Source organism: Chanodichthys erythropterus, chromosome 4, assembly GCF_024489055.1.
Source record: "Chanodichthys erythropterus isolate Z2021 chromosome 4, ASM2448905v1, whole genome shotgun sequence".
Taxonomy (NCBI): Eukaryota; Metazoa; Chordata; class Actinopteri; order Cypriniformes; family Xenocyprididae; genus Chanodichthys; species Chanodichthys erythropterus.
In genome coordinates, this window is record NC_090224.1 from 32,555,172 (window position 1) to 32,627,260 (window position 72,089).

Consider the following 72,089-nt stretch of genomic DNA (forward strand, 5'->3'; position numbering starts at 1 on the left):
CTGTATGCTATGCTAGTATATAATATGGAAGTGCAATAAAAACGTTAATTGCGACTTATAAAGTTATAAATTAATATGCGAGTTATAAAGTCAGAATTGTGAGATATAAACTTGCAATTGCATGATATAAAGTCAGAATTCTGACTTTTTTCTCACAATTCTGACTATATCACGCAATTGCGAGTTTATATCTCAGAATGTTTTTTCTCACTATTGCGAGTTATGAAGTCACAATTCTGTCATTTTTCTCGCAATTCTGACTTTTTTCTCACAATTACGAGTTATAAAGTCATAATTCTGAGTTATAAACTCACAATTGCATGTTATAAAGTCACAATTCTGACTTTTTTCTCGCAATTCTGACTTTTTTCTCAATTGAGATATAAACTCACAATTGTGTGAAACTTTATATTACGCAATTGTGAGTTTATATCTCAGAATTGTGACTTTATATCATGCAATTGAAAGTTGACCCACTTTATATTAAGTAGCCTTAACTACTATGTACTTACATTTAAATTAATCATTTGATACAATGCACTTATTGTGTACATACATGTTTTTACATTGTATTTATATTTTAAAAATACCTGTATGTAATTACATCTGTAATTAATTTCTGTAATTACATTTATAATTACACTGTTGATCCGTTCCTTAACCCCGTCCCCATAACCCTTAAACCTACCCAGCTTTCCCTAACCTTACCCGTACCCCACCTCAATAGCTGCAAAAGTGTTTTGCAATTCAGTATGAACCCAATAAGTACATTGTACTTATTTTTAGATGTAAGTACATAGTAGTTAAGGCCACTTAATATAAAGTGGGACCTTGAAAGTTTATATCTCAGAATTGTGACTTTATAACTCGCAATTGTGAGAAAAAAAAACAGTGCATTATGGGTGTTGAAGTTGTACTAACTATTTGGCAAACTGGAAGACAACATCCCTTTTTCTCAGTTTTCTCTAGTAAGGTAGCACCAGCTAACTCTTATTAATTTGCAACAACATGTCAAATAGTAGTAGTAGTCAAATAGTTGTAGTAGACTGTTATGGTTCGGGTTAGTAGAATAAGTTGACATACTTGTAGTCAGTCAGTAGAATGTTTGTTGTGGAGCATCACAATAAAGTGTTAGCAGATATTAAGCAGAGAGACTACTTATACTCTAATGAGATTTAGTTGACAAGTTACTTTTAGTTAGAAGAATGTCTAAGTGGATTTTTTTTTTTTTTTTTTTCGAAAAAAGTGTTACCACAAGTTTTATTGAAAGCCCTTTTGCCATTGGTGAATAATCACTTCAAGTGTCCAAATACTCAAGCACAGAATATTAATGCATATATGAGAATTCCATGTCAAATTCAAAGGACTTGATTGATATATTTTTTCACACGCAGACTGGCGTCATACAGAAGAAACAGTTTTTTTTTTTTTTTTAAACCTTCAGAAATACTGATCTGATATCAGACAAGAGGAAGTCATAACCATAGGAACAGCTGGTAAAGGTTAAAGTGGTCTTTCATCAAGTGATGTTGCACATAAATTGCACAAATTGTTGCGAAGTGTTGTCTGATCTGGACACAACACCGCGGGAAACAGAGATGTGATCTGCTACAGACTTGTGGTTCCTCATGAGAAAAAGTTTTTAGTTATGAATCAAAAAAATTAAATTTATTATAGTTTAATGGGAGCAATTTTGAACGTGTGCTCACTACTTTGAATTAAAAGCGTAGTTACGCCCACCAATTAATTATTTTGTTTTAAACATTTCTGACATGACATCCTCACATTTTGCACTCCCACACATCTCTGTGGACAGTTTGAAAATCGCTTATGAGGAAGTCCTCAAAGCAAACACAAATGGACTGAAAGCAAAGTGAAGTTCTGTTAAGTGTGGTTCATTTATTTAGACTGACTGAGATGCTGAAACAGCCTAAAAGAACACAAGTTCGCTTCACTCGGAAACTCACAGCGCATTTATTTACCTGCTGGAAAACCACCACAATAATAGCACAAGAAATTAAGATTGAAATATTTGTATGTATTTGACAGTTTTATTTTTATTTTGTGTGTAATTTTTTATTATTTTTATTTTATTTTATTAAATATTCTATTTATTATTTTACATTAGTAACATTATTACAGTACATTTCTGCCAGAAAACCACCAAAAAAAATAGCACAAGGAATTAAGATGAAAATGTCTGTATATATTTGACAGTTGTGCTATATAATCAAAATTATTATTTTATTTGTAATTTTTTTTTTTATTAAATATTCTATTTTTTATTTTACATAACAGTATTATAGTATATTTCTGCTGGAAAACCACCACAATAATAGCACAAGAAATTAAGATTGAAATATTTGTATATATTTGACAGTTGTGCTATAAAAATAAAATTATTTTTATTCTATGTGTAATTGTTTATTATTTTTTATTTTATTAAATATTCTAATTTTTTATTTTACATTAGTAACATTATTACAGTATATTTCTTCCAGAAAACCACCAAAATAATAGCACAAGAAATTAATATTTAAATATTTCTTTATATTTGTCAGTTATGCTATAAAATTTAAATTATTTTTATTTTGTTTTATTAAATATTCTATTTTTTATTTTACGTTAGTAACATTATTACAGAATATTTCTTATTTTGCTTCATATTTTTATTAAATAATACTAATACAAATATTTATTATTATTTTATAATCCTTTGTGAATAGCTGAAAAATGCTAGAAATGTGGTCTTTGATAACTAAAGTGTAAAAAGATTTAATACTAACTACTTACTGAAAGAAGTTTGAGTTGGTTGTTGTAACAAATTTACCAAGGTATGAACATTGAATTTTTTGTACATTTTTCCTAAATGATGCAGCCCTAAAAGAATGTTTTTTATTTTTATTATTATCTATTTCTATGCAGACGCACTCCGCTATAAAATCAACCCAAATATTTTAGAATGACTGTTCCCAAATTAGCCAAAATTGAGCTATTCAAGTCATACAGTGAAAAGTCATGTTTCATATCACAATATACTGTATATTACAAAAAAAAGTTTAAGATTTAATATAATAAAGATTCCATATACTGAAATTAAACTGCTTACATAATATGTTATGGCCTGAACATGCAGGAGACGGCATTGTTCTGTGTAATTTGATAGGGTTTTAGTCTGTGTTGTTGAGCGGAGGGGGGAGGGGGGTAAATCCTGCTCTCTTCTTACTGGTACGGCAACATGCTGCCTCATTTTCACGTGAAATATTGATACACCTAATTTAACCCCAGGGCAGCTCAGATGTCAAAACGTGTGGGTTTGGCGAGTGAGACTCTCTCCTGCTTCTTGGGTGGGCGGCGGTTAAGATTAGCAGCTTTGCATTATGCAGGTTAATTCTGAAGAGAATTGCGTCTATATATGCATGCATATGTGAAGTTGAGGAAACTGAGGTGACACTTGAGAAAAGTAGAAAACTTGAAGAGAAGCCAGATGATCGGGTTATTTAATGTTTGATGGCTTCGTCTCAACAGGAAGCTGTAATTTAGCTGGAACACAGGTGGTCTGGTGCTGTCACCGATCTATCTGAGCTAAAACAGGATGGATGTCAGAGAAGAAAACCTCGGTTAGTGGACACAGGATGGTTTCATAAGAAACAGAGCAGGAGTCGTAAAGTACATGATCACTTTATTCAAAGAAAATATTAAAACAGTAGCATGTACAACTTGGAATGAATGCAAACTGAAGAGTGGAGTGCAAACTCCCGCAGCAGAAGCGGCGCAGGGGAGAATTCACCGTTCAGGAGTAAAGAAACAGAGGACAGAAAAGTGAAGGCTCAGCCACAGACCTCCAACCATCAACACCCCTCCATCATCTCCATCATGGTGCGAGACACCACAGAGGAGATGGCCGTCCGGGGAAAAGAAAGTCATTGAAAAAAATAAAATGATTGACAAAAAAAAAAAAAAAAAAACTCAAAACAAAAGCATGCCAAACATTTTCGAAATGTTGTTTTTGTATTTTTTCCCCCCTTGTTTTTGATTTTTGCTTTTTATCCCCCGCAACACCTTAAAGCCCCATTCCACTCAAAACCTGAGTTTACAAGTTCTCTCTCTACTCGTGGTTCTATTTAAATTATAAAAACCCCACAATACAACACTTCAGTGGACTCAGCACGCTCTGATTGGCTGGAGAATGAGCTCCGGGCTCAAGCTGCATGCATGAAGAACAGAAAAAAAACAAGAGAACAAAAGGAGGATGGCCAGCCCAAACATTATCAAGAGCAGATGGAACTTAAGGAGTTCACCAAATGCTGTTTTTCTTCAGTTTGAAGGTAATTACAGGTTATTTTTCTCTTGAATAACTGATGCTAGACTGATCTTTGGGGACAGGATCACTAACCATTTCATGCAGATATTTGACTTTTTTCCATTATTATTTTCTGTGTGGACAGAAGGATACTTTATTTTAACATTCAATTATTTTTAAACAGAAACATTATGAATAAATAAACATTTTTTTTTTTTTCTCAAGAGGTAAGTAAAACATTTGACTGATTTTTTTTCTCTTCTAAGAGGGCACGGCAGAAGGAGGCGGCTTCACTTTGCGGTCATCATCTGTACAAATTCTGAGAGGAGAGATGGAGAGAAAATGAAATTAGGCAGTTGCTTCTGGCCGAATGCCACGCTGTGCAGCCAGCTGCTAAATTGTTCAATGGTTTATTCATTTTTTAATCAAGAGGTGAAGGCAGAATTCACACGGTAATTAGCGTCCCATTTCCGAAGAGCTTTCATATGCGTCTAATCAAGAGGCTCCGCTTTCAGCAAAACAAAAAAGGGCCCTTTCACATGTGTTTGTACGATTACGGTGCGTTAAGGGAAATTTGACGCAGGTAACTTAGAAGATAAAGATACTGTGGTCATTTCAACATGGAGCTGAATAAAGTAAACACCAGAGATGAGATTCTAAAGGAATTTAAAGGGATAGTTAACACAAAAATGAAAATTATACCATAATTAGGTATATATGACTTTCATCTTTCAGTCAAACACAGTTATATTAAAATATATTCTTGCTCTTCCAAGCTTTATAATGGTAGTGAATAGTAACCGATATTTTAAAGCCCAAAAAGCGCATCTATCCATCATTAAAGTAATCCATAAGGCTTCAGGGGGTTAATAAAGGCCTTCTGAAGGGAAGCGATGCAGTTTTTTTAAAGACTAAAATCAGTCCATCCACACGTTCATGAGAGAGCCGAGTTTCGGCGCATGTTGTAGGATGTAGGCGTAGCGTAAGCTTAGGTGAGAGTAGACGCCTCTCACGGTTCAAAGAAATAGGGCTGGGCAACAAACTCAAGCCCCTCCACCATTTCTCTTTAAACAATTATCGTTTTAGACTTCCAATTCGTGACCGGTTCCACTTTCGTCAATACGTCAGGTCAAAGTTCACTCTTCCATCAGAATTGACTCATGTACGGCCATTACCAGAAGCCATAAATGTATAAATTGCATTTTCAGTTTCCCTTCAGAAGGCCTTTATTAACCCCCTGGAGCCATATGGATTACTTTTATGATGGATCGATGAACTTTTTGGGCTTCAAAATATCGGTTACTATTCTCTCAAATTATATAAGCTTGGAAGAGCCACATACAACTCAGATTGCGTTTTACTGAAAGAAGAAAGTCATATACACCTAAATTATGGGATAATTTTCATTTTTGGGTGAACTGACCCTTTAAGGTTGTTGAAATGTTCATTTCATTGAAATCATGAGTTTAAAACGGATTCAAAAGGCTTTTCGAACAGAATGTCATGAAAATTGTTTGATTCTGGTGTTTTTTTTGTTTTTATGTTTTTAGATAATGTCCAAACTTAGTAAACACATAAAATAGTATTATAGTTGTAGGTGTATTACAGTTGAGTTACCAGATGAATAGATAGTGGAGTATTAAAGCAAAAAAGCCCCATGAAGTTGTGGTTTGAATTTTGTGAATTTAGAACAAGTAAAGGGCGTAGTTAGACACGACACGGAGCGGTAATGAGGTCACAGGTACTCAGAGTAATTTACAATGGCTTCGAACACGGCTCAACCAATCAGAAGAATCTGAACAATCCGTTTTATAAAATAGCCTTTCATAATAGCCAAACAATAAGACTAAAAAAGATGTTGTAGGAAATACAGTGAGCATTGAGAGGAAGCAACATACCTTCATAGTTCACCTGACCATCACCATCTATGTCAGCTTCTCTGATCATCTCATCCACCTCTTCATCTGTCAGCTTCTCGCCGAGGTTTGTCATGACATGACGCAACTCTGCGGCACTGATGTAGCCATTACCGTCCTAGAAGGAAAAAGACAATATAAGTCACAGAAAAGTTGGGAAAACTTTGCCTCACTGCCGTGACTCTGAAGTTTGACTCAATTTTAGCTGTAATAAACAAACTTAAGCCAAGTAGAGTATAGTTACATCTCAAACGTACCTTGTCAAATACCCGAAATGCCTCGCGAATCTCTTCCTCGCTGTCTGTGTCCTTCATTTTCCTGGCCATCATTGTCAAGAACTCTGGGAAATCTATGGTTCCATTTCCTGAGAAAAAGGAAAGTGAAATTTTATTGAAAACAGAAGTCATGAGTATTGTTCACCTCAAATACTCTTATGAGGAAGCCTGTACACACCAAGAATGATAACTGTAAAGATAAATATAACCAGAATATTGCTGGTTACAGGGCTTTAATTTCGATGGGGACTGCGCGTATTGCGCATGATTTTACTTATTCCCGCAGATTTTGGGCTCATACCCTCCCAGTACTAAATTGAGTTCTTTTTCGCTGCTCATCACGCTTAAACAGTAAAAAACGGACTTGGCGAATATTCATGTAAACACAGTCAGTTATGTTTTAAGTGAACACAAACAGTTGAGAAAGAAAACGCATGCGTAACAGTATAATAGATCCGTGCTTCAGGTCTAAAAGTGACAGCAGCCTAATATACCTGCTGCCAAATATAAATATAAAATATAAAAATATCTATATGGCAGATTTTTTTCCTTTTCCTATTGAATTGTGGCCAGTGAAAATGCTGAGTGGCTAGTAACTTTGAAAAACCACTAGCCACAGTTAAAGTTAATGTTAAGCTCTGACGATTACTATATTAGCGTCCACGTCAGCAGACGATATTGCTTAGATAATTCGAAGCACACTCTGCAGTTCTGTCATCTGCCACTTTAAATGCTCAAGCTCTTAAAGTAGGATGGATTCTGATTGAATGTAAATGCTTTTATCGTTCTTCAAGTGGAAAAAACATTCTGAAAGTGATTTCAAAGATATCGTTCCTCTGTATCGTTATAGATAGAGTTGTGGTGTCAACTCTGCTATTCTTTTAGAACTATATCTTTATCGTTATCGTCCTTGGTGTGAATGGGCCTTAAAATAAAGTAATTGTGACTTTACATCTCACAACTGTGACTTTAAATCTTAAAATTGCAAGAAACATACAACTCTGAATGAACTTGATTACAACTTCATGCAATGTGGCTTTTTCTCATAATTACAAATACAATTTTAATTTTATTTCTTATTTTAAAACTCATCTCACAATTACCCGTTCTATTTTTGTCTCTCAGGCAGAAAAAGGCTCTCATATTGAAGTTAAGAGTTAACATCTAGTGAAATTGCAGTTAAAGATCTTTATGTTTTGAGTGATGACACCTCCACCCCATGTCAGGGTCATTCACTTGGGAAGCTCTCAGAAAGCAAACAAACCGCAGCCGTGTCCGGGGCACGCCGTGGTCACAGTTTACCAGTGAGCCATCAAAGAGATGAGTGTACTGGGAGGTGGGGATTCGCTAAGAGAGATCAAAAACCATGTGACTCACTCTGGATTAGCAGGAGATGATAGTCCTCGAGGGACTGCGGTGAATAATGAAAGCTGAGAGGGTTACTGTGATATAAGAGACATGGACAGATCCCTACAGCTGGCATGGACTAGCTGCAGCTGACCATAAAAGAGTTAAACGATGTCTAACATTCATTGAGGTCTGAAATAGGTCAAGAGTGCGGTAATAAAGACCAGGCTGGATTACTGACTGGATGTGTGGAGCCACTGGTCTAGGATTAGCCAGCCTAAAAGAGAGATTGAACTTTGACTATGGTTTGAAATCTATGGACCTGTGGGTTGCAGCAGATGGAGATTTAATGGTATGTGGTGTAATATATAAAACTCATATTCAATAAAAACGTGTACAATGGGCCACATTCATAGCTTGGCAGATAAAAATGTAAGACCTTTGATCACCACAGGATGTTGAGTCATATTAGCACAGTCTTTCGAAGGTACCTAAGGGGAACGCAATTCATTACTAGAAGGACCACTCAGCAACACACAATTGTGCTGAAATCAGCCATTTCCAGGTCACTTCCAGTGTCGATTCTCAAAATAAGTTCTTCCCCGGTTTCCCGGCAACTGAGTACGATGAGTGTGTGGGAACGAGATGACGAACGCAAAGAGTGGATTATGCAATTACTTTTATTTTCCAGTACTCGCATTATTGCCGTCTGACCTAGATCACGTCATGGCAGGAGAGAGGCAGGCTGCATCCCACAGGCCTATCGATTCGCTGATCGAAGAAGACCGGCAGAACGGCTCGCAAATCTGACTGGCTTCAGAAGTCTTGTGGCCTCCTGATCCTCCCACACCATCTCATCTGTCTGTCTGTCTGAAAGGTCCATGACAGGAGGCTGATAGGAGAGTTTTCTGGTGTCACTCCTTACTGAGAGAGCGCTGAGTGAGTCACAGTGATGAGTGGATGAGATTAAATGGTCTCACAGACAGGCTGTACTTACTCCAATGAGAGTCTTTTGAACGGTGCCTTCAAATTAAAGGTGAATAAGGGTGTTATTTTTTTCAAAATTGCTATGCCAGTTTAATATGCAAAGACAACTGGGTAAATGACAAATAAGAATGTCCATGATAAAGAAAAGAAAAAAATCCTTTAAAGGGGACCTATTATGCAAAACTCACTTTTACACGGTGTTTGAATAAATGTGTCGGCAGTGTGTGTACACAACCACCCTATGATAGTAAAAATCCACCCACTCCTTTTTTATATTCTCTATAGATCTATAGATCATAAACAGTGTCTAAAAATTAGTCATTCTGTCCCACGCCCATGACTGGGGGACAGAGTCTGCCATATTGGCTTAGCTCCTCCCCTAAATGAGCCGTACACAGTTCACCATGTTTATATCCTCCCTGGTGCAGCTAGTGGAAACACAAGCATGTCTCGGCTACGTGATAAACTATTTAAATGTTCTATTGTTGGCTGTATCAACACAGAATGTGTTTTTCCATTCCACTGCCCTATTTTTCAATGCATTTCTTTGTAAACGCGCTAGTTCCAGTGCGTTTGTGTCTCGCATCTTTATAGAGTTGTATGTGTGAGTTGTATGTGAAAGGTCCCGAATCCATCTACCGCATGTTTGCACAGAAAATTATGGAAAAGCTGCACAGTCTCCTGTTTTGTTGTTGCCAGAGTATCTGAGGCATGAGCTGTAAAGGCTCTGCCCTCTTCTGGAAAGGGGGGCGGGGAGCAGCAGCTCACTTGCATTTAAAAGATACACACATGAAAACAGTGTGTTTTTGCTTCCACCCAAAAAGAGGCATTTTGTGCATGGGATAATAAATGACCTATGGGGTATTTTGAGCTGAAACTTCACAGACACATTCTAGGGACCCCAGAGACTTTACATTTTGTAAAAAGCGGCATAACAGGTCTCCTTTAAAAATCTAGTTTAAAATTCATGAAAAACTTGTTCTAAATCTAATGTCATGTGGTGTAACAAATTCTCTCCTATTATTTTCAAAAAAATTTTTAGTTTTAATGTGAATATTCTCTCACATTTCATTCATACATAAATACATTTTTGTAGAGTTTGTGTCACCACTCAGCTTTTTTCAGTGGGTCTGCAAGAGATCTTTATGATTTCCTCACTAAGAAATGTTTTTTCTGCTTCTGCAGGTTGGTCAGACCAAATGACTTCAATTTGGCAGACAAATGTTTTTTTTTTTAAATAATAAGGTGTTTTGTTGACATATTTCCTTTCTAAGAAATAATAAAATATCCTTACTATTTTAAGGTTACAATTTTACACTTCAGCTGTTCTAATTATACTTTTTCTTCATTATGATATTAGGACAATTGCATCACCCTGACATTTGACTTAATGCCACTTCTCAAATTGTATTTATAAAGTAATCTTTATAATGTAGCCTAATCTCTTTAAATAAAAAAAATTAAGAGATCCAGATTAGAAAATGAGCGTTGTGTCATTGACCCAATTATAAGTAAGCCATATGTAGGCTGATTTCCTGAACAAACATGCTCTGTTTGTCTGAGCAGTCAAAAACAACAACATTGAGTTTGTGGGGAGTGTCGTTTAAAGGGATAGTTCACAAAAAATAGAAATTCTTTCATCATTTTCTTTTGATATTTAGTTTAATTGCATTCAACATTGATTCATAGTTTACGTTCAAATCCCACTCACCATCAGCGTCCACCTCATTGATCATGTCCTGCAGCTCTGCCTCCGTGGGGTTCTGACCCAGCGACCGCATGACTGTGCCCAGCTCTTTGGTCGTGATGGTGCCATCACCATCCTTGTCAAATAAGGAGAAAGCCTCCTTGAACTCTGAGATAAAAAAAAAAAAAACGGTGGTTGTATTTAGCGTACGCTTCGAAATGCAAAAATCAAAGTGATCTGATTATTACGTGCATGAACTCTCACCTGCGATCTGCTCCTCTGTTAACTGGTCAGCCTGCAAATGAAAGAGAAAAGAGATGCTGGTTACTAAGTAGACATAGAAAACGCACATTTCTGCTTTTTTTAAGCATTAAAAAACATGTAACATCTCTATACACCAAGAAGAGTCCTATTGTTTGTACAAAAACTGAACTGATAATGTGACACTTGTAGCATAGAAAAGTAAATGCATTTTTAGATTTCATGTGACATCAAAACAGAAACACTTTATACAGTAGCATCAGATTACAGGACACTGACCAACAATCCAGGACTTTGGTTATCAGTGAGGAGGGAAAAGCCTGCTGTATGAGTCTCAAGAGCTTGCTAAAGTGGATGAGAGCTGCTAGGAAAACAAATAACCCACATTATGAAGGGGAGGAGTAGGACTAATGGACCAAAGAAAGAGGAACACATAGCCATCCCTTCAATCACACCAATTATTCTACTTCCTTGATGCATTAAGCAGCTATACTCACATGATATGACATATAACATGCACTGACTGCACATTGATACAAGAGTGCTGGTTTGTTGAATAACTGGGTCTTTCTGCAGCCAGATGTACGGCTCATTTCATTCCCCATGTGCCCAGTACCCAGGCAACCTCCATCACCCTCCTCTTGGGGGATGGGGCGCCGCAGCAGAGGAAGAGACGCAGCTGCTCTGGGACTCCCTGCCATCCAGTGCGAGCCGCAGAAGACTGTCTGTCCCGCTGTCTAAAAAGCATCTCTTTTATAATGGGCAATAAATGGAAAGTAGTGGTTGTAGGCCGATAAAGATATCGCAAACATGCACATTTAAGCAGTTGCTTTAGGACCCGACAATTCTCAAAACAACAACATGCTGTTTTTCCTACTGGAATTAAGGGTACTTTTCTAATAGTTGCCAGTGTAGTTGTCATCATGATCTTTGGCTGAAACTACTGAACTGTTTGCCATAGACCATGTCAATATTCCACCAATGTTTGGCCATTTTAAATCAACCAACCATTGTGCCATAGCTGTGTGATTAACAGAACTGGCAGTTCCCTTTTCAATACTTATCGACAGACAGTTTCGTTTTTTTTGGTTTGTTACGATTTGTGAAATTAAAATAGTAAAATTAAAATAATTACTGTATTGTTCCAAATATAAGAGAAATACATCTGAAAAAACAGGTTTGTCTTATATTCATGGTCTAGACTTTTAACCTACGTGTCAATAATACATCCGCAACAATAGGTGGCGTCTGCCAAGAAATGTGCATGAGAGTGTAATGTTGGAAAATTGCGAGCGCAAAAAGACAGTCTTAAAAATCCTAACAGTCAAAGAAAAGCTTGCCGTCTAAGAACACACGTGAATGTCATGTTTGCGTGCCTCGCTGACGGGACCGAACTTCCCCCATACGTGATTTTAAAACATAAGACAATACCCAGATTTTAAAACTACAATAAGATTTTACTTTAACTATTGTTAATGAAATTTTGGTAGGCTGCATGGTTTTCACTATGAGATGGATAGCCTAATTGTAGGGATGCACGATATATCGGACACCATAGGTATCAGCCTATATAATATCTAAATATCAGCTGATACCAATATATTATTATAATGAGACCATTATAATTGTGTGCTTGGGACATGGTTTTTATTTACCAGATTTAACTACCATTTTACCAGTATTTACCGTACTTTCAATACAAAAATTAAAATATGAAAAATATGCAATATGAAAATTATTTTCTAATAAAAGCATTTAAAAACAAGATTTGGTCTACATCTTGAAAAACAGGGGTCGTCTTATATTCAGAACAATACTGTATATTAATTATTAACATACATTAAATGCAAATATTAATATTTAATTTTAATATTGAAATAAAACATCCATTATATATGAAAGCTTGTTTCTGTGCAGAAAAATAAAAATTTAGATAATAACTGCAACTTTTCATGACTTTTTTTTTCTCAGAATTGTGGGATATAAACTCGTAATTGCAATTATGACTTTTTTTCTTGCAATTTCGATTTTATTTCTCACAATTCTGGCTTTAGAACACAATTTTGAGTTTATATCACAATTCTTAGAAAAAAAGTTATCTTTTAAATTTGTATGTATTCCGTGGCGGAAACAAGCATACATATAATGGATTTTTTTTATTTCAATATTAAAATACGTTAATAATTAAAACACACACATGCACACGCACACACATTAGTGTAAATTTAATCAGCCATTACTTATTTGGTATTTCATACATTTTTTTTATATTTTCCAATCAAAATTGTTGTCTGTAATTTTAGTAAAAGAATTAGGTAAAGTTGGCTTTTTGAAAAATACATTTTTGCAATCAGATCAGTATCACACTATGGGTTTCAACCTTAAATTTCCTACTCATTACACCTGATAGCAATGTATTGACAGAAAATGTATTTACAGAAAATGTGACCAAATGTGGCAAACCGAACCCTGTGAAATTTGACCTATTTCTCCTCTACTTTCTATCACACACCTGAAGGCTCTCTACAACTAGATCTCTACAACTCCACAGGGTACAGAAACTGCACAAATGAATCCCGTCGCCTGTACTTACTGTGCCGTGGCCCGTGACACCACTGTCACCCATCTGCGCTGAGATGTGTTTGTCTAAAACGCTGTTCTATCGCTTATTAAAATGTTAAGGCAAATGAATGTAGGTCAGAATACACAGCATAATCCTCAAGAGTCCCAACACATAAAGCACGAGTTTCAGGGAACATTACATCATAACTTCACCCAGGACAGCTGTCTCCTATCAGATGCTGTTTCTCCTCAACAGAACACACACATAAACCCAATACTGAGATCAAACCAGCTACAATAAACCAGAAACGCTGGATTGTTTGATCTTTCACAGCTTAGAAGACTTCCTGAAGCTCTCAAGTTAAGTAATAAAATGGACAGATACAATTGTTGATGAGAACAAAGAGTATAAAATAACTGCAAATAGCATACTTTAGATGATATGTAGGATCTTGGAGGAATTGAATGAGAAACTTCCAGACTTTGATATATTACTAAGTTGTACCGGTTACTATTTTTAATGGACCTCCAAACCTCCAACAGGTTCTGGTTTACTAGGATGCACCATAATTGCATCACAAGAAAAACCTCAAACAAAACCTCTCAGATTCAACAAACACAAAAAGCTAGATGACAGACATTTCACAACGACACACCTTTTATTTGCATAAGCTACAGTGACTACAGAGAAAATACAGGAAACTGAGCACCAGTAACCATAAGCCTACACCCTTTTAGTCCACGCAACATTGTGGTTTGGTTAAAATACAACTGCCTGTCATTAGTGAGGCCTTTAAATGTCTATAAAGTGGTTTTAGATGGGAAATACTGACCAAGCTGTTGTAATTCAGTCTTTAGAGTGGGTATACAGGCAGATAGATGATGCAATTGACAGTGGCGGAGCCACATCCTCCACATCCCCATCTGAGACACATCTACAATCATCTTCATCATGTCCTATCCATCATATTTCACATAAACATAAGCATATCAGCATGAACATCCTTATCAACCCAACCTACTGACCTTCGACCCCCTAAACAAACACTGACACTGACCAGTCTAATTAAAATATCCCAACTACAGGTTTCCAATGTGAAGTCATGTTTATCTAAATTGCCTTATTGAATGATATCATACAAATATGTATGATATATAGCATGTATTTCACATCATTTGATGTGTGTAACCCGTATGTAAGATAAAGGATGTAAGAATTGCGCAGTTGTAGATTCAGGCTTCACTCAGACTGTTGCATCACTAAACTACACTTCAGCTCATTAAAAAAAGTGCGATATGTTCGTCGTTATAGGAAATTATCTCGGAAAGTTACATATATAAACGAATGCTTTAATTAAAAGCCTATTTCGAAGCTCATTTGGTGCGGACAGACAGTTAGAGTTGCTGTCTAGCCGTGTACTGCATCAAATAGTATAGGACATAAAAGAGTACGTACCATGTTTGTAGGGAATAGAGTGTGATGATAATCTCCAGACTATACTAAACTAAACGCAGGTCTCTCCGGGATGCGCGTGCACTGGTGCGGCTCTGGCTCTGGACTCGGTGAGAAGTGCACATGTATTCATCCGCCACTCACTTCCTGACTCAGTGCGCGCGGAGCGGCCCTGCCTTTTCCTCTCAACCAATGACGCGCGCCGTTAGAGAGCAGGCAGACCGAAGCGCCACCGCGCCGATGCAGTAAACAGTTTTCTGTCCTGCTGAAATATTTCAACATTAGGATGATGGATTTGTACAAGTCCGTGCCAAACAATACATCTTTGCACACTATTAACAAGCCCCGCTCCCTGTTTTAAAGAATGTGGACAACTGCTGAAGAATTCATACTGACTGACAAGAACTTGATGAATGAATTGTCCATTGTCGAGGTTGAGACACTAATGATTCATGTAAGTTAAGTCTCCTGATACATATACATTTGTCACCTAAAAGAGACAATATGACTCATTTACCTACTGAAAACACTGGTTTGCTGGCTTTAAAAGGGTTTTGTGGGCATTTCAAGTGCTTTAATTAGCCAAGACTACCATCATAGGCTGGTTTAAGATGTTTTTACTCTCATATAATGGATTAATATAAGTATAAATGATTATGTATTACGTATTTTAACTAAATAATGCTGCATAGTGTTACATAAGGATGTTAAAACTTCATATTTTGTTCAGCACATAGTTAGAGATGAATTAATTATCCAGGAGAGGTTTGTGTAACCTAATTATTAGGTTATTACACACAAGAACTATGGCATCAAAGTTAATTCATGGTTATGTGTCTCATAAGTATGCCATTATAAGATAATTATGAAATAAATCCACTAATCTTGCTGCTTTGATGAAGGACAGGCTCATTGATGTGTGGCTCTAGTTTCTCCAGGCGGAAGGACAGCGTCGATTTCCCTCCGCTTGAGAATTTACGGCGTCGGTTTGTTACGGAGCATCTGATTGGTTGACGCGGACCTGCAATATTATACACAATGTTAAGGGGGGCATTATTGGCCGCCCTGGACCTGCAATGCACCAGGCAACGGTATATTACTGAAATCCCATCAAAAAACTTTTGTATTATTATTTAAGGATATTATATTAGTATTTGGCTACGTTTACTTATATTGCACCACATTGGAGAACATTCTCTATATAAAAAAAAAAAGAAAAAAGAGGAAGTTCATCAGGTTTTACCCACATGTTCAGCACTTTCTATTGGCTAGTGTACAACCCAAGAGCGAATCACCTGTAGACCTCCACTCAACAGTTTAATGTAATTTAATGTTATAATGCAGTGCACAAACCTAGGGATTTCAGTTTTAAAAGATTTTATACCTCAGCAAACCTGAAAATTGCATTTATTAGCCTAGGTCTACTTGGTCATATATCATTGATTAGTATAATAAAATGTTTTATGCAGCAAGGATGCAATAAATTGATAAAAAAAAAATGACAGTTAAAATATTTATATTTCAAATAAATCTGTTTTTTTAAACTTTCTATTTATCAAAGAATCCTGAAGAAAATGTATCACGGTTTCCACGGTTTCCATTTAAAACAGCCTTGACCAAAAATGTCCCCACAAGGACAAGGATTTCAGATATTGCCATCTTTGTGGACATTTTGTCCCTATAACTCTGGGTTTACACAGTTTATTCCTGTGATCAAAGCTGAATTTTCTCCAGTCTTCAGTGTCACATGATCCTTCAGAAATCATTAAAAATGCTGATTTGAGACTTCAAAATATTTAAAACAACCTCATAACTCTATATATGTATATATGTGTGTGTGTGTGTGTGTGTGTGTGTGTGTGTGTGTGTGTGTGTGTGTGTGTGTGTGTGTGTGTGTGTATATTTAAATGAGTGTGTGTGTGTGTGTTACCTCTTACCAAGAAGACTATGTTCTACTAAACTGGCCAAACACGACACCTAGTGTTGTGTGGAAAATCACAGCTGAAGTGGGTTCTCATTGAGGACCTCCTTTACTAACATGTATGATGTGTCCGTCCTGAAGAAGCCTATCGTCTGTGACACCGCCAAGGGGTCTGCATGCAGCTTTTGGTGTACGTGAGCTAGTCTCTGACTTCTGAATGTGCATTGATGTGCAGCAGCGAATGATTTAAAGAGAGTGCAGCACTGATCCCGTGAAGGGCCGCAGACTGACTGCTTTCTGCTGACTGGAGACTTTCATTAGTTGCTCCTTTACATCAAGGAAGCATTTTCATCACACTCTTCATGCTGCTTTGCAGAGGTCAATGACGAATTAAGTCTTTAAAATAAGACTGAAAGGAGGAAGACTTACTTCCTGATAGATTTAAAACATTTTATATATAGTAGCAGCAGTCCGAATAAGGTATAATAATAACAATCTATAAAATTATTTATTAATAATGTATTCAAACAGAGTTAACTTGGTCAAATACGAGCTGCAGCACAGCGATGAGGTTGTTTTAAATAATTAAGGGGAACAGAGAACTGAGATTGAGATGAAAATGATCTAAAAACACTGCATTAATTATGCCAGTCTCTGCAGAGTCAAGCAGGAGGAAAGACGGGCCGCATGACGCTGGTCCTTTAGTCTAATAATTAGCAGATCCTCTACGGAAGGGAAATTAATCGTTCCTCTCTCTGAGGATATGCTTTCTCTGCAGGCAATATGACTTTCTGATTAAGATAATGAAGTTCAGGAGAACAGATTTTCAGTGAAATTCCTTGAAATTGAAATCTAAGAACATTAAAATAAATAAAAAACTAGAACATTAACAGCAACAGATTGACAGTTTCTTTTCTGGAAGGAAAAAGATCTGAAATTTATACAGAAATTTTCCATATGACCCCACTTGTTTTAAGTTTCTTATTTCTTTTTATATATATATATATATATATATATATATATATATATATATATATATATATATATATATATATATATATATATATATATATATATATATATATATATATATATATATATATATATATATATATATATATATATATATATATATATATATATACACAGTACAGTTCAAAAGTTTGGAACCACTAAGTTTTTTAATGTTTTTAAAAGAAGTTTCGTCTGCTCACCAAGGCTACATTTATTTAAATCAAAATACAGTAAAAACAGTAATAATGTGAAATATTATTACAATTTAAAATAACTGTTTTCTATTTGAATATATTTCACAAAGTAATATATTCCTGTGATGCAAAGCTGAATTTTCAGCATCGTTACTCCAGTCTTCAGTGTCACATGATCCTTCAGAAATCATTCTGATATGCTGATCTGCTGCTCAAGAAACATTTAATGTGTACAATTATACAAAATATTTGTGTACAATATTTTTTTTCAGGATTATTTGATGAATAGAAAGTTCAAAAGAACAGTGTTTATCTGAAATCTAATCTTTTGTAACATTCTAAATGTCTTTTTGATTGATTTAATGCATCCTTGCTGAATAAAAGTATTCATTTCTTTAATTTCTTTTCAAAAAAATAAAAATGAAAAATTCTTACTGACCCCAAACTTTTGAACGGTAGTGTATAATGCTACAGAAGCTTTGTATTTCAGATAAATGCTGTTCTTTTGAACTTTCTATTCATCAAGGAATCCTGAAAAAAAAGTACACAACTGTTTTCAACATTGAAAATAATCATAAATATTTATTGAGCAGCAGATCAGCATATTAGAATGATTTCTGAAGGATCATGTGACACTGAAGACTGGAGTAATGATGCTGAAAATTCAGCTTTGATCACAGGAATAAATTACTTTGTGAAATATATTTAAATAGTTATTTTAAATTGTAATAATATTTCACAATATTACTGTTTTTTACTGTATTTTTAATTAAATATAGCCTTGGTGGTTCCAAAGTGGTTCCAAACTTTTGGACTGTACTGTATATATATATATATATATATATATATATATATATATATATATATATATATATATATATATATATATATATATATATATATATAAGAATGTTAGAATTACATTAGGTTCCTGTGACGGGTAGGTTTAGGTATGGTGTAGGGAAGGGAAGGACGATAGTATATCGAGTCAACATTTAGTTAACAATTAACGTTGGATTTCCAAGTTTTATGGGGACATTCCATAGACATAATGATTTTTATACTGTACAAACTGTATATTCTGTCGCCTACCCCTAACCATACCCAGAAAACTCTGTACTGTATGATTTATAAGCTGTTTTCCATCATTGCGGAGGCCAAAAAATGTCCCCACAAGGACAAGGATTTCAGATATTGCCATCTTTGTGGACATTTCGTCCCTCTAGGTTTACACAGTTTAATCATGTGATCAAAGCTGAATTTTCTCCAGTCTTCAGTGTCACGCGATCCTTCAGAAATCATTAAAAATGCTGGTTTGAGACTTCAAAATATTCACAAAAATCTAACACTTAAATATTCTTTTCATAAAACTTTTTTTTTCCCCCTGAAATATATGTATTCCACAATTATTGGTAGCCCTTCATTTAATACTTTGTGCAAAATCCCTTTGCCAAGATTTGGATCTTCTCCTATAAAGCATAATAAGGTTGATGAACATATGGCAAGAGATCTGAGATCAATTCTCCACACAGAATCTCAACAGATATTTCAGATTCAGAGGTCCATGCTTGTGGACTCTTCTTCAGCTCATCTCGCAGGTTTTATGGGGTTTGGGTCAGGTGACTGCTATGTCCATTGCAAAACATTCTGTAGTCAGTGAACTATTCTATGTCCCACTGAAAGTTCCAGAAACACCTGGTGAACTGTAGGTGCGTGAGATGTTTGATGTCGCCAAAGACTTTTTATGGCAACCTTCCCAAACAAGTTGTAATTATAAAGGTGAGGTCAGTTCATGTTTTGGAGAATTTATGACCCCAATCTGCAATTCTCCAACATTGATCTTCCGAGTTTGTTTTGGCAACTCAAACTATACTCCTCAGTGTGTGTCTAGGGCTAATATTGACACACATTCACTTCCAGGTAAATTGTTTACTTCACCAGCTGATTATTATCCAGATAGTAGAAACTAGTATTCAAACAATTAAACTATTCATGATTTGTGCAGCTCAACAACCTTTTTGTCACACATCATTACTGTATTCTCAGCTCTTACCCACAGTGATGGATGACTGTAGGAATTTGGCATGTGTGTCACTTCAAACAGGAAGTCATGACTTATCACTTAAGTGTTCCTGATCACTAAGGCGAACTTACAAACATATCATATGAATGAAAATACTTCAGTTATATTTTCACTCATTAGAATTTGCAGGGGTGCCAATAAATGTGGAATACATATATGTCAGAAAAATATGTTTTATGATAATTTTTCTCTTTCAACTATTTGACTTTAATTCTCCATATATTTTTCGATAACTGGTATCAATCTCGGATAGGTTTGTTAAACAGTTTGCAGGTTTTCTTAGTTGAATGGAAACCCTACTTAAAGAGCTTGTTCCACATTATTAAGCAAGTCACAGTTCTCATGAAATACAAGGAGGAAGTGAGATCTGAAACGCATGAAATGATGCAAAAGGAATGAAAACTAATACTGTGTGAAAAATGAATGGAGATTTGCATTTCAGCCACCTCTAACCAAAGCTCACCAAGCGAAACATTTACGGTGGGTGTAGACATATTTAACAAATCTGTCTGAGATTGATACCAGTTATCTGTGTATATTACATACATATATATATATATATATAATTTATATTTATACATTTATATACATTTAATTTTTGTCAGTTAAAGTTTGTTTTTTTAAGTAAAGTATTTTTGGTTAAATTCACTGAAGCACATAACCCACAATCAGAAAAAGAGACAAACTAATCAAATCACTCATACAGCTCTAGCATTTATTTTCTGCTCACATAAATGAAAAACAAATTAGCAGACAAAAACATGCGTATATTTTAGCCAAATGCATACTTGAAAGGGAGCGTCACACTCATATATTCACATAGAAATAAAAACTGGAGGAAGATCAGAGATAGAGGCCTTCTGGTGTGCCCTCTTGCTTCTTATACAAAACATTTTCTTTAGACTTCTTGAAGTCCTCGTTGGTGACCTTCATCCTGCGTTCTCTGAGGGCCATGAGCCCTGCTTCTGTACAGATGGCCTGAAGAGACAAAATCAAGAGATGAGATATAATGAACAATTCATCTGCATTCTGAATATTATAGACAAAATAAATAATTAAATAAATAAATGAATCACAACACAAGAGGGCAGCAGAGCTTTCTGCAATGAACCAAAACCACTGACAAACCCTTCAACATACCTTAATATCAGCTCCTGAAAGGTCGTCTTTAGCCAGAATGAGGTCGTCCAAGTTCACGTCCTCAGCCACGGTCATTCTGCTGGTGTGAATCTGGAATATCCTTCTTTTGGTTTTCTCATCTGGTAACGGAAACTCAATCTTGCGGTCGATGCGACCTGAGGGGAAAACAGAGAAAAATGCCATGAGGGTGCATCTAAAATACACACGCTTTGAATATCACAGTGTCAGTTTGCAGTAGCATCTTACCCGGTCGAATAAGAGCAGGATCAAGGGTCTCTATTCTGTTGGTAGCCATAATGACCTTCACATCTCCACGTGAATCAAAGCCATCCAGCTGGTTTAGCAGTTCCAACATGGTTCTCTGAATTTCACGCTCACCTCCTGAGTTTGAGTCGTATCTGTAAAGAGGTATGCAGGGTACACCATGAAACAGTATCTTTTAAAGTGCCCCTATTATGCTTTTTAATGCAGACTGTAATACAGCTGTTTGTGAATGTAAAAGGTCTGCAAAGTTTCAAAGATCAAAGTCAAATAAAGTTATTGTCTCCTAAAAGGAAGAATCGATTCTGAACTGCTGAAACAAGTCATCAGTGATTCCAGTCTTACTTCCTGCATGATCCTATACGTAGATTTGTAACACATTTAGGGCTGTCAAACGATTAATCATGAGTTTGCCTAATATATGTGTGAGTACTGTGTGTAATTATTATGTATATATAAATACAAACACATTCATGTATATATTTGAGAAATATTAACAATTATATGCATTTATTTATATTTTTATATAATTTATATTATATATAAATAAAAATATTTTGTTCATAAATAAGATATTTCTCTTAACTATATACATTAATTTGTTTGTATTTATATATACATAATAATACATAATAACACATTTATACACATAACACATTTGATTAATACCAGCCTATGGTCTTCAATGGCTACCTGTGAACAACTTTCTTTTTACTTTGACCCTCAAACACTGGACTTGTAGCTGAGGCCTGGAAGAGTTTGGTTCGTGTTGTTGAAATGCTGAGAAAGCAAATCCAATTTGCATGCAAAGGACGAGGACTTGTATTGATCCAGTAAATACATTACTGTTCGTATCAAGCAGGACTGCTCCAGGCTAAAGATTTTTCTAGTTGACTATTAGTCATTCATGTAAGTTGACTAATCACACATTTATATTACTTAAATATGTACTGAGGAGAATACTAAACCATTATGAGCATTTAATATATATTAATATATAATATATATTATATATATATATATATATATATATGCTTTCTGAGTCAGTGTCAGCTGATGAAGTTGCTACAGATATATTTCTCATGTCTGTGAGACTAGTAGCCTATACACTGAGTTTTGGTTTATTTTTGTGACGCACTCCAGTTCAGAGAGACAGAGACGGCAGAAAGCACCTTCAGTTTGTTTACTTTATTTTACAAAGGCATGTTTTCTTGTTATTGTGAGTTTGCACAAAAAAAAGGCCCAGTTTCAAATGATGTATTACTCTTATCTGTATGACCATAAATGGAGTATTTTAAGGTATTTCCGCTGTTATCAGGGAAAGGTGTAAGTGAAATGCACGCAGTAAGTGCACTATCCTTCAGCTTCCAGCTTCCGCACAAACACTTGGATATGCGGCTTATAACAAGTTAACGCAGCCATATAAAGTTGCTACTACTTACATGTTTCAAATGATAAGTCATATTTGACGTCGTTGGATGATAGGCGAATGTTTGGATTCCCTGCCTGAAATAGTGTAATTACCACAAGGAACCGCTGTGGACGGACTGCGTGACTTTGCCACAAGGTTTTTTTTCTGCGACTAACTAACTAATATAATGTTGGTCAATGGGTGTTTCATTAACGACACGCACTGTAAGCGTTTGACCAATCACAACAGACTGGGCTATATGACCATTCAGGGCAGACCGTTTGCTGCTATGTATATTATGAGAAAATTAAAGTGTTTTTTGACCTCTCATGCATGTAAGCCTGTTGTAGGAGAACGTCAAAACAAAATTAGGAACCTTTAAAATAGCATAATAGAGGCACTTTAATAAAGACCAAAAATGCATATGCATTGCAATGGATATGAGCATATTTGAATTATATCATAACATTGCTTTACCTCTTAGTTCCAATGGCATCAATCTCATCGATGAAAACGATAGAAGGTGCGTGTTCCTCGGCCACCCTGAAGAGCTCACGCACTAATTTAGGGCCGTCGCCGAGATACTTCTGAATCAGCTCTGAACCAACAACACGCAAAAATGTTGCAGAGGTCTGATTGGCCACCGCTTTGGCAAGCAGGGTTTTACCTGACATCCAGAGGAAATATATGACAGATCAAGATTTGGGATGTCACCACATGCCCATGATAATGTACTTCTTTCTGTGGATTCTGTACACAAACAGTGTTGTTGGACTCACCTGTTCCAGGAGCGCCGTAGAGAATGACCCCTTTGGGAGGCTTTATACCCATTTCCTCATAATACTCTGGATGGGTCAGCGGAAGCTCCACTGACTCCTGTAGATCATTGTGACAGCCAAAACATTTGATAAGTAGCATAGATTCATTTTTATCTAAATAAACATCACGTAGCTGCAGTTTTGGACTAAACCACTCAATTCATATGGATTCGTTTTACGATCTCTTTATGAACTTTTTGAACAGTCAAAGTGTCAGTTGTGTAGCTAATCTATGGCGGGAAAGAAATCGCTCAGATTTCATTAAAAATATCTTCATTTATGTTCATTTAAGTACATTTAAGATGAACAAAAGTCTTACAGGTTTGGAACGAGATGAGGGTGAGTAAATGACAGAATGTTCACTTTTGGGTGAACTAACCCTTTAATACAATTTTTGTATGGTGATTTCACACTAGTAAACACATCTGGTCTTTCAATCCAATAAAGATTTGTCTTTAACTTGCCTTAATTTCTTGTATCTGACCGTCCAGTCCACCGATGTCCGCATATGTCTCTTGCGGAGCCTTCTCCACCTTCATGACTGTAACAAGAGGGTCTGTGTCGTCCATCAGCACCCCGATGACAGCATGGACCTATAAAAAACAAGAATATAGGTCTTATTTAATTAGGTCAATCTGCCAATGTCCGGCATCCAAAAATTAGATACAGGAAAGCATAACATTTGCAATTACAAATAAATAAATAAAATAAAATGTATTAATTAAAAGTTTTTAACAAGTGTTCTTTTTATTTGTTTTCCAAAAATACATAAAACAATATAAATTTATATGAAGCCACACTGAATAAGATATTAAGAATTGCTTTCATTGACTGTAGCTTGAATATAGATATATTGGTAGCATTTTACAATAAGGTTCATTAGTTAACATGAACTAATAACTAATAACGCCACTTCTACAGCATTTATTAATCTTTGTTAATGTTAATTTCTAATGTTAATTTACTAATACATTATTAAAATCTTGTTAAAGCTGATCCCAAAAAAGTTGGGACACTGTACAAATTGTGAATAAAAAAGGAATGCAATAATTTACAAATCTCATAAACATATTTTATTCACAATAGAATATAGATAACATATCAAATGTTGAAAGTGAGACATTTTGAAATGTCATGCCAAATATTGGCTCATTTTGGATTTCATGAGAGCTACACATTCCAAAAAAAGTTGGGACAGGTAGCAATAAGAGGCCGGAAAAGTTAAATGTACATATAAGGAACAGCTGGAGGACCAATTTGCAACTTATTAGGTCAATTGGCAACATGATTGGATATAAAAAGAGCCTCTCAGAGTGGCAGTGTCTCTCAGAAGTCAAGATGGGCAGAGGATCACCAATTCCCCCAATGCTGTGGCGAAAAATAGTGGAGCAATATCAGAAAGGAGTTTCTCAGAGAAAAATTGCAAAGAGTTTGAAGTTATCATCATCTACAGTGCATAATATCATCCAAAGATTCAGAGAATCTGGAACAATCTCTGTGCGTAAGGGTCAAGGCCGGAAAACCATACTGGATGCCCGTGATCTTCGGGCCCTTAGATGGCACTGCATCACATACAGGAATGCTACTGAAATGGAAATCACAACATGGGCTCAGGAATACTTCCAGAAAACATTATCGGTGAACACAATCCACCGTGCCATTCGCCGCTAAAACTCTATAGGTCAAAAAAGACGCCATATCTAAACATGATCCAGAAGCGCAGGCGTTTCCTCTGGGCCGAGGCTCATTTAAAATGGACTGTGGCAAAGTGGAAAACTGTTCTCCTAAGACGAATCAAAATTTAAAGTTCTTTTTGGAAAACTGGGACGCCATTTCATCCGGACTAAAGAGGACAAGGACAACCCAAGTTGTTATCAGCGTTCAGTTTAGAAGCCTGCATCTCTGATGGTATGGGGTTGCATGAGTGTGTGTGGCATGGGCAGCTTACACATCTGGAAAGGCACCACCAATGCTGAAAGGTATATCCAAGTTCTAGAACAACAGATGCTCCCATCCAGACATCATCTCTTTCAGGGAAGACCTTGCATTTTCCAACATGACATTGCCAGACCACATACTGAATCAATTACAACATCATGGCTGTGTAGAAGAAGGATCCGGGTACTGAAATGGCCAGCCTGTAGTCCAGATCTTTCTCCCATAGAAAACATTTGGCGCATCATAAAGAGGAAGATGCGACAAAGAAGACCTAAGACAGTTGAGCAACTAGAAGCCTGTATTAGACAAGAATGGGACAACATTCCTATTCCTAAACTTGAGCAACTTGTCTCCTTTGACGTTTGCAGACTGTTATAAAAAGAAGAGGGGATGCCACACAGTGGTAAACATGGCCTTGTCCCAACTTTTTTGAGATGTGTTGATGCCACGAAATTTAAAATCAACGTATTTTTCCCTTAAAATGATACATTTTCTCAGTTTAAAGATTTGATGTGTCATTATGTTGTATTCTGAATAAAATATTGAAATTTGAAACTTCCACAACATTGCATTCTGTTTTTATTCACAATTTTTACAGTGTGCCAACTTTTTTGGAATCGGGTTTGTAGTTAATGCACTGTGAACTAACATGAACAAACAATGAACAACTGTATTTTCATTAACTAACCTTAATGAAGATTAGTAATTACAGTAACAAATGTACTGCTCAGTATTAGTTCATGTTAGTTAATACATTAACTACTGTTTAACTAATGACCCTTATTGTAAAGTGTTACCAACATAGTGCACTGGATACATTTTTCATGTTTTTAAACTTCTTTGTAAAATGATAAAAGTAGGGCAAAATATACCTTTATTAAAGATACATTCTCTGAAAACAAGTCTTAATATCATAAGAAGTGTTGTTTAAATTAATTTATCTATTTTCAGGTATTATTAGATTTTTTTAACTGGAAAACTAGACAAAAATACTTGTTTTGCAATTTAAACTATACTACTTCGGAATAGTTGTTTATTACAATTGTCAATAATAAAGTTTGAAAGATTTAACCTATTTATTTTTATTAAACCCTGATTGTTCTGGCAGATATTTTACCTTGTGATTGAGCAAGACGGAACAGCCGGGCTCCAGCAGATCTTTGTCAACAAACGAGAGAATGCTGACATAATGCTCCGAGCCCACAGACGTGGAGACAATGGCATGATTGTCATCAATGATCTCCTCCAGGGTCCCCACAGACATAGGAGTCCCCCTGAGGTCATCGACCTTTGACCTCTCCTCCTAAGACGAGAGAAAACAGAAATATCAGTACAGAACAACAAAAAAAGGGGGAGAGAGAAGAAGGACAGATGGTGCACCTCCTGTTTCTCCTCAAGAGGTTTCATCTGCTCCTGGTTTCTGATGAACTCCTCTTCCATCAGCAGGTAATCTTTAATTCTCTCCTGCTTCAAGAGCTTCAGTCTGCACTGTGTGTGAGGGGTGACTATACAGAGAGACAATCGGACATTAACTGAAAATGATCCACAAGATACTCCTGATTTCAACAGCAAAGGTCATTTCCTGTACCTAAAGGTAGTTTGCTAGCAGCATCAGGGCCCTTGGACTTCCTCTTCCTCTTGCCCACTCTAGTTGGAATGGGCGGCTCATATTTCTTCTTCTTATCCTGTTATAAAGATGGATAAAATCATTAAAAAGTACAAACATCTGAATGACACTGTTTTAAAATATCCATGTTATTCTGGTCACCTTATCATCTTTCTTTCCACCTCCCGGTCCGTGTCCTCCGCTCTGACTCTGGCCCTGTGTTCAGAAAGATTCATGTCTTGTATAAAATGTATGTTTTTGAAAGAAGACTTGTATTTGATGAATGTATATGATCAAAAACAGTAATATTGTTAAATATTAGTACAATTTAAAATAACCGCTTTTTATTTGAACATATTTTTAAAGGAACACTCCACTTTTTTGAAAATAGGCTCATTTTCCAACTCCCCTAAAGGTAAACAGTTGAGTTTTACCGTTTTCGAATCCATTCAGCCGATCTCCGGTTCTGGCGGTACCACTTTTAGCATAGCTTAGCATAGTTCATTGAATCTGATTAGACCGTTAGCATTGCGCTTAAAAATGACCAAAGAGTTTTGATATTTTTCCTATTTAAAACTTGACTCTTCTGTAGTTAAATCGTGTACTAAGACCGACAGAAAATGAAAATTTGTGATTTTCTAGGCTGATATGGCTAGGAACTATACTCTCATTCAGGCGTAATAATCAAGGAACTTTGCTGCCGTTCCATGGCTGCAGCAGTGCAATGATATTACGCAGCGTCTCTCACAAACGTCTCCATGGTTGCAAGGCACGTTCCCTGTGCAAGCAGGGGCTCACGGGCGCTGCGTAATATCATTGCACTGCTGCAGCCATGGAACGGCAGCAAAGTTCCTTGATTATTATCCTAGCCATATCAGCCTAGAAAATCACAACTTTTCATTTTCTGTCGGTCTTAGTACACGATTTAACTACAGAAGAGTCAAGTTTTAAATAGGAAAAATATCGAAACTCTTTGGTCATTTTAAGCGCGATGCTAACGGTCTAATCAGATTCAATGAACTATGCTAAGCTATGCTAAAAGTGGTACCGCCAGAACCGGAGATCGGCTGAATGGATTTGAAAACAGTAAAACTCAACTGTTTAACTCTAGGGGAGTTGGAAAATGAGCCTATTTTCAAAAAAAGTGGAGTGTTCCTTTAAAATGTAATTTATTCCTGTGATGGAAATCTGAATTTTCAGCATCATTATTCAAGTCTTCAGTGTCACATGATCCTTCAGAAATCAAATAAATGTAGACTTGGTGTGCAAAAGAGACATCTCTTCAAAAACATTTTTAAAAATCTTAATCTTTATAAAAAACTTAGTCATACATACAAATAAAATAAATATATTATTAAAAGAAACTGAGATTGTCGCTATAAGTAAATTTAACCGCTGTATTTTTTTTTTCAATAAAAACAGTAGTTATATTAAAATATAATATTATTCCAGTTTACATTTTGATATGCAACTATTTTTAGCATTTAACTGAGTTTGATTCGATATATTAATAATAATAATAATGTGTAAACTTGAGAGGATCTGACAGCATAACTTAATTCTAGAATCATCCGTTTGATATTTTGCATCTAATGCAGTGACTTTCATACATTAAGTGTGACTTATTGCTACTGTACATTATTTAAAAAGAAAAAGACTTAAAGTATTAAACCTCACATATACGAAACACTACAAATATTAATCTATGTAGATTAGATACTCTATATTATGACAAAAAAATAAATAAAACAAAAAAAAATCATGACCAAAATGACATTCACTGACCACATTAAATGCAATGGAAGAAAAAAAAAAATATGTGCACCCTACTCTGATTTTTATTCGTGTGTTTAATACATCTGTACCGGTGAACTCTTTGTTTTCGACAAGATTGCATGAATGAAACAAGCAAAAATACACCATAAATATCGGAATATCGAGTAACGTTAAATTGAGTTAAAGTTTTGACAGGTTTTAGGTTGTATGCGGGTAAGTTCATTGATTGTAACGCTTTTGAGATCTATGAATGAGAGGATGATGTTGTGTTGTTAATCCATCGATGTATAAACAGGTATTTATCGGAGAGTCATGAGACACCCTTCACGCAGCCGTTTACACAGCTTTCACACACTATATCTGCAAATTACAGAACTGATGTGGGGAGAAGGAACCCATTTAAAAAATGAATCGGTAAATAAACTGCTGGCTCACTCACCATTTTCACCACCGCTTGTCGCTCACAATAAACGCCACTACGGATAGACTGATAGGACAAAAGACGTGAAAGACCGAAACGCGTTTGTTCATTCACGACGGGAGTCTCGCCTTTAGCAAGAGAACTCTAATTTATCATTACCAGAACCTTTAATAAACATTATTAACCATATTAGCTATAGGCTCATATTAGCTGTAGGGTATGACAGCGTCCGGCCTCTGGCTCAAATGCAGCACGAGGAGAGTCATGCATTGGAGGTACATTAACGTTACCTGTCAATTATTTGGAATAATTAAAGATTTTTTTTGTTTGTTTGTTTGAAAGAAGTAACTTATCTTATGTTCACCAAAGCTGTATTTATTTGATCAAAAATACAGTAAAACAGCAAAATTGTGATATATTATTATAGTTTAAAAGAACTGAATAATGTCCTTGATTAATATAAATGTTAAAAAAATGTTTTTGCTGCATCATTTTTTGTCAAAACCAGCATTTATTTGAAATAGAAATCTGTTGTAACATTATAAATGTCTTTACTGTCACTTTTTGCATCCTTGCTGAATAAAAGTATTACATTTTTAAAGGGTTAGTTCACCCAAAAATGAAAATGCTGTCATTTATTACTTACCCTTAAGACCCTCGTTCATCTTCGGAACACAAATTAAGATATTTTACTTGAAATCCGATGGCTCAGTGAGGCCTCCATAGGAAGCAATGTCATTTCCTCTGTCAGGATCCATAAAGGTACTAAAAACATATTTAAAACAATATGTTATAATATGTTATATATTTATGTTATATATTTAAAACAATGCTTCAGGAAGCATCAGAGCACAGTGAATCAGTGTATCGAATCTGCTGTTCGGAGCGCCAAAGTCACGTGATTTCAGCCGTTGGCACTTTGAAACGCGATCCGAATCATGATTCGACACACTGATTCACTTGTGCTCCGATGCTTCATGAAGCAGTGCTTTGAAATCGGCCATCACTAAATAAGTCGTTATTTTGTTATTTTTGGCGCTCCAAAAATATTATCGTCGCTTTATAATATTAATATTGAACCACTGTGCTCACATGAACCGATTTAAATATGTTTTAAGTACCTTCATGGATCTTGAGAGAGGAAATGACATTGCTTCCCATGGAGGCCTCACTGAGCCATCGGATTTGAACTAAAATATCTTAATTTGTGTTCTGAAGTTGAACGAAGGTCTTACGGGTGTGGAACGGCATGAGGGTAAGTAATAAATGACAGAATTTTCATTTTTGGGTGAACTAACCCTTTAAATCTTGCTTACCCAAAAATAATTTTGAATAGTAGTGTATCACACTGTTCAACAGTATCAACTGTTTTCAACACTGATAATATTTCAGCATCAAATCAGCATATTAGAATGGTTTCTTATATATATATATATATATATATATATATATATATGTGTGTGTGTGTGTGTGTGTGTGTGTGTGTGTGTGTGTGTGTATATGTGTTTATGTAAAAACATGATTTGGGACTTCAGTGTCTTTAAAGTCACATGTATTTCTGTGTATGATTGTAGGTCATCTTATTTACTGAATGTAGGTCATGGGCTATTTTTTATTATTTTTTTCACCACTTTTTTCATTCCATACTGTTCCCTCTGATTGCTTCTTTGACATGTTTTGGCAGGTTTGCAGGGGGGTCCTCACAGATCCGGCCCCTGGAGAGCCAGAAACAAAGGCAGTCGTGACTACTTACAGCCTCTTGGCAGTACTGTAAAGCTCTTCTATTCAGAACAATACTAGCCAAAACATCTCACATATGAAGCACATATTCACTTACCAACAGGATTCCTGCTATCTAAGTGGTGGATATGAGGTATTCTTCTTGCACATTAAGAGTTATAGTTTCCATAGCAACCTCCTAACATCATGACATATTGTATCTCTGGTAATGTGATCTAAACACATTTCCTTCCATCTTTATGTCTGAGTACTACCCATAAATGGTAAAAACATGAATATTTCAGCCACATACACACTCACAAACAATAACAAAGACATAATTCAGGACAATATTTATATATTTATTTATTTGGTTAATGTGTCACAAACTGTTTTTGATTGGTGTTCATTATTTATATGTCCTTTCACGTCAATCTGTGAAGCAAATAGAATAGGACAGTAAACATGATACGACTTTGCTTCTACTTGCAAGTGTAGTGTGATGGGGAAGACATAAAGTTCAAGATGTCTTTGCCTTAATGAATTAAGACATTATTCATGCAGATTTCATCTATCCTATTCGTAGAAAAGTTCCCATAGAAACGTATTCTAAGTACAACTGATGCAATGAGAGCAAATGATTCATTTCCCAACTATACTCCATCGATCTACCAATGCATAAATGTCACACTTCCCCTTTAATATTAGATATAATGAACATATTAGCATACTGTGACAGTGCTCAAATATGCAAGAAAACTAAGGTCATCCATTTTTACACGCTTGTTTTCAAATTAATGATCTCTACAAGTTTACAGTGGCTCAATTAGAGAAGTTTGTGTGAAAGATGACGAACAGCACAGCAGCTCAAATATCCTCAAGTTCAAAATCAGCAGCAATTAAATTATTTTGTTCACAATGGGTCTTATTCACTAACTGTGCAATCATCCTCACTCAAAAATCAAGATTGATCAAAAAGTTTAAGCACACGTGCAAAAACACCACAGACTCCTCCCCGGTGGCCTCAGATATCTCATGTAAAACAATATTACAATTTAATTTTCAGCATCATTACTCCAGTTTTCAGTGCCACATGATCCTTCAGAAATAATTCTAAAGGTCATGCATGTTTGGACGTGTATTATGCAAATCACTAACTTTGTTCCCGTGCTCCCTTGTTTCAAATAATCCATATTCATCAACATAAAAGAGGACCTATTATGCTTTTTTTTACATTTTCAACTTTCTTTAGTATGTAATGTTGCTGTTTGAGCATAAAAAGGTCTGCAAAGTTACAAAGTAGTATTATGAAACTTGTGGTTATGGCGTGACATTTCTGAAACACACTCAGGGCCCTATCTTGCACCCAGCGCAATTGACTTTGTACACCGACGCATGTGTCATTCCTATTTTGCACCCGCGCAAAGTGGCTTTTCCCTCCACAGAAGCACGTCGCTAAACTAGTGAATGAACTTGCGCTCCCTGGGCGGTTCAGCGCAAAAAAGGAGGCGTGTTCCGGCGCAAACAATCCCTGGTGCTATTTTGCTGTTCCATTAAACATTTGCGCCACTGACCAGAAAAAACCTAGTCTAAAGTCAGTGGCGCGTTGCGCGTTGTTCATTATGCTATTTTAAGGGCGCATACTTGACCATAATGTATAGCGTGCACAACGCGCATACACTTTGCTCATGTAATCTACACAGATGCAACAGTTATTTTTGCAAATCATGTTACACTAAAAAAATATTAACACATGAGATGACGGAAATCATTGTGGTGTGCCACGAAGATGTAAAAAAACCTGTTTAACTGACGCTATTTTGGGTGGGTTTCTCCCATCCCCATACAACACAACTTCTCTGTCTTTCACTGCTCTTACAAGAACATCAGTCTCCTCGGCTGTGAACCGCTCCTGGCGTGCGCCTGGTAAATACGCCATAATAATAGCAATCCATAATGGAACTTGCGCACCTGCTTTTAAAGGGAATGTTGGATGATGCTCTGATTGGTTTATTTCACGTTACGCCCAAACCACACCTATGAATAATGAAGCTACTTCAGACCAACCCATTTTAGATTTGCGCCGGGCACAAGAGCCATTTATCCCACCGGGAAAATAGCAACAGCGCCGAGACCCGCCCACAAAGTTACTTGCGCTTCGCGCTTTGACACTTGCGTTTCAGATCGTTAAAATAGGGCCCTCAAAGTGGTTGACCAATCACAACATGCAGTTCCTGCTGACCTATCAAAGCACACTGCGCTGCTTTTTGGAAAGTAACTTCTTCCTGAGTCTCTCCATCAGTGACTCTGGTTTGAACAATGTAAGGCTGAACACCATTACTGACAATCGTCATTTTGGCTGCGTGAGATTCTCCAGCTTTGTTGTTGAGTAACTGAAGTAAGCTGGGGACCTATAATGCCCCTGTTAAAGCTCCGCCCTCTTCTGGAAAGCTGGGAGCAGCAGCTTATTTGCATTTAAAGGGACACACACAAAAACAGCGTGTTTTTGCTCACACCAAAGTAGAGGCAAATTTGACAATCTATAATAAATGATCTGTGGGGTATTTTGAGCTGAAACCTCACAGACACATTCTGGAGACACCAGAGACTAATATTACATCTTGTGAAAATGGGCATTATAGGTCCCCTTTAAACATTTAAGCATGAAAGCCTAGTAGACCCCAGAAACAAAATCAAAGACCATGATATGGCCTTTTAAGACATTTAATCTATATACACATTACACACATTTTGTGAGTCCACCATACATTTTGCATGAGAACCTTGTACCAAAGAGCATATGTATGCAATTATTAGTGAATGAGACCCAACGGATAAGAGTAAAGGTGTGGTCACATTTACTGTTGTTAGGCAAATTTTATGGGCAAAATCTAGTCATTTTAACAGGAATCCACACGATCAAGAATTTATGTGAGGGCAAAAGATTTTCCCAAACAGATTTTGCATTGCATTCAGTAGGGCTGTGACGGTAGGCATGACAACCGTGGTTGCCACCGCGGTCGTGGAGTGTCACCGGCGGTAGTGTGACATTTTATATATATGTATAAAATATATATAAGAGGTCGCGTTAACCGAAAATTTTCCGTCATTGATGAATTTTTTTTTAGTAGTGACGGAAAAAATCTGCAGCCCGTCCGTCATTTTGACAGATTATGTAGCTTGTAACTGTAATTCCCACCCCTGTCCAGTAGGTGGTGAGCGCGCTCCAGTGTGGCAGTAGAGCGCGAGTTCAGTCTCCAGAATAAAATGAAAACCGAAGAGCCACCCTAGTTTGTCAATTTTATAATAATAAAGTTACTTATGTTTACTTGCATAATTAAGTTTTGTTATTTTTCTTACTGACTATAAGTTTATGGTCAACGAATGGCTTTTCTGAGGTATATTGTTACGTGAAATTGTTTGCAACACTGATGACTGATGTGATACAGATTTCGGTAAGCTAACTTACATCTTTCAACATATTTTTTTCATTTTCATTCATGTTTATTTCGTTCTGTACAGTAGTAAAGAGGAAATGGTGTTCGCATTCACTCACAATCCGTGACAAGTGTTCAAGATAACTGAAAAGTGACGCAGTATTTGATCAACTTTCTTTTCATAGTATAAATAAATGCATAGCCTATGCCTATTTGCTTATCCTGTAAGTTCATGCATAAAAATGAAAATGTTGAAAATCAGAAGCTATTAAATGACTTATCAAAATATATAAATTCAAATTACGGGTAATTATTGATTATGATGGATTTTTTTACGATCCTGTCCATCAAAATGACGGTGAAACGCAAGTCTAACACAACCTCTGATTTTTTTTTATATATATATATATATATATATATATATATATATATATATATATATATATATATATATATAATATATATATACACACACACACACCCCCCTTTGGTCCCCACCACCGCAACACCGGCGGTTCTTGGTGATTTACCACCGCGGTAGTAAAAATTTGCCACCATCACAGCCCTAGCATTCAGTTGGTCATGCGAATTCACCATGTTGACCAACAGAAAGCTGGATGGTTTGAAAGTGACTTCCGTGTGTGCTGTGCTTCATACATCTCTATTCTATTGACAATAGACTAAAAATAAAGGTTCCAAGTGGGGGTTTCTGCAGCAATGCCACCTTTGGGTGAACAGTTCTTAAAAGAACCATTTTTCTTAAGCCCGGGACACACCAAGCCGATGGCAAAGAACTAGCAGTGATGAAAACCGATGGTGTTGTCACCTTGTGTCGGCTGCGTCTGGAACAAAAAGCTGCACTTGAGCACATAGCACAGACTACAGCCGACTGCAAACTAGCATGTGTGTTCTGCACCAGTGTGTAACGAATTAACTGTCTATATCAGCAGGTATCAGTAGTCTATATTCATCATTCAAAATGAGAAACCAAAACAAGGATATACGAGATATACACATTTGCTAAACTGAACATCCAATCAGAGTTCCCACTCACACCACGGCTCCGTCACTGATTCAACATGCTGAATCGGGCCAACTGCCGCCAACGTGAGCCGGCGTGTGGAACACACATTTAAAACTAGACCAACAGACGCTTTCCAACAGCCAACCATCAGCTTGTTGTGTCCCAGCCTTTAGTGTGAAGAACATTTTAATAATCGAAAGAACCTTTTTTTCACTATAAAGAATCTTGTGTGGAATGGAAAGATTCTATTCATGTTAAAAGGGCCCTTCATTATGTTTTCACTTTTTTAACTTTAGATAGTGTGTAATGTTGCTGTTTGATCATAAACAACATCTGCAAAGTTACGATGCTCAAAGTTCAATGCAAATGGAGATATATTCTTTTAAAGAATTCTCTGTTTAAGGACTTCAACAAACGGCTGGTAGGGACTACAATGAGCTTCTTCCTGGGTTGGTGACATCACAAACCCTAATATTTACATAAGCCCCGCCCCTGAGAACACGCAACAAAGGGGGTGAGGCCATGTTGGGAAGAGAAGAGGAGGAAGAGTTGTTGTAGTAGAGTGTTGTTGCCATGCCGTCATTTTACGCCAGACCGCTTCACCAACGATGGTCAATTCAACGCTGGATTTACACAAAAGATTAACATGACGGCACATGCTAGTCGATGAGTTGAATCAACTCCACAGCAACTACATAAATTTATTCACTAACCATTCAGAAACGTCCAGTTTCATTCTAAAAGTTGTAACTTCTTCCTGAGTCTCTCCATCAGTGTCGACTGGTTTGAACAATGTAAGGCTGAACACTGTTACTGACAATCATCATTTTGGCTGCGTGAGATTCTCCAGCTTTGTTGTTGTTGAGCAACTGAAGCACGAGCTGTTAAAGCTCCGCCCTCTTCTGGAAAGTGCTGGGAGCAGCAGCTCATTTGCATTTAAAGGGACACACACAAAAACGGCGTGTTTTTGCTCACTCCCAAAGACGGGCAAAATTGACAATCTATAATAAATGATCTGTGGGGTATTTTGAGCTGAAACTTCACACACATATTCTGGAGACACCAGAGATTTATATTACATCTTGTGAAAAGGGGCATTATAGGTCCCCTTTAAAGGTTCTTTATGGAACCATCAATGACAAAGAACCTTTATTTTTAAGAGTGTAGACAATTGGGCCTATTTTGTCCACAAAATTTCAGTAATGTGACTGCACCTTTATGGTAAATTATTTGCTCATCTTTTTTCGAAAAAAAATCCCACTTTGCTGTGGAGGTCCTCTGGTTGCTTCATATTTGTAAATGTTGGATTTATCTATCTACACTTGTCTCTGCCAGTCGGTTGTTCATGATTCCCAACGCTCCGACCCCTCCGGAGAACTCATTGTGGCGTGAGCTGCTCCCTAACTGGCGAGGATGTCCGTTAGCCATCTCTGACAGCTGCTTCTGCATGATGGCCAGATTAACTTTATTAGCAGCCAGAAAGTCTTTCATGGAAATCATCTCTCCAGACATCCGCCGTCCATCCGCCTCGCTATCATTGACTGCGTCAGTCTCGATGGAGTTTTCATGCCGGGGTCTCATGTGGCCCGGGACGACCACGTTCCTCCGAGTATGGCGGTTCCCTCGGGCTGGGCAGCGGCAGGGAGTCTCCAGCCTCCGCAGAAGCCAGTTGAGAACTTGCTTGATCACGATGGAAATGACGTTGAACAGTGAGTAGATGCAACACACCCCTGTTAGAATGAAAAGGAAGTTGCCCACCCTGTAGGCCACCTGAGCCTTGTACATCTCACGCTGGTTGCTCACCATATCCCCGAAACCAATGGTGCTGAAAGCCACGAAACAGAAATAAAGGGCGTCCAGATAGTCCCAACCCTCGGCTGCAGAATACATGGCGGACGCGCAGCAGGAGACCAAGATGGCGGCGACTCCCAAGATGAGCATCACGCAGTACACCGAAGGTTTCCAGCCGGCCAAGCTGTCCGTACGCCGCTCTCTGTTGCCGGTGGAGGGACGGTGGCAGTTTTGAGCCGGACCGGCTTTGCGGCGTTCTCTGCGCTCGTGGCAGAACTTCAGAACGAATGCAATCACGGTGATGACACGTTCCAGGAAGAGGTTAAAGAACAAAATGGTTGCAGCGCAACCAATAAGACCATAAAAGATCAGGAATATCTTTCCGGCAATAGTGACGGGTGTCGTCATCCCAAAACCTGTGCCAGACACAGAAATAAAATGAGGATGTTAGATTTATACCTGTTATAAAGCAATCACAGCAACCACAATATACAAGTTTTTTAAATTTATTTATTTATTTTTTTAAATAATTTTATATTTTTATTGCTTATTGGTCGGAGCAAAATTTCCTCAACAGTTCCTCAATTTGTTCAGTTTTTGAACACTGAACAGTAGAACAAGCACTTGAAACGCTTGAAATCCACAAGATTTCCAAACCAGAAATCAGATTTTACTCCAATAAATTAGATTTTAACCAGTTTTTTTTTTCCATCATCCATTGTTACATCAGGTCAGTACTGTTTTACGTTCAATGAGATACTATTTTAGTTTTAAATTTGATTTTATTATATATTTCAATTTTAATTTTAAAGTTTTATTAATTTTATTGTTGTTAATTTTTATTAATTTCTATTTTAGATTTATTTTGAATTATTTTAGTACCAGATTAAGCTAAAAAAAAAAAAGAGAAATATGATCTTTTTAATGTTTATTTTATTTCAAGTAACGAAAATGGTTTTAGTTTTAGGTTAGTTTAATATAATAACCCTTTATCAGGTGTTGCGACACTAAAACATCTTATATTCCATCCTTTGTTGTTTTTATGCTTTTGTCTGCGTCAAATATGATTTAGACACATGGTCAATGCAAAACATCCATTGTTAAAATCTCACACGTTGAACCAATGTGGACATGCCAGAAACAGTGACTACAGTCTGAAGAGAAATAATCAGATCTGGCCTCATGTAATCTGCAGTTAGATTTGAGAAGGAAAAAAACAGATTCATCCTACAAAGTGAACAAGTAGCCTATATTGTGTTTTGCCAAAGTAATTCCATACAAGCTACCTGATATAATCTATAGACATCAAAACATACAGAGAACTGTATGAAAACTATCCAGCCACTACAGACCTTCATTTTACTGCCGAACGACAATAGATTAGCACAACCAACTGCTGTGGGCTAATTAGAAACCGAGCTGTAATTGTCCTTTAATGAGCAGCATGTGCTCCAAATCCCACGTGAACCTCAGGCTCCAATCACCTCCACCATCCAGACAACCCCACTTTCCTTTCTTCTCAAACCACTAGAAACAGGTTGCCATTGGTGACGGCAGCCTTACCTCTCCATAGTTTTTTCTTGTATTGGTCATACCGATTTCATGTGCAAACTGGTTCATTTTGATTACGATTTCATTGCAATTAAATCCTGAGAAGCATGTATCTATAGCATCCACTGACATATTTAGGAAGACCTTTTCCTACTATGTGTATATTGATAACCTGAATTAATGCTAATGAATAAGACTTTAAAACTGTCTACTGTTCACATCACTGGTGTGACTTTTCTATCTTCTAGATGATCTACAGGCATCAGGAGAGGATAAGTGTAAATATTAATGAGCTTAAACTTGCGCATCACTGCCAGATGACAGACTGCATGGAAATAAGATCTGATGGATTTAATATTCTCTTTATCCCTTCTGCAAAGACAAATCTGACACATGCTGAGAATTAATTGAACTTGGTTTATGGAGATGCTAAATTTTCAGTTCTCATGGGTTAATATTGAAAACATTTTACTTTGCAAAGCAAGAATTTTCAGGTAGAATTGAAATGAACTGAAAAGTTTTTATTGATGTTGCACTTATTCTTAAAGGGTTAGTTGACCCAAAAATGAAAATTCTGTCATTAATTACTCACCCACATGTTGTTCCACACCCGTAAGACCTTCGTTCATCTTTGGAACACAAATTAAGATATTTTTGATGAAATCCGATGGCTCAGTGAGGCCTCTATTGACAGCAATAACACTCCATTTTTCAATGCCCAGAAAGCTACTAAAAACATATTTAAAACAGTTCATGTGACTACAGTGGTTCAACTTTAATATTATAAAGCGACGAGAATACTTTCTGTGCGCCAAAAACAACAGAATAGCGACTTTATTCAACAATATCTAATCTAAATAATTCAAAACACTGCTTCATGAAGCTTCGAAGCTTAACAAATCTTTTGTTTCGAAACAGTGGTTCAAAGGTCTTACGGGTGGGGAACGACATAAGACTGAGTAATAAATGACAGAATTTTCATTTTTGGGTCAACTAACCCTTTAAGTTTTAGGGCAAAACAGGCCAAAAAACTGATTAAAAAAGGTTTATGTATCAGTCGAATTGATGGAATGGAATTCTGTTTACGGTTCATCTGTTTATCATGTTCAAAGGTTTTCACATATAGGTTTAATCTCTTGATTCTTCGCAAAAAAGTGTTTTCCTCTATAGCTCTACTCTATCAGATAATAATGTATTAAGTGTGTATTATAAATGAACAAGACTACAGAGTTGATTCAAACTGATTTTCAGCTCCATCTTGAACTGTCAAGACAGTCAGACAGAAAATCTTTGGCAAATGTGTTGCATATATCTCACATGTATTAAATGTGGTTTCTTTAGCTACTAATATGACCTGAATGAAAATGACATCTAAAAATCACAAACAATGTCCTTTTATTTGTGCGATTGAGTTGACATCATGGTTGAGATAATCAGAATATGAAAAAAAAAAAAAAATGTATTAAAAAATAGATACAGCCTCTGTGTGATGTTAACTGTTAGAAGCTGGAATGTGACCCTTGACCACAAAACCACACTGTCAGAAAAAAAGGTACAGTGCTGTCACTGGGGCGGTACCCTAAGGTACAAAGGTAAAAAGGTACTAATATGTACCTTTAAGGTACTAATATGCACCATTTAGGGGTAAGTAAGGTACAAAGATGTACCTTTGTACCTTAGGGTACAGCCCCAGTGACAGCACTGTACCTTTTTTTCTAAGTCGCATGGCTATATTTGCAGCAATAGCCAACAATACATTGTATGAAACAAAATTATCGATTTTTATTTTTTGCCAAAAATCATTAGGATATTAAGTAAAGATCATGTTCCATGAAGATATTTTGTAAATTTCCTACCATAAATCCATCAATAAATTATTTTTGTGAGTGAATATGCATTGCTAAGGAATTCATTTGGACAACTTTAAAGTTTTTTTTTTTTTTTTTTTTTGCAAGATTCCAATTTTTTTCAAATATTTGTATCTCGATCAAATATTGTCCTATCCTAACAAACTATACATCAATGGAAAGCTTATTTATTCAGCTTTCAGATTAGATAAATCTAAAAAATGACCCTTATGACTGGTTTTGTGGTCCGGGGTCACAAATATAGAAAGAGGATCTTGTGTGTGGAATGAATTGGTCTGCACAGTGACCAGCTCAGATTAGTTTTCTGTATAAAAAAAATGGCAGGTAAATGAAAAGGACATGTTCCCCAAGAGTCAAGGTGCTTGAAATCCATTAAATCAGATTAAACTTGTTAATTAAACCATGACGTGAGAAAATCCATCTAGTCTTAAACATCAATATTGTCACATTAGTGCCACTGAAAGAAAAAAAAACTATCGTTTCGCTGTCTGAATGCGAACACAATGGTTTATAAGGACCTGTTGCGCATGTTACTTTACTTATTCTGGCTATATTCACTATAATAGATTACATTTTTGTCAAAATATGTTTTGTGCACTTTGAGTTTAGAAGGTTATTTTGGCAGCTCACCGATAGTTGAAACCACAGTTCCGACAAAATAAAAAGCTCCCGCGAAATCCCATCGCGGTCTGGTCGTGTCCACACGGATTCCCGCCACATTGGCTTCCTCATAGTTCCTCAGGAAGTTCTTCAAGTCGTCTTGACTCAGGTTGTACTTGTGGGTGAACTGCTCGATCCTCTGAGCCCATCTCTCCTTGGCGAGCTTCTCTTTCGGATGCTCCAGCGCTGAAAACACCGCTGCCCCGCATAACAGGTAGATGATGATTAGCAAAGCCAACATGAGAAATCTTGCATTATCTTCGTTTATGTTACCGATGCTGTTGCAGCAGCATCCAGCCCTGCAAGCCATTATTTTAGAGCAATATTATAGGAACAGATGAACCACCACATCCCAGTTCATCATGGATCATGCATTTTTCTGTTCAGAGGTCTGCGTCCAAATGTTTCTGGGATCTTAATCTCAGAAGCGTTATTCTGCTCGAAATGTCCAGCTCCTGCCGGAAGACATCTGCCAGCATGATGCGTTTTGTCTCCAGTGCTGTGATAGACTGTGTGACCCCAACCTCTCCAAGAGCGCGCGTGGATCCGGTCAGTGGCGTCAGATCAGATCACAGGTTCTACAGCAGCGAGCGCGCACACGCACACAAAGGAGAAATCTTCTAACTAATTCAAAATACTTTCACAAAACACTTCATGTGTTTTCATTTTTTATTTTCTACAAATGGTCTGTGTTTTTACTGGCTATAAAAATATGGTGTAATTTTTTCTTTTTTTTTACTTTTATTAATCATTATTTTCAAAGCCCTTTCCAGCACATTTTCAAGGTGAATTTTGTAGCAAATTAGCTCAAAGGGAAATTAATAATTAATCATAACTTGTTATAATTAATTATGAACATTTGGATCAGTTAATCAGATTAACTTGATGTAGTTAAACTAATGCCTGGTTCAGACCACACTTTTTAGCGTGATTTTGCCACGATCTGCTTGACGGGTGTCCCGGGGATTCGTAAACGACAATGGGCGTCGGCCGTCGGGATGCAAGATTTGATCGTTTCACCTCATGTAGTGTGTCAAATTAGTTGTAAAAAAAAAAAAGAAATTTTACACAGTAAAATACCGTTTTCCATTTAAACAGTAATATACAGTAAAAACAATTGTGTCGTTCAGTCTGTCAGTCCAAATCCGATTTTTGTCCGATTGAAATCCGATCAGATTTAGCAAGTCTGAATGGCCAAAAACCACATGAAATGCGATTTTTACAAATTTGCTTCGAGCAACATTCATATGTGGTTCGGAATCCTATTCAACTCGCATTTCTGGAAATCCGTTTTAGTCTGACCGCGCTGATCGGATTTCACGTGGTTTATGTGACTTTCTCACGCAAAGTAAAACGAAAACGTCAGACGTTGTTATAGGAAACATGCTGAAAGTCGCAGGACGAGAAGAAATTAGCAATAGGCTATAACTGAGACATGTTTTGAGACCGGGGGAGATGATAGTGTGGAATAAAGCCGCTCATCGTCATAATGTAAATAAGACAAACCCCTCAATGTTGTGGTTGTTGTTGTTTTTGGCGTATACCTACGAACGCAACGTCATTGCCATAGAAACCAATGCAGATATTACGGAAAAGCGCCATGGACACACAAATCGGATCTGAACACTTGTGATACACAGTGTGGACATTAAAATTTTTAGATCAGATTTCAATCGGATACACAAATAATCGGATTTGGACGGCAGTCTGAATGAGGCTAAAGAGAAAGTATAGACTACTTTACAAATAATATTACCCAGAATGCACTGTTTTTACGCTATATTACTGTTTCAATGCTATTTTACTGTTTAAATTTGTTTCTTTTTTTACAGCTATTTTTGTAGTAGACTACAACCGATGCCGCGTCTGCGATGCTTCATGATGTCATGACAGAAAGACTAGCAGGAAATGTTTGTGGAGCTATGGAAACAATACTCCTGCATTTATGATGTTTTCTTGAAGGACTACCGCGACAGAGTGAAAAAGGGAAAATAAACCATACACTATATTGCCAAAAGTATTGGGACACCCCCCCCCCCCACACACACACACAAATCATTGAATTAAATATTTCAATAGCTTCCATGGCCACAGGTGTATAAAATCAAGCAACTTAGCATGCAGACTGCTTCTACAAACATTTGTGAAAGAATGGGTCGCTCTCAGGAGTTCAGTGAATTCAAACGTGGTACCATAATAGGATGCCACCTGTGCAATAAGTTTGTGAAATTTCCTCACTACTAAATATTCCATGGTCAACTGTTAGTGGTATCATAACAAAGTGGAAGCAATTAGGAACAACAGCAACTCAACCACGAAGTGGTAGGTCATGTAAAATCACAGAGCGGGGTCAGCGCATGCTGAGGCACACAGTGCGCAGAAGTCACCAACTTTCTGCAGACTCAATAGCTACAGACATTCAAACTTCATGTGGCCTTCAGATTAGCTGAAGAACATGCATAGAGAGCTTCATGGAATGGGTTTCCATGGCTGAGCAGCTGCATACAAGCCTTACATCACCAAGTGCAATGCAAAGCGTCGGATGCATGCAGTGGTGTAAAGCACGACGCCACTGGACGCATTGGAGACGTGTTCTCTGGAGTGACCAATCACGCTTCTCTGTCTGACAATCCAATGGACGAGTCTGGGTACTTGCCTGACTGCACTGTGCCAAGTGTAAAGTTTGGTGGAGGGGGGATTATGGTGTGGGGTTGTTTTTCAGGGGTTGGGCTTGGCCCCTTAGTTCCAGTGAAAGGAACTCTTAATGCTTCAGCATACCAAGACATTTTGGACAATTTCATGCTCCCAACTTTGTGGGAACAGTTTGGGAATGGCCCCGTCCTGTTCCAACATGGCTGTGCACCAGTGCACAAAGCAAGGTCCATAAAGACATGGATGAGTGAGTTTGGTGTGGAGGAACTTGACTGGCCTGCACAGAGTCCTGACCTCAACCCGATAGAACACCTTTGGGATGAATTAGAGCGGAGACTGCGAGCCAGGCCTTCTCGTCCAACATCAGTGCTTGACCTCACAGATGCGCTTCTAGAAGAATGGTCAAAAATATCCATAAACACACTCCTAAACCTTGTGGAAAGCCTTCTCAGAAGAGTTGAAGCTGTTATAGCTGCAAAGGGTGGGCCAAATCCATGTGAAACCCTACAGATTGAGAATGTCATTTAAAGTTCATGTGCATGTAAAGGCAGACATCCCAAAATATTCCTTAAAATCCAAATATCCAAGCAATCCAGATATGTGTCCAATTTTGGGCTTTTCTGACGACGAGACACGCTACTAGCCATTGTTTGTTTATGCTCACGGCACCTTCTGTCAGTCAACAATCCCGGCTTCTCGATGACAGCACCCACGTGCACTACGTTATCGTTTTCACAGATTCGCATTTTTGTTGTTTACACAGAGGCCGTTTGCAAAAACTTGCACTTTGAAACCTCTTTTCAAAAGTTTGCGTTTTCAGGCCGTGAAAACACCGTTGTCATGTAAATGAACAACCAAAACGCACAAAAAGTTTTCCATTTTTAGTTGAAAATGGTGTTGTGTAAACGGCCCATTAGAAAGGGCCATTTTTCATTGCCACAGAAAAGTAATTCTTTCTTAGCATGCTAACAAGATCAGAAATCAGTGACATTAATCTGCAGGCAGAATCAGAACCAGGGAGCTCATATGTATATTGTGCACAGTTTTATTAACTAAATCACAAACACATAACTAATTTAAACAAACATACACACAAAACTCGCATACATGGGAAAGTAGAAGTGGATTCAACCGGAAACAGGAGAAGGAAATGAAGTTATGGAGTCATTTAACCATATGAAAAGAACCATCAGCTCTGATTTCAAAGCAAATTGTACGAGAGCTTACGCCAAACCTCTATCTAGTGAAGGGTACGATACTTGCATTTGCCTTGGCCATTGAACGAGAGTCCAGATGCAGTCTCAGGAGAGAAAGTCTGATGGTTGGCCATTCAATGATAGAGAAGTTGCAGTTTTCTTCTGAGCTGGAATGAAGAAATTACAGTCTGACTCTGTTGGGAGAGTTCTCCCGTGCTGCTTCATATTTTTATGGAAACCGTGATACTTTTTTTTTTTTTTATAGAAATACAAAGTTCAAAAGAACAGCAACATTATAAATGTCTTTACTGTCACAAACTACTTCAATAATCAATAATTTCTTTTAATTAAACATTTTCTGTACAATCTCTAGACAGTTACACCACTTGGCCACACCACCATTTCTTACTTTTACCTCCACAAAAAGTTTCAAAATGACTTTTTAATTCAGAAATGACAACTTTATATCATAGAAGAAGTGTATTCAGGTTATTTTGAAACTAACTGCATTTTTAATGTAATGTATTTGTAACTTGCAGCCAAAAGAATGATCATCTCATCATTGACCCATGCACAAAAGTCTTGTAGATAGTCGTGTAACATTAAGCACGTTCGCATTATTAGATTAGACTGTGCGGTGGGAATACTTCATTGTGATCAATAGTGTATGACCTTTTGAATCTGGTTGGGAAATTTTCAGCATTTACTCTGGGACATCCAGAGGCAACTTCTGTAAATGTCACAGTTCGGACAGGGAAACGAAAATCCATTATGCATTTAAGACAGACAGACACAATGTATTTATAGATTCGGTCCTAAACTGTCCGATCGATTGGTTTAGACATTGCACAGAGCTTTGAAGTCTGATGCATTGCATTATTTTTAGAGCTCAAAAACGTGCTTGCCCTTAGTAAGTTTTCAGGACCTTGGTGATTAGGATTACGTTCAAATCAGGCCCGGCTCCACAGGCACGGTAGGGGTGAACTGGTTCACCCAATAATGAGTTCAGCGTGACAACCACTCTTTATATTATCATCATACAGTGATTTGTATCACATATTAGTAAGTAATACAATGTATTTTAAAGGAACACTCCACTTTTTTTGAAAATAGGCTAATTTTCCAACTCCCCTAGAGTCAAACAGTTGAGTTTTACCGTTTTCGAATCCATTCAGCCGATCTCCTGTTCTGGCGGTACCACTTTTAGCATAGCTTAGCATAGTTCATTGAATCTGATTAGACCGTTAGCATTGCGCTTAAAAATGACCAAAGAGTTTTGATATTTTTCCTATTTAAAACTTGACTCTTCTGTAGTTAAATCGTGTACTAAGACCGGCGGAAAATGAAAAGTTGCGATTTTCTAGGCTGATATGGCTAGGAACTATACTCTCATTCAGGCGTAATAATCAAGGAACTTTGCTGGTGTTCCATGGCTGCAGCAGGCGCAATGATATTACGCAGCGTCTCTCACAAACGTCTCCATGGTTGCAAGGCACGTTCCCTGTGCAAGCAGGGTCTCACGGGCGCTGCGTAATATCATTGCACTGCTGCAGCCATGGACGATTTTCCAAAAGTCTATGGGAAAAATGCATAGGCTTTCGATCGAGGGAACCGTGTGCCGCTAACTTCTGGGTTGGCCTACAAAAACACGTCATCCCTGAGGTACTCTATTAAGATTCTTGCAGTAGTAGGTACTTTTCACCTACTGTTTTTCATATGCTATAGGTGCGTTGACATGGCCCTCGTAATTCCTGTAGTTACGAGATTCTAGCTTGTAAAAAGCGTTCACGTCCTCGTAGAGCTCGTAATAACAGCTTGTAAGCTGGGAGTTTTCTGAAAGCTCCCAGATATACCACGTGGCCACTGTACCACCTGACCGCTGTAGATTCATAGGCGATGATAGTTGTGCCATGGAAACTCATAATTCCCAGTCCAAGGACATGAACAGCTCCGAATACAACGTCACATGTTGTTATCTCAAGATTCCGGTAAATACGAGGTGGCGTGAACGCAGCATATGTATTCAGACATACTACTCTGTTGGCGTAGTGTTTTTCACATGATATATAGTAGGGAAGTATTTGATTTCAGATGAAGTGTGTGTATTCGGACATACCGTATTGTTCCGAATATAAGACAATGTTTTTTTTCTTAGAAATACATCTGAAAAAACAGGTTCATCTTAGATTCAGGATCTAGACTTGTACATGTCATTAATACACCCACAACAATAGGTGGCGACAAATACGTGTAAAATGAGTGCGCGAAGAAATACAGTGTGTCAGAGTATTATCAAAGAATATACACTAACAAGAAGCGACACTCAATAGAACATTCCATTGCAACACCGGCGCCCAGCAGCGGCCCTGCGTTTCCGCCATTTTGGGGTGAAAGCAACTCGTCAGTCCACTAGTTTCTATGGCAATATCAGCTGCTTTGTTAAAAAAAAAAAGTACATTAAATCTGAAATCCAACCTGAATGATGACAACACAGAATAAAATACTATCACTAGTAATCATCAAACAGTTTATTTTACAGACTTTGTGTAAGCCTTCCACTTTTTTCACAAAACCTTTTTGAACCCAGTCAGTTTGGGTTAAAATGCTTTAAAGGGATAGTTCACCCAAAAATGAAAATTTGATGTTTATCTGCTTACCCCCAGTGCATCAAAGATGTAGGTGACTTTTTTTCTTCAGTCGAACGCAAATTATGATTTTTAACTGCAACCGCTGCCGTCTGTCAGTCAAATAATAGCAGTGATTGGGAACTTGAACAATAAGAGTCGAAAAAACTTCCATAGACAAATCCAAATTAAACCCTGCGGCTCGTGACGACACATTGATGTCCTAAGACACGAAACGATCGGTTTGTGCGAGAAACCGAACAGTATTTATATAATTTTTTACCTCTAATACACCACTATGTCCAACTTCGTTCAGCTTCCGGCTATTGAGGTCTGATCGCGCTCTGACAACGGAAGTGATGTCTCGCGCTCATTGAAGTATATGGGCGAGACATCACTTCCGTCATCACAACGCGTTTTTTGACCTCACTAACAGGAAGCTGAACGAAGTTGGACATAGTGGTGTATTAGAGGTAAAAAATTATATAAATACTGTTTGGTTTCTCGATCTTTTCGTGTCTTAGGACATTAATGTGTCGTCACGAGCCGCAGGGTTTAATTTTGATTTGTCTAAGCAAGTTTTATTTACTGTTATAGTTGAAGTTCCCAATCACTGCTATTATTTGACTGACAGACGGCAGCGGTTGCAGTTAAAAATCATAATTTGCGTTCGACTGAAGAAAAAAAGTCACCTACATCTTGGATGCACTGGGGGTAAGCAGATAAACATCAAATTTTCATTTTTGGGTGAACTATCCCTTTAAAAGATCTATTAGCATTATTAACACTGAATTAATACCAACATATGAAATTAAATTAAGGACATGCATCAGAAAAATTAGGAATGTTGGACAATAAATATATGAATATAACAGCTTGATTTTGCAGTGTTGTCTAATGTACGTTAAAGCAAAAGTGTCCAAAAGTGGGAATTAGCCTATGGGATAACGGACACAGCCATGCATCATGTATTATAAGATCATTATGTTTGTAGTGTGATCCATTAAAACGTACAATATGTTTTAATTCAGTGGAGTGATAGTTATAATATCTACTATTACTCCATTAGGTCTGATCTATATTGTTTGCTGCAAATCTGATGATCTTAAATTTATTAATTATTAATTTACTATTAATAAATGTGTAAAGTTGCATAAAATGGAAATACTCAATAAAGTAGGCTAACTACATTACCTCAGATGGTTGAATGGTTGGATTCCAATACTGGTAAAATAAAACATATATAAGACAATACAACATTTACTGTAGGAGCCATAAAATGTACTTATGATTTAATTTGAAAAATGTTCTTTTCCGCTTCTGATTTGGCAGTGAAATATGCCGATTTTTGGTGTGTAAGATGTGAAGAATTCTATGGTCCAGTTAGTATTTTCACCCCATAATAGCGGCCGCACTACCAGAGCGCCATCTAGTGGCAGTTGCCCAAAAAGTACTCTTATCGCCTCTTGGGATCTATACTCTTTGGTATTATGTTAGAAACGCTAACAGTCAAAGAATATCCTACCGTCTAAGAGCTGCATGACTGTCACGAGTGTGTCGCACAAGTCCTGAAAAGTGAAGCCAAAACATTTTGATCCGCCCCAGCTGGTCCCAGTAAATGTCATAAACCCCACCCTCTCTATGTAATCTTATGGGATGTGAGACAAACTAAACAATCAAATTACACTTCAAATAATTTTTTTCCCCAAAGGTTTTAGTTAGTTATTTGATGCTATAAAAATGGGAGTGAGACGTCATGATTGACAGCTGAGATTGACAGCTTCTTTGAACGAAGTAGTCACAGAAGCACCAACTGTCTTTTTTCTGGATTTTCAGGAGGAGATTGGAGCTTTAACTTTAATTTCGACATTTCCATAGCTTGCAGTAAACTGTATTAACCGATTCTGCGGGAGTGTGGACGGGGCCTTGACTTCTTGAGCCCTCAACTTCTCGCTCACTACTGTGCAGACTCAGGTCCCGAATCAGTGCAAGATGTCAGAGCCATATTGGGACATTGGCGGCTTCACTTTTCTACAATGGAAAAGAGTGAAGGTATAGTCTTCAAAAAGCCCTTTTCCAAAAGTACATCTTGGAAAAAAAAGAGGGCGGGGAGGGTTGTCTAATGATCAGAGTTGTCTTATTTTCACAATATGGTACTACTCTTTTGGCGTACTGTTTTTCGCATACTATACAGTAGATAAGTATTTGACTTCGGACACAACTACCATTTTCATCAATGTGACACATCACAAGCTTTCTTGAGATTCCAAGTCTATATGCCTCTTTTTGTTTGTGTACCGCTCTGTCCTTTGGGCAGCGGCACTGTAGAATTCCATCTGATGTCAGGAAGACCTCAAAACTCCCTGGAGGGCGATGGGTGCTTTTGGTGGGACAGACATCAAAACAACTGCATGGAGGAAAAGGAGGGGCATCAAAACATCAGTAGGGAGGACACAGGAGTAAAAACTGTTTAGAATTGCAACCATTGACCATGATGTTGCAAATGAGGTCACTTCTCTTTTCCTCACATTTTCCCCATCCACTTCCTAATCATTAGTCCCACACCAGGATTTGTTAAATGACAAGCGTCTCTTGAACGAAGGTGAAAATAATGATTAAATAGTTTCATACATGCACACAGTTGAAAGTCTATAGCCAATGTCAGCTTGCAGAACAAACTGAAGCTCCTTTTATCCACAGGGAGAGGAACATCAGTCCGTTCCCTTCAAAGCTTTGAAGTTTAGCCACTCCGCTGGATCATTGGGGTCATTCAGAGAGGGAGTAAATAGGCTTTGGATCAAAATGGGGGGTTAATAAAGGCCTTCTGAAGCGTTTCTTTCAGTTGCTTTACACTAGTGGTTGTCACCTAGCTAACAGGGAACGTTCACAGAACTTTGGCGTTCTGGCAAGGTTCTCTCAATGTTCTGAACAAACATTCTTCCAGTGACATTAATAGAGTGTTCATTCAAAGTGATACAGTCTGAAACAAGCTTCCATAGTTAAAATGCAATTTATACAAACAATGACTAGAATACACCTCTTCAATGAACATATTTTTAATTTATGAATGAAAAAGTCAAAAATGTCATGGTGGTACAACTGGCATATTATCACAATGAAGAAAAAAGCCTCATTAACTTACGAAATTCAGGTTTGATCTTTTTATGACGAGGCAATGATAACTCAGGGTTTTAAAACATCATTTTTACCTTGAAAATTTTAATTAAAACTTTTTTTTTTTTTTAAATCTTTATTTTTGAAAAGAATGATTACGACATGTACACTCATAAGGTGTAAGGAAAACATGATATTCCTTTTTTCTTGACGATTCCACCACATGTAATTAAATTAAACTTGAAATTTGTCACAGACTGGCTGAAATAAAGTGCACAAAGAAGGAAAGGAGAAACAAAAACAGTCTTTAATAAATCCAAAACAGGATACTCAGGAGGTCGCAGGAGAATAACTTAACACAACCACACCATTACGAACAAATGAACTACAGGAAACTCATACAGGAAAGCAATTAACATGAACAGAAATGAGTGAGGGATAATTAACAACCAAGGAAACTATATGAACACAGACAGGTAAACAGGGAAACCAAAACACCTAATAAACCAGAATATAACTGTTACAAAATTGGTATAAATGTTTTTCAAAGCCGTATGAAACCAACATGTGCAAAGAGTACTGTTTGTCACATGTATTTTTACGCTAGATATTTTAAAATTTTCCTTCTCTTTATCTAAAACACTTATTTTTGTTGTGCGTCCAGTAAAACTATGTTGTATATTTCCCAAAAGCACATTTTAAATTACATTAAATTAAATACCTTAAATTAAATAATTTTTTTCTCCCACACCATGTAACTGTTGAAATTCAGGAGACATTTAGACACTAGAATTGTACATTTCTCTGCTCAGCCTTTGACACAAATGTTTGGCTTAACGAGACTTAATTTCGGACATTCATAATTAACATGCATATGGGTCGAGGACTCGAGGCTGAAGTGGACGACCTTGTTGCCTGATTTTTGCTGCCCACCGAGTTTTCCCAAAACGTTTCATGCCTTATTTAGCTTGTAACCCAGAGAAACAGATTTTGATTTTTAGGTCACTTGTTATGACATAAATATCACACACTCTAAAAATGCTGGGTTAAAAACAACCAAAGTTGGGTTGAAAATTGACAAACCCAGCGATTGGGTTGTTTTAACCCAGCAGTTGGGTTAAATGTTTGCCCAACCTGCTGGGTAGTTTTACTTAACTCAACTATTGTTTAAAAAATACATTATTACTTACTTAAAATGAACCCAAAATATTTTGAAAATTAACATTTATTAATATGTTTACTAAATAAACATTTTAATTTCATTTTAGATTCATTATAAGTCAGCCATATAGTCATTTTCAAACAACAGTTGGGTTAAATAAAACTACCCAGCAGGTTGGGCAAACATTTAACCCAACAGTTGGGTTAAAACAACCCAATCGCTGGGTTTGTCCATTTTCAACCCAACTTGGGTTGTTTTTAACCCAGCATTTTTTAGAGTGCAGTTTCTCAAACAACCAAAAGTTGTGGTTTTTGTAAACAGTTCATTAAAAGCATGAATAATGGATGGGGGAATGAAGTGAAACAACAGCTAAAGACTCCATTAAAAACATCATATGTGTCAGGGTTATGTCTGTTTTGAGTTGTATTTTGATCTGTTTTCCCTGTTCTGTTCATGTATGAGTTTGTTTTTTATTAGTCACATGTTCTCCTTTGTTCCTTGTTTCCCCGCCACTTGTAGGTTTCTCATTTGATTAGTGTCCTCAGTTCAGCTGTGCCTTGTTAATTAGTCTCGTTTAGTCCTTTGTTCACCTTGTATATAAGCCCTCAGTTTCTGTCTAGTCCTTGTCTTGCATTGATGTTGTTTTAAGGTAATGTGGTTGTTTGTTCTGTTTGCTCCTATATGCTTCCAAGTTTGAGTCTTCAATTAAAAGACTATTTGTGTATCTCCTTTGTATAATGACATGGGTATTACACAGGTATTACGACTTAAACATGAAATATGAGGACATTTCATGAGTCCTCATATTTAAAATAGCTTTAAAATATACTAAATGTTAAAAGCATACTAAATGCCTCGATTCATATCGATTCGTTTTCCAATCTCTTTATGAAGTTCTTGAAGCGTCAAAGTGGTATTCTATCATACTGCCATCAAAAAGATCATCATTTGTGTTCGGAAGATGAACAAAAGCCTTACGGGTGTGGAACGACATGAGGGTGAGTAATTAATGACAGAATTTTCATTTTGGGGTGAACTAACCCTTTAACTTATTATTTGTATTTATGCTGAGAATCAGTTTGGGTCAGTTCCAGCCAGTTTGTCAATTTCTATTTTTTGCCTGTTTTAATAAATGGCAAATGGTGCACCATAGTCTCTTTCTTCTTTATTTATTTTCTCTCCATCTATTGAAAAAATAGTTTGACATTTCTGTATGCATTATATCCTACATCAGAGATGGACAACTCCGGTCCTGGAGGGCCAGTGTCCAGCAGAGTTTAGCTCCAACCCTAATCAAACACACCTGAACCAGATAATCAAGATCTTTAGGATTAGTAGAAAGTTATAGGCAAGTGAGTTTTTATCAGGGATGGAGATAAAGTCTGCAGGACACTGGCCCTCCAGGACCGGAGTTGTCCATCCCTGTCCTACATATACTAGAGATTATGTATTGTTTATGTAATGTTTTAATTTTTCTATATTGTAGAATTATAGCTGTAACCATTGCTGCAAGTACAATGTAAAACAGTATTAAAATGGTAGAATTACGGTAAATGGCTGGAACCATAGCTGCCAGTATTTTACTGTAATATTACAGTACAGCTGTAAAATGGAAAATCTGTGTTGAAACTGTAAAATTACGGTAAATGGCTGGAACCACAGCTGCCAGTACTTTACTGTAAAATTACAGTAAAGCTGTAAAACGGTAACAGTATTGGTACTGTTGAATTATGGCAAAGTCCCTTTAAGACAAGTCATTTCACTCGACGGCCATCTTTGAAATGCCTCTCAGGCATCCTGGGCATCCATGCAGCTCCTATCTCTTTGAAATTTTCCAAAGCTGTTTGCCAAGCTTTCGATTAAATTTCATATTTGAAATCACCAATGAAATCTGACAACAATTGTCTCATAATTTTTTTTTCTAATGCGAATGCGCAGACCTAAATGCATGTCTCTTGTGCCTCATTTCGGAGGCGCGTGTCTGACTGTTTCTATAGAAACCAGTGCTTCTAATGGCCGCTGCAGTGATGCGATGACTTTACCAGTCGGCGATTGGCTCTTATTTTGAAGGCGGGACTTTTTCCGCCATATTGCGCGTTTCACTTTCTCCCATTCAAAACAATACGAGTGACATGTCTTGTGTTATTCTATAGTCTTTGATTACGGTAAATGGCTGGAACCACAGCAGCCAGTATTTTACTGTAAAATTACAGTACAGCTGTAAAATGGAAAAACGGTGTTGAAACCGTAAAATTACGGTAAATGGCTGGAACCACAGCTGCCAGTATTTTACTGTGAAATTACAGCACAGCTGTAAAATGGAAAAACGGTGTTGAAACAGTAAAATTACAGTAAATGGCTGGAACCACAGCTGCCAGTATTTTACTGTAAATTTACGGGTACATTTTTTACAGTGTGCAGAAAGTTTTCTGTAATAAAGTTGGGAATAGAATATACAGTTTATACAGTATAAAATCATTATGTCATGTGTGTGTGTGTGTGAGATGAGCAGACATGATAAAAAATAGCTTTAGATGTCAATGTACTGCTTGTTATTAAGTCTTTCCAGACTCATAAACACAGAATATATTACGTTTTTAATGCCCTGGTTGTTTACTGACAATCAATAGCGCATTTATATATAGCAAAGCTTCTATGAAACGGTCCTACAGGCAAGAGCAATCTTTGCTGTTACACTAAAAGTCTGACCTTCCTTCTTCTGTCTGAAGATAGATCAAATGGCTGCTGTGATTACAGGCCTGAACAGGACCAAACAGGGTCATTAGTCCCTGCTCTTCTTTTCTTGCTGCGGTCTGTTTTTCAGCGGGACACTCTGTCAATTAACCTCCAAGGTCAAGACACAAACAGCACTGCAGACATCACAATCTCAAAGGCTTAAAGGTCACCATGAAAACAAAACAGACTTTTTTTTAATGAAATATGGCAGTATTTATAATAAATGATTTATCCGTGCACGTCTTTTTCTTTCTTTTTTTCAAAATAACTTTCCCTCCCTCTTACAGCATCTCTTTTCTCCTCTGATGGCATGTTTACTGGTATGAGGGCGGGACAACCTGTCAATCAAATAAGATCCACCAATAGCAAACCACAACCATCCTATCAATTGGTCCAAACCCTACATTTTTTCTTGCTCGAGAAGCCATTTCACTCATATATATACATCACAATAGAGATGTATTACAGTAAGTGAACAGCTTGTTTACCCACAGCTACTCTGTTGGAGCAGAAAATAGGACAGACAATAGAGGCACTGCTTACCAATATTGTACTGAGACTCAACATGAGAAAGCCTGTAGCAGCAAATCCAAATGAAAGAAGGATGTGCTCACAGGAGAGATAGCAGCAGATGTATCAGATGGTCTCTATATATGCAAAAATCAGGCCCCACTGGAGCCGAATTCTGATGCCTCTCTCATTAAGAAAGCAGGCGAGTCGCACAAGTCACAATCTGTTTCCTCTTCATTAGTAAAACACAGACGTGAGAACCAGGAGCTTTGGGGGAACAATTGATCGGATGGATAGAAAAACTTGAATCTTTTTAAGGGAGTTGTTGTCAGGATAAAAGATGAAAGGACTGACACTGTTTCTGTTATATGACCATAATGAAATTAGTTAAATTATGATAATATTATGTAATTCCCAACTGATTCCTCTAGGGTGTTGTGGGTGGTTGCTAGGGCTTGCTATGTGGTTGCTAAGGTCTTCAGAGTGGTTTTTAGCATAGTGCAGTTACTAAGGTATTCTGGGAATGTGATCTCCCCACCAACACCATTTTATCATTTGATTTATTAACCCTTTAAAGTCTGACATAAATAATAGTTAGAATTTTTTTTAATGGAATGGTCTTGAGCCTTTAGACAAAATATTTAAAAAAACGTTTGCATATGTGTCTTTTCATATGTGACACATCAGGTTTTTATTGCTCTTTTATTGCACACCTTAAAGGATTACTTCATTTTCAAATGAAAACTACCACTTTTCTAAGAAAGAAAGCATAAATTATGTCAGTTAAGCTTTTTTGTAAGTTGAATATGGAAGGCGTAAGACGCTACGCAAGTCTTTTGAACTGCGAGAGGCTTTACTCTTTCTTCGTAAGTTGAATACGGAATGCGGTCTGGCGGAAGCTAGATATTTTACTTTAGAACTTGCTAAATATGGATATTTTTCTTACACAAAGCATCGCTTCGCTTCAGAAGGCCTTTATTAACCCCTCGGAGCCGTGTGGAGTACGTTTAGCTTAGATGCGTCAGGATATTTATTGAAATATCTCCGGTTGTTTTCATCAGAAAGAAGAAAGTCATATACACTAACGATGGCTTGAGGGTGAGTAAAACTTCGGATAAATTTAATTTGAAAGTAAACTAATCCTTTAATTTTATTCAGAGACCTAAAATATGCAATTTGGTGCAGATGCTGATATTTATATGCCCAAAAAGTAAGATGAAATTCTGATATCTTGTGAAGTAAATCAGTGAGATCTTTATAAGAGTATAGCAGATACTGACTATTTTCATAACATCCATATAAATATCTGTTGTCACTCTATATTCCTCAATAATGTCTTTTTAAGATATTTAAATTCTTGGTTTTATGGTCAAAGCTCTGTCATTTTTATTGTGGGGGCCAAACATATATATTGCAATACAATATGATTGAGAGATGTACAAATAAAAAAAGTCTGATGTTTTATATTTGATACTCACATTTTAAATGTTTTTTCTAAAAAAATATGTATGGGTAATCAAGTAAACTTTAAGGTGATGATACTTTTTGAGCAATGTTGCCAGGCAATTTTGCAGAGCGATGTTTCTTGGGCACTTTCCCATTGAGAATAGGCAACAAATTTCTATCTGGATGCTTAAGATCGAAATTTGTTGCCTATTCTCAATGGGAAAGTGCCCAAGCAACATTGCTCGGCAAAACTGCCTGGCAACATTGCTCAAAAATGCCCCGTGTATCATCACCTTTAGTAGCTTCAGTCCAGTAACTGCTCATCTTGAATTATCACTAACAATATAAAAGTTTGGTCACACTTTAGTTTAGGGTCCAATTCTCACTATTAACTAACTTTTAACAAAGGCTTTTTTATGTGGTTTATAAGTACTAATAAACAGCCAATATCCTAGTAATATGCATGCTAATAAACAACTAGTTAATAGTAAGAATTGGACCCTAAACTAAAGTGTTACCAAAAGTTTACTTTAAAAAAAAGGGTTTTTACTAGCTACAAATGTATGAATTTTCAGTCAGATGAAGAAGGCATGTAGTATATTTTGTAAAGCAGGTTTTTCAGCTACGTTTTGGTCATGTTGAAAATGTAAAGGCCTTAGAAATGTGCATATCAATTAGGATAATGTAGGCTTTACAGGGTTAAAAAGCAGCCATTTTAAGAAGATAATTTGAAAGTGAGTGGGGTCCAGATAACATTGGACCCTATTGACTAGCTTGTATGAACATAAACAAAACAAAAAACATTGAGACATTTCTCAAAAAAAAAAAAAAAAAAATTCTCAAAATATCTTCTTTAGTATTCGACAGAAGAAAGAAAATCATACAGGTTTGGAATGACATACTAAATGGTTTAAATTAGATTTTGAATTCCAGATTTTCAGTGTATGTTTAGACACAAACATGTACTCATACACACTGTAACAGGGGATTACCCCGTGAGGGGGTGAGCCCTTTGGCAACCTGTCATTGGTGCTCTGGGCAACACTGATTGAACAGTCACATGGATGGGTTTGGAGAAGCTGCTAACAAAACTCTTCTGCAATTAGTTCTCATTACGTGACAGGTCCAAAAGCAGCAATGGCGTCCCAGTCTGGTGAGCCGTGTTTTCCTACAGCGAGTTTGCCTTTTCCTTCAGGAATCATTTAGACAGGGCTACCCTGCTCTCTGTATCCACCCCATGTCACTCTGGCAACACACCAGAGCGCTCATGATGTCAATGCACTTACAGTAGCATGAATTACACAATAAATATCCTTAAAGGTGCAATAGGTGAATCTCTACAGAAACTTTTTTTTGTATTGGTTGAAAGTCTCCTCATATCCTGATAGCAGTCACTGTTAAATGTTCTAAATGTTTTTTTTATAAATATATATCATCTGTGGAAGGCACAGGACCCTAAAATGTTCATCCATTCTTTATATTCAGTCCAAATGAAACAAAGTACAGTGTCCTACCAGCCTGTGTCAATGTACCTTCACGCACCCTTTTTACGCAGACATTATACGTCATCAGTGTGTTTCATGTTATGCAGAGTTTATGTAGACAGACAACAGTCGCAGAGCACCACAAACAAGCAGCAGCCACTTTTTACAGTTCCTATCGAATCAAATCAACAAGCTTATGCTGCGTTCACGCCATAACTACATTAATTAAGGGATGGCATCCCGTGACGTTCTAACCGGAGCTGTTGAGTCAGACTCTGAATTATGTGTTTCCATGTCAACAGTATCAACACCGAAATGAATCTGCAGCAGTCAGGTACAAGCTCTCGAAGTTGTTTACGTTCGTTGTTATTGTAATGTGCTTTGAGACATGAGGTAGTTTACCGCCGTCTCTTGTGACTCTTTGCCGAGAGCAGCTCTGTGTGTGCGTTCATGTGTTTTGGAGGAGGCGTGGCTTTGGGCCGTATGCTTTCAATGCTAGCAGGCTAACATTAGCATTTCCCAGATCACCTACTGCACCTTTAAGGCATATTTCAGTGTATTTTAATTTCACTGTGAAATTAATTGCACTGTGCCACTCATTTTCACTGGCCAAAATTTTGACATTGATACCATGGGGGATAACTGCCATATAGATTTTTTTTATATTATCTCATAATTTGGCAGCAGGTATATTAGGCTGCTGTCACTTTAAGACCAGTCGCACAGATCCATTATACTGTTACACATGCGTTTTCTTTCTCAACTGTTTACGTTCACTTAAAACATGACTTTGTTTACATGAATACTCGCCAAGACCGGCATTTTGACATTATTTTGTTTGTGAAAGTGCAGCTGGTATCATGTATCCATTCTGTGGAAAATGAGTATTGGAAGGTTTAGATATTTCAGTATCGATATGTACTGTACATATGTATATGTGTGTGTGTGTGTGTGTGTATATATATATATATATATATATCATCAGCAGATAAAAGATCTGACAGACAGACATGCACAGACTTATGTACACATGAACAGTTTTTGAACCAATTTTCAAAATCTTTTCTAAACTTTTAAATCTTCTGGGAAGTCTCACTCTCTCTGATACCCAAGATCATTAACTGAACTTGCTAAGAAAGTCTGTGACTAACTGACAGGAGAACAGAGAAACAGTAACTCCAGTGCTCATCATTATCTCACAGCAGAACATCTCAATTGGTCCTGATGTTGAGTGAGGTCAGCCATGGTGCCAGAGGTGGTCTGATGGTGTGGGAGGGAGTAAAAGAGCGCACTTGGGTTGGGAAGCAGGTAATTAATCCAGCACTTTTCCTCTGGGCCTATACGAGCAGCTGGTCTTTGCAGGCAGTCCAACAAACCAACAGCAGGAGAGAACAGATGTTGGTTATGGTGTAATGAAGAAGCCAGAGGCTATCAGATTATTCACAGCTTTGCAGACACCTCAACTGTTGGTCCTTGTTCATCCAGTTTGGGTTTAATCTTTTAGTTTGAAGACTAATGAATGAAAATAGCTCTTTCAGTGCTGCTTAAGTTGCTATACATGCATTCATCTTCAGAGTCTCTTCTGCACTAAAAGAGAGGAAATATTTCTCCTTATTGATAGAAAGACATATAATGCAGTGCTATTTTCATTTATTCATCACATGCTTTCTTAAAAATTAGCTAGCCTCACAAAAAAAAAAAAAAAAAAAAAAAATCCAAAACAAACAAAAAACATTACATTATCATGTACTGGGGTATGTCTCAAAAATGTAATTAGAGAGAACAAGACAGATCATGAGCGTCTTTTGAAATAACACTCAATATCACTTGTTTTTATGAGTTGCATCATCATTTGCAAAGAACTAATTGATCTCCATATGGACTGAATGCATTTTCAAAACTTTAAAATTTGATTAAAATGTAAAAAAGTGATTTTCATTCAGTTATGGCCAATGACTGAACCAAAAATGGCCAATGACTTTTTTTGCTTTTCATTTATAGCTTAAAGGTGATAGAGATTTTTCGTCGACTGAGAATCCAAAGACTGTTAGTGAGTTTTTGAAATGAGTGCATGTGTAAGAACAACCCCCCTCCTTCACAGCTCATTTCAAAGGAACACCTCCCAAAACTCGTGCACGAGTATTGGAACACGAGTGTTTACCACCGGCATTCGCTGTGTCGTGTTAGTGGATTCATTATGTCGGACTCACCGCAGGTAACTCATAATCTGTTACTCCTGTCTCCGGACAAAAACATCGCATGCGGCGCCTGTGGAGTGTGGAAAGCTACTGGAGCGCGCAGCCGCGCACGTCTCTCACAAGGAACGTCACGGCAGTGATTGACAAGCCAGAGGGCCAATCGTTCATGCGATGATCGTGTAAACAATTGGCTGATGTTTTTAAGGCCCTACCTCGTGCACAGATGATGTATATTAATATTATTCCTTTCAGTGCACCTAATAATAAATAGTCTTTTATCAGTTAGTAAAGACAGTTTCAAGTAATATTGCAAAAATGTATAAAACAAAACATCTTCTTTAGCACCTTTAATTTCTAAATAGTGTTTAGAAAATATCATTGTTTACTCACTATTATGTCATTCCAAACCTAGAGTAGACTTTACAGAGTGAGTGACTCTAGAATCTTGACCAAAAATGTATGCTCCTTTTAATGGAAATAAATGTTGTGATGTTATTTCCATCAAGAAATGCATCAATGTTTGTGCAATATCTAGTATTGACAATGCAAGAGTCAAGCACTCTGTAAAGTCTTCTCCAGCACATCCCAAAAACTCTCAATAAATTTAAAGGGTTAGTTCACCTAAAAAAATTAAAATTATCCAATAATTTACTCACCCTCAAGCCATTCTTGGTGTTTATGACTTTCCTCTTTCAGTCAAACACAATCAGAGTTATATTAAAAATATATTCATAATGGGAGTGAATAGTAGAGAGAGAAGAATAGATTTTGAAGCCCAAAAAAGCACATCCATCCATCATGAAAGTAATTCATACGGCTCCAGGGGGTTAATAAAGGCCTTCTGAAAGGAAGCAATGCATTTTTGTAAGAAAAATAACCAAATTTATAACTTTATAAACTAGAATCACTGACTTCCTGACACATGACGTGACGAACACGGATAGAGCAAAACAAAACACCGGTCATGGATTAGAAGTCTAAAATGAGAAATTTTAAAGGTGGAGGAGCTTGAGGTTTTGACGTTTATGAACCGCACCTAAGCTTACACTACTCTTACAACATACACCTCAACACTGTTGTGAACGAACTGACGGACATTACCAGAATCTAGCGATTATAGTTTATAAAGTTATAAATATGGATATTTTTTTTACAAAAACGGATCGCATTGCTTCAGAAGGCCTTTATTAACCCCCTGGAGGCGCATGGATTATTTTTTTATGATGGATCAATGTGCTTTTTTTGGGCTTCAAAATCTTGGCTACTATTCACTCCCATTATAAAGCTTGGAAGAGCCAGAATATATTTTAATATAACTGTGATTGTGTTTGTCTGAAAGAAGAAAGTCATATACACATAGGATGGCTTGAGAGCGAGTAAATCATGGGATAATTTTCATTTCAACATTTCTAGATTGAACTACAATTTCAAATTTGTTTTATTGTAGCATTGGATAAAGTCTGTCAGTTGCTTAATAAAGTGATATTTTTCCTGTACATGTTAATTCAGTCTTCAGCTGGTCTTCATTTGGCACTGTCTCCTGATGATAAAGAATGCAAGTTTACTGTAACACAACGAAAAATTCAAGAAGTTCAGTAATTAGACATTTTATTCGCCCAACAACAAAAGACACACTCCTAAAACCTGGCCAAAAACATATGGCTTGTCACATTCTAAAGTGCTTATTTGTTAGAGGCAGACATGCTTAAAACATAACACTTAAAAAAGACATGACAGCCAAAATGAGCCCAAGACTGTTTCAATTAAATAGACACAGAACTAAACATTTGGTCCTTGCAAGCCATGAAGTACACACAGCAAAGAGCACAAGCATCTCCAGAAAACAAAAAGGAAAGTAACAGTCCTCAAAAATTAGATATATATGTGTTTGATCCCCATCATAATCTGGCACTACTAAGGAGTTTGGAAGGAAACACAGCTTCAGTATTTGCTTTTACAAACCTCAGAGGAAAAGTGAAATTACTCTTTTTATATTAAACTTAAAAATGAAGTAGTCATATTATATTGGCCTGTTTAAACATCACTTTTGGCTAAAAGTAAAAACCATTTCTATGAAATACAAATATACATTCATTTAGTTTATACAACTCTGTATTGGATATATCTTGGAATATGTATGGAAGCTTGTTTCCAGCACGACTTTTTATCTCACAATTCTGACTTTTTCCCCCTTGCAATTGCAAATTTATATCTCTAATTCTGAGGAAAAAAGTCGCAATCACGTTTTCATTTTTTATTCCATGGTGGAAACAAGCTACCATAAATATCAATCATAAATAAATATCCTCAGCCTTAAACAGACGTGCATATCACCGGTCAAATCATGCTTGAAATGAACCATCATCAGAAAGAATAAAAATTAAAAAATAAAACTTTGAAGTGGACACAACATCTTTATCTTGAGAAATAAATAAGCTGAACATCGAGTGGTCAAATGCTGTCTTGCACAGTTTACAATTTTATACTCGAATCACTGCCATGCTATTCATACGCACAGACACAAACCCTGTGTGCCTGACAGAGCGCGTACACTCCACAAGCTTAACTGGGGATATCAGAGCTGTTGTTGCGGTTTCCGTATTTGTGATGAATGAAAAGGAGCACCACACCGAGGAAGAAGCAGATGGAGCCCACCGTTATGTAGGCGATGCCCAAGAAGGGGTTTTTCCCTCCCATCCAGGAGATGGTGCTGAGGATCATACGCTTCCGGCCCTCGAAGCTGCGGACGGGGTAGTCTGAGGGGTAAGTGGTTGAGGAAACAATGTCATTTTAGTAGTTAGAAAAGACCCCTAGTGGTGAAAATCAAGTTTTTAATTTTGTTTATGTCTATGTGGTGTTTTTAATATGCTTTAACTTAAGACAAAACAATCAGTCCACACCATCGCTGAGACTAAGGAAAAGTAGCAGTTTGATACGCGCTCCAAACCACTGATTCGAAACAAAAGATTCGTAAAGCTCCGAAGCTTCATGAAGCGGTATTTTGAAATCGCCCATCACTAGATATTGTTGAATAAAGTCGTTATTTTGTTTTTTTTGGTGCACAAAACGTATTTGCGTAAATTCATAACATTCAGGTTGAACCACTGTAGTCACATGAACTGTCTTTAGTGGCTTTCTGGGCATTAGAAAGAGTGTTAATTGTCTTGCTGGCAATTCAGGCCTCACTGAGCAATCAGAATTCATCAAAAATGTCTTGATTTGTGTCCTGAATATGAATGATTGTCTTACAGGTGTGGGAAGACATGAGGGTGAGTAATTAATGACAGAATTTTCATTTTTGGGTCAACTAACTCTTTAATACGGAAGAGGATTAGGGCCAAGCAATAATAAAAAAATGAAACCATCTCGAGATTAAAGTTGTTAAATTTTGAGAAAAAAGTCCAAATAAAATGTTGAGAATAAAGTCGTTAAATTACGAAAACAAACTCGTTAAATTATTAGAAAAATGTCGTTAAATTTCGAGAAAAAAGTCAAGATATGTTGAGAATAAAGTCATTAAATTACGAGAAAAAAAGTCGTTAAATTATGAGAACAAATTCGTAATTTAACATTTGTTCTCATAATTTAATGACTTTTTTCTCGTAATTTAATGACTTTATTCAACATTTTATCTAAACTTTTTTCTCAAAATTTAACGAGTTTATTCTCAATATTTTATCTCGACTTTTTTCTTGAAATTTAACAACTTTAATCTCGAGATGGTTTTATTTTTTTTATTATTGCTTGGTCCTAATCCTCTTCCGTACTTTAAGAACTGATTCAGTTATTGTGGCATAATACTGACTACAGAAAAAAAAAATGTATTTGTTCCTCATTTAAAAAAAAACTATTTATTCATTTAGTTTCAGTTTTCTTTCTTTAATTTTTTTAATAAATAATTTCAAAAATTAAAACATCAGTTTGTGTTATCACTCATTATTGTTCATTGAGTTCCTGTGCAGTTTCAAAAAGGTTTATTAGAAGCATATTTTAGGTAAGCATGGATATTTATCACATTGTATTGTTATATTAGTATATATTGTTACATATAACACTATTAATTGTCTTCCTTCATTTAGTAAAAACATGCCTTGATCATTTTTATTTTTAAACTAAATTTTGACTGTATTGTAGTTCTTGCATGAAATATTTTAATTACTAGTCAAATATTGTGGTTACGATTCCACGGATAGAAAAACGACTTCTGGCTATTTCAGAGCAAATATACATTATCGTTCAAAAGTTTGGTTCAGAAAGAAGTTTTTGAAAGAACGTAAGTCTCTTCTGCTCACCAAGGCTGCATTTATTTGATCAAAAACACAGTAAAAACAGTAATATTGTGAATAATGACTACAATTTACAGTAACTTTTCTATTTGAATACATAAATGTAATTAAAATGTAATTTATTTCTGTAATTAAAGCTGAATGTTCAGCATCATTATGCTGCGCTCACGCCACCTCGTATATTCCGGAATCTTGAGATGACAACACGTGACGTTGTATTCGGAGCTGTTCACGTTCTTTTGACCGGGAATTATGAATTTCTATGGCACCACTATCAACGCCTAAATGAATCTACAGCGGTCAGATGGTACAGTGGCCACGTGATACATCTGGGAGCTTTCAGAAAACTCCCAGCTTACAAGCTGAAATTACAAGCTCTACAATGAACGTTTTTTACAAGCTCGAATCTCGTTATTACATGAATTACGAGGCAACGTGAATGCTCCAGTCTTCAGAGTCACATGATCCTTCAGAAATCATTCTAATATGCTGATTTGATGCTCAAGAAACATTACTAATTATCAATGTTGAAAACAGTTGTGCTGCTAAATATAGATCATTCATTTGAAATAGAAATCCTCTGTAAGATTATAAATGTCTCTTCTTTTTTTTTTTTGATCAATTTAATACATCCTTTCTGAACAAAAGTAATAATTTCATTCAAAAGAAAAATTTTAAGAACCCAAAACTTTTGAACAATAGTGTATACTAACCCAAGTCAAAGAACACTAGAAAAATGCTTCTAATTCTAATTTTAATTGAATATAATCATTTAAATTGCAAAAAATCTGATCAGCCTAATAATTTGAATAAAACAAACGTTATCGGACTATGACTTGACAATGTTCCATGTCATGCAGAATCGGAAATATTTCTTGTTCATTTTAGCTTACTCCTCACAAAAGCTGCGTTTCCAACGAAAATACTCAACAATTTGTCCCAGGGACTTTCCCCCACCCCAGACAGGGTTGCCAGGTTTTCACAACAAAACCCGTCCAATTGCTTCTCAAAACTAGCCCAATCGCATTTCAGGGGGTAAAATCTGCTTTTTTGGCGGGGCTCCCCTGGTAAAATTTGCATTCCAGGGGATAAATTTCACGTTATTTTGGTTCGATTCAATCTGCGGACATGAAAAATAACCTGCGGCAACAGTGTAAAAGTAGCCCAATTCCTCAAGAAAACCACGGACTTGGCAACACTGCCCCCGATCTGTTTCTGTTTCTATTGCGGCCTAAGGTACCGTGAAGATTAGTCTGGTGACGTAGCACTGTGCGACTTTCCAGTTCCCGCTGGATTTCGTCCTCCACATATAAGCTTAATAAAGCCTGAACCTCATTCCTAAACTTTGAAAAAGTACTACTTTGCTGGAAGGGTGAATTTCTGAGGGGCGAATTTTTACCTGGAACTTCATTTAGAACCTGGTCCCTGTGGTTAAAACACACCAAGTACCACCCCAAAGTCTCTAGTTCCTGGGGAAAGTTCCTGCCGTGGAAACACGGCTATAAACACACTGTTCGCTATTCATGTTTTAAAGGTATGCAAAGCAAGGATACTGTAGGTGACTTCAAGGGTGTAGTTGCCTCTGGGCAGTGTGGGTGTCTGGTTGTTCTTCTTCTGAATGATGCGGTAGAGCTTTCTGAAGGTGGGGAGGGCAGCCGTGCGCATCCATACAATGAAATCCTCATTTATGAAGCCGTTGTTGTCTGGGTCAGTGTCCAGCTCATAAACAGGCTTGTGCCAGTTGATCGGCTTGGCTGTATCTGGAAGAGGAGTGTTTTAGTTAGAGATGTGTACAAAGCACATGCCAATTCATCACAGTATACATGCAAGTATATATTTAGAATTATACCTATAAAAACAGCAGTAAGATTACTGCCAGGAGGGTTTCTGAACTTCACGTGTTTGTCAGTCCACCATGCGATCCCTTTTTTGATAAGTGGAATTTGGGTTTTTGTTCCATTGGGATCAAGGTAAAACAAGTCCAATGTGTCTGAAGCAAAGAGTGAAAGAGACAATCGATATTAAAACTCTTGAGGAAACAGTCTTGCACAATGACAAGTATTCAGATCCAGGTCTTACCATTAAACATGCTGTTAGCAATGGCTCCACACGGGGCTATCGGCTTTACATTAACACGGTAAGGCTCACATTCTTTACTTGGTTCCTGAAATATAAGATTATATACTTTTAGCTTCATTCAATAACACACAATTGTATAGAATCAAATCAAGTACGTCTTGTATTCAGGAAACAGCAGTGTTGTTGTAACAGGTGACAGCTGTTGCAGTGTCACTCAGTATAAAGTTCATTAAAAGCGACAATGTCTGTCGGTGATTGACAGGGATATAATAGGTGTGGAGATGTTTTTAAATACATGATGCCTAACCCTGCTCACATGCAGCACTTGTTGACATTGTGTTGACATGTGTTTGCGCTGGCGGAGCATAGTATGCTGTCAAACATGTCAGACAGCTAAGCTCAAAATCAGGTGAACTATTTAGTTTCTATTTGCTTCGCCATTAATATTAGGACTGTCAATAATATATATATATATATATATATATATATATATATATATATATATATATATATATATATATATATATATATATATATATATATATATAAAAAATCACAAAATATAATCAAAAACATTTCTAATTAATTGAATTACTAAAAAAAGCAACTTCAATAATTTGTTTACAATAATAGAGCCCTATGAATTTTTTTAAATTCTGTGCTGTGTATTTTAATTTTTCTGGTGAAAAAGGCAATTTGGCAAAACATTCATTTATTTTTAATCAAATTTAAACAAAATGCTGCACAACAGGTTTACTGTTAAAATTAAAACATGGATGAAAAATTGTGTGATTTTTTCCTTCAAAAATAAAGACTTAATTATTAGGGATGCACCGACAAGATTTTTTGGGGCCGATACGATACTGATATTTGTCACTTCCTGTGTTTTGAAATTTTGTCATCAAAATAAATCAGCAAAGTTCAAAAACACCTGCATTAAATTATACTAGCAGGTTTATTGCTGCATCATCAAATAATTTCTAATGAACAGTGATTGGATCCATTTAACATTCAGCAGGCCTGCATAAATACAACTGAACAAAGATATATATGAAATAAACAGTGTTTTTTTTAGGTATGTTTAAAGGTGCCATCAAACGTTTTTTTACAAGATGTAATACAAGTCTAAGATATCCCCTGAATGTCTCTGAAGTTTCAGCTCAAAATACCCCATAGATACTGCATGCATGCATCAGAATATGTGAGTATTATATTAATTTGGATGTTTACATTTGATTCTGAATGAATTTGAGGCTGTGATCCGTGGCTAACGGCTAATGCTACACTGTTGGAGAGATTTATAAAGAATGAAGTTGTGTTTATAAATTATACAGACTTCAAGTGTTTAATAATGAAAAATAACGACGGCTCTTGTCTCCGTGAATACAGTAAGAAATGATGGTAACTTTATCCACATTTAACAGTACATTAGCAACATGCTAACGAAACATTTAGAAAGACAGTTTACAAATATCACTAAAAATATTATTTTGGATCATGTCAGTTATTATTGCTCCATCTGCCATTTTTCGCTATTGTTCTTGCTTGCTTACCTAGTCTGATGATTCAGCTGTGCACATCCAGACGTCCTGCCCTTGTCTAATGCTTTGAACATGAGCTGGCATATGCAAATATTTGGGGCGTATACCCCGACTGTTACGTAACAGTCGGTGTTATGTTGAGATTCGCCTGTTCTTCGGAGGTCTTTTAAACAAATGAGATTTATATAAGGAGGAAACAATGGAGTTTGAAACTCTTTAATTCTTGAAAATTTTTAATTCTAGGGCACCTTTAATAGTTTTCAGGTACAGAAATAAAGTAAAAATGTAAAATAGCACTGCATATTCTTCACTGTATAAATTAAATACATATTAATCCTTTATCGTAACAGACTTTATTATGATTAATCTTCTAATTTGTTTTTGTATGCATTTTAATATTTTTTGTAAGTTTAAATATGTATGAGATCTGCACTCCTTAAATATGTATGAAATCTCCTTTACTAAGGTGGGACTCTTATTTTGACGGGTGTTCTAGTCTACAGAGCTATATATACAGTCAATTCCATTTTTATGAATGGATTCTGCAATTCCATCCATGTTTTCTGCATCGCGGAAATCATTGGGCCCTAAACAGATAGTTCGCTTTTATCCTTTGGTTCAGACAGACAGCAAATCAGATAAATTAATAAATTAACTTAAGTGCCTTCTGACTTCTAATGCATGGGTCTTTCACAAACAGACCTTTGCAGTGACATGTTAATCTATCTTCTGTGACTCTCAGGACACGCCTTGGTCTCCGTGTTGTGAAACGTCATATTCACATAACAGCAGTGGTGATGAGAGAACGCACTTGAGAAACAGTTTATAGAGGAGAAATCAATCTTTATTGGTCACAAATTATTGGTCACTTTCTAAATAATAAAAAGTATAGCGCATCTACTATTAATTTTATATAAATAAATCATTTTTTTACCGATGCAAATATGTTAGAAATGATGCATTGCGATACAAATGCCAACTTGTGTATGATTGAAGCTTTTTAAATCGATTCATCGCATCATTAACTTTTATGCCGATGCAGTAAATGGTTAATCTTACCATCCCTAACACAGATAGATACAGACAGACAGACAGACAGATAGACAGATTCAAATGTGCTATACCTTAAGTGATCGTTCGTCTCCATTAAGTTGGCTGTCATCTCTTGACTTCACATACCGCCGATGGTTTTGGTAGAAATTTGAGAGGCCATAGTACATGAAGACATTACTCTGAAGACATAAAGTTAGAGTTTTTAACTTGTGTGTACAAGGCTTCCGGTGTCAACCGCTTCCAGTTTTTTTTCAGCTGTACAAAAACCTTCCTGTTATGCTACTTGATATTTCAAATTGGTATTTATAACCTTATTATTTTAACTTCTTATAGTAATAATAAATACTCTGGTTTGTAGCACAAATAGTTGTACTGTTTACTACACTTTATTCTTTTTAGTTAATATATATATATATATATATAATAATATATAATTATATATATATATATAATAATATATAATTATATATATATATATATATATATATATATATATATATATATATATATAAAAAAATCACAAAATATAATCAAAAACCTTTCTAATTAATTGAATTACTAAAAAAAGCAACTTTATTAATTTGTTTACAATAATAGGGCCCTATGCTTTTTTTTTTTTCAAAAATTCTGTGCTGTGTATTTTAATTTTTCTGTTGAAAAAGGCAATTTGGCAAAACATTCATTTATTTTTAATCAAATTTAAACAAAATTCTGCACAACAGGTTTACTGTTAAAATTAAAACATGGATGAAAAATTGTGATTTTTCCTTAAAAAATAAAGACTTAATTATTAGGGATGCACCGACAGGATTTTTTGGGGCCGATACGATACAATAGAGTTGTGAACTGACAGTGTTATCAAAGCCCATCACTTAACCCACCAGTAAAACATCCTCTATAAATAAATAAACTGGGAACATTTGGATTTAAAATGCATGTCAGATGTTATCAGTCAGGAAAGTCGAGGCTTACTGCTTCCTCATAATACAGCTATAAGCGACCGATGAAATGACTAACAAAAAGTACTACAGTATCATATATTTCTGAATAATGAACGATACCATGGAGCAATGAATATGATAATCATTTAATTCCTATCAAAGTGTGAGAGACTTCCAATTTATTAGTGCCAATGAGTAAATAACTAAAAAGAATAAAGTGTAGTAAACAGTACAACTATTTGTGCTACAAACCAGAGTATTTATTATTACTATAAGAAGTTAAAATAATAAGGTTATAAATACCAGTTTGAAATATCAAGTAGCATAACAGGAAGGTTTTTGTACAGCTGAAAAAAAAAAAATGGAAGCGGTTGACACCGGAAGCCTTGTACACACAAGTTAAAAATAGCCAAGTTTGAATATGCAAAAGCTCAAAATAGTAGAGAGATGAGAGGTGGAAGGCTTCAGAAAACATGGAAAATGTTAAGATATTTTTGTGCTGTTTTTTGTCCTTATACCACTTTGACATTCAGTGAGCACTAAAAAGTTTTATTGTATGGAAAAAGCAAACTGAGTTTGGGTCCTTCAACTTTAAAGGGTTAGTTCACCCAAAAATGAAAATAATGTCATTTATTACTTTTGTTGTAATAATATATTTTTGTTGAAATCTGATGGCTCAGTGAGGCCTGCATAGCCAGCAATGACACTTCCTCTCTCAAGATCCATTAATGTACTAAAAACATATTTAAATCAGTTCATGTGAGTACAGTGGTTCAATATTAATATTATAAAGCGACTAGAATATTTTTGGTGCGCCAAAAAAACCAAAATAACGACTTATATAGTGATTGCCGATTTCAAAACACTGCTTCATGAAGCTTCGGAGCATAAATGAATCAGTGTATCGAATCATGATGAAATCACGTGACTTTAGCGCGCCGAACAGCTGATTCGACACAAAAGATTCATAACGCTCCGAAGCTTCATGAAGCAGTGTTTTGAAATCAGCCATCACTATATAAGTCGTTATTTTGGGTTTTTTTGGTGCACAAAAAATATTCTCATCGCTTTATAATATTAATATTGAACCACTGTACTCACATGAACCGATTTAAATTAGTGCTGGAACGATTAATTGCGATTAATCGTTTGCAAAATAAAAGTCTGTTTACACGTAATATATATGTGTGTGTTCTGTGTATAATAATTATGTATATATAAATACACACACGTACAGGTATAAAGTTTAGAAATAAATGCATGTATTATAAATATATATATATATTTATATATTACATATAAACAAATATTTTATATATAAATATAAAATTTTTCTTAAATATATACATGAATGTGTGTGTATTTATATATACATAATTATTATACACAGAACACACACATATATAGATATATATATATATATATATATATATATATATATATATATATATATATATATATTATGTGTAAACAGACTTTTATTTTGCAAACGATTAATCGCGATCAATCGTCGCAGCCCTAATTTAAATATGTTTTTAGTACATTAATGGATCTAGAGAGAGGAAATGTCATTGCTGGCTACGCAGGCCTCACTGAGCCATTGGATTTCAACAAAAATATCTTAATTTGTGTTCTGAAAATGA

The 72,089-nt window shown here is 36.4% G+C and overlaps 4 protein-coding genes across 4 annotated transcripts in view; all 4 read right to left on the reverse strand.

Annotated features, from left to right (window-relative positions):
* Positions 1-3,665: 3,665 nt before the first annotated feature.
* Positions 3,666-14,930, reverse strand: calm1b (calmodulin 1b). The gene is made up of 6 exons (XM_067384752.1): positions 14,795-14,930; positions 10,780-10,810; positions 10,540-10,683; positions 6,477-6,583; positions 6,202-6,337; positions 3,666-4,622 (listed from the first exon to the last, which is right to left on the reverse strand). Exons 1-6 carry the CDS (start codon positions 14,795-14,797, stop codon positions 4,594-4,596), a joined length of 450 nt encoding a protein of 149 aa, XP_067240853.1. The 5' UTR covers positions 14,798-14,930; the 3' UTR covers positions 3,666-4,593.
* Positions 14,931-20,703: 5,773 nt separating this feature from the next.
* psmc1b (proteasome 26S subunit, ATPase 1b) lies at positions 20,704-29,494 on the reverse strand. The gene is made up of 11 exons (XM_067383446.1): positions 29,393-29,494; positions 27,340-27,393; positions 27,160-27,256; positions 26,952-27,076; positions 26,689-26,874; positions 24,098-24,226; positions 23,595-23,691; positions 23,293-23,482; positions 21,390-21,541; positions 21,144-21,298; positions 20,704-20,981 (listed from the first exon to the last, which is right to left on the reverse strand). The coding sequence occupies exons 1-11, from the start codon at positions 29,393-29,395 to the stop codon at positions 20,847-20,849; spliced, it is 1,323 nt and encodes a 440-aa protein (XP_067239547.1). The 5' UTR covers positions 29,396-29,494; the 3' UTR covers positions 20,704-20,846.
* Positions 29,495-36,862: 7,368 nt separating this feature from the next.
* Positions 36,863-41,734, reverse strand: kcnk13b (potassium channel, subfamily K, member 13b). The gene is made up of 2 exons (XM_067383447.1): positions 41,395-41,734; positions 36,863-37,761 (listed from the first exon to the last, which is right to left on the reverse strand). Exons 1-2 carry the CDS (start codon positions 41,732-41,734, stop codon positions 36,863-36,865), a joined length of 1,239 nt encoding a protein of 412 aa, XP_067239548.1.
* A 20,390-nt stretch (positions 41,735-62,124) lies between these two features.
* The window catches only part of tmem30ab (transmembrane protein 30Ab), an 11,008-nt gene continuing 1,043 nt past the window's right edge, over positions 62,125-72,089 (reverse strand). The window contains exons 3-7 of the mRNA XM_067384753.1: positions 69,577-69,684; positions 66,912-66,996; positions 66,682-66,822; positions 66,386-66,592; positions 62,125-63,302 (exon numbers count right to left, since the gene is read on the reverse strand). Coding sequence (XP_067240854.1) covers positions 63,109-63,302; positions 66,386-66,592; positions 66,682-66,822; positions 66,912-66,996; positions 69,577-69,684 — 735 coding nt within the window. The 3' untranslated portion in view covers positions 62,125-63,108. The remainder of the gene's footprint in view (positions 63,303-66,385; positions 66,593-66,681; positions 66,823-66,911; positions 66,997-69,576; positions 69,685-72,089) is intronic.

Bases quoted from the DNA above. Each gene is read 5' to 3' on its own strand.
- kcnk13b (XM_067383447.1), bottom strand. From the start codon at position 41,734: ATGGCTTGCAGGGCTGGATGCTGCTGCAACAGCATCGGTAACATAAAC. The intron at 37,762-41,394 runs GTGAGCTGCCAA...TGTCTGGCACAG, and splicing joins AACTGTGGTTTCAACTATCG to GTTTTGGGATGACGACACCC.
- psmc1b (XM_067383446.1), bottom strand. The intron at 26,875-26,951 runs GTGCACCATCTG...CTCTCGTCTTAG, and splicing joins CTCTTGAGGAGAAACAGGAG to GAGGAGAGGTCAAAGGTCGA. The intron at 20,982-21,143 runs GTATGTTGAAGG...TTGTCTCTTCAG, and splicing joins TTTCAGGAGCTGATATTAAG to GCCATCTGTACAGAAGCAGG.
- calm1b (XM_067384752.1), bottom strand. The intron at 6,584-10,539 runs GTGAGTGGGATT...CCTTTTTCTCAG, and splicing joins CAATGAGGTGGACGCTGATG to GAAATGGAACCATAGATTTC. The intron at 6,338-6,476 runs GTACGTTTGAGA...TTTTCCTTCTAG, and splicing joins CATTTCGGGTATTTGACAAG to GACGGTAATGGCTACATCAG.